Source organism: Hordeum vulgare, chromosome 7H (genome assembly GCF_904849725.1).
Source record: "Hordeum vulgare subsp. vulgare chromosome 7H, MorexV3_pseudomolecules_assembly, whole genome shotgun sequence".
Lineage (NCBI taxonomy): Eukaryota > Viridiplantae > Streptophyta > Magnoliopsida > Poales > Poaceae > Hordeum > Hordeum vulgare.
The window spans coordinates 524,432,299-524,504,387 of record NC_058524.1 but is presented as its reverse complement, the minus strand read 5'-3'; the positions used below and the strand labels follow the sequence as shown (position 1 = coordinate 524,504,387).

General features: G+C 44.0%; 2 protein-coding genes across 3 annotated transcripts; one reads left to right on the top strand and one right to left on the bottom strand.

Moving 5' to 3' along the window:
• Positions 1 to 35,002: 35,002 nt before the first annotated feature.
• LOC123412625 lies at positions 35,003 to 39,886 on the top strand. Of its 2 annotated transcripts, none has more exons than XM_045105576.1 (2): positions 35,003 to 35,595; positions 39,672 to 39,886. In XM_045105576.1, exon 1 carries the CDS (start codon positions 35,239 to 35,241, stop codon positions 35,590 to 35,592), a length of 354 nt encoding a protein of 117 aa, XP_044961511.1. In that variant the 5' UTR covers positions 35,003 to 35,238; the 3' UTR covers positions 35,593 to 35,595; positions 39,672 to 39,886. The 2 variants fall into 2 exon arrangements, with proteins under 2 accessions (XP_044961511.1, XP_044961510.1); XM_045105575.1 differs by having other exon boundaries at positions 35,008 to 35,595; positions 39,695 to 39,886.
• A 6,708-nt stretch (positions 39,887 to 46,594) lies between these two features.
• On the bottom strand, positions 46,595 to 50,311 carry LOC123412254 (protein trichome birefringence-like 23). The gene is made up of 3 exons (XM_045105202.1): positions 49,626 to 50,311; positions 48,533 to 48,816; positions 46,595 to 47,641 (listed from the first exon to the last, which is right to left on the bottom strand). Exons 1-3 carry the CDS (start codon positions 50,146 to 50,148, stop codon positions 46,856 to 46,858), a joined length of 1,593 nt encoding a protein of 530 aa, XP_044961137.1. The 5' UTR covers positions 50,149 to 50,311; the 3' UTR covers positions 46,595 to 46,855.
• Positions 50,312 to 72,089: the final 21,778 nt, after the last annotated feature.

Genomic DNA, 72,089 nt, shown 5'->3' with positions numbered 1-72,089 from the left:
GAGCGCATCTAAGCGTCTCGCAAAAAAGGTATCATTGCACATACATAATATCAACAGAATGACAATAAGGGGTTCAATTGCCATTTCATAAATATATCAGAGTACATCACGCATACAATCAAGGTAGTTCCGCTACGGACTACAAAACAAGAGAAATGGCTATGCTACCCTGCCTGCTGGCCCACGATCACGACCACGCCTCAATCTTCTAGATAGTTCACGTACAGGCGGTCGTTCTCCTCATCGTAGTGCCACGCCAGCTGCGTGCCGTCGGGATCACCTGTCTTTGGGGTGCCTGAACCTGTTGGTCTTATGAAGGAATCTGTGAGCCACGGGGACTCAGCAATCTATGACCTCGGTGCGAGAACTAGTCAAGTTATTAGGTTGGATAGGTGGAGCATTTATGTTGCAGCATCCAAAGCTTGATATGGTGGCTAACTTATGTAGAACATGTTTGAAGGTGGTCTATACTAGCGGTCGATACTACTAGATCACTAAGTGATCCTGAACACCTACTACGTCAATCATAACCCCACCGTGTTCCCGATCGAAGAGAGATCTTCGAGGGGACAGTCACGGTTACGCACACTGTTGGCAATTTTATTATCTTATGTTTAAGTTATCTAATACCGGATGTTAACAGAATATTCCAAGCTGCCACATAACCGCGGGCACGGCTTTCTGAAAGCTTAAACCCTGCAGGGGTGCTCCAACTAGTCCATCACAAACGTACACAGGCCGCAAAGTAATCCTCTATCACGAATCTCGTGATCTCATCGGATTCCTTAGAGGAAAACCTCAACTCTAGGGAGAACCCAAGCTTCACTGGGATTCCTATACGCAAGATATATCGCTAAGGTAAGACAAGACTAGCAGGACCTCCCATCATGTTGATGACCCTGATAAGAGCCGTGTATCTTAGTCTCAGGACACGATGGATGAGCTAGACGTCGGGATGGCTAAACCTCTGGGTGACCAGTGGGGCCCCGGACATCGCTCAGGTGGGGCCAACACTCATGAGGAGCACTGGCCTGGGTTGTTGATTAAATTCCTCGGGGTAGCTATTCCCTATGCAGATTATTTTTAAGTGATTAGCAGATTAAAACCAATGTTGGGTCCTGCCGGACAAGTCTTAACACTACGCGATTTATCGAGGGGGTCCCCATAACAACCCTGAACGTGTTAGGAGCGATCAATATGGAATCAAACACCGGTAGCCGGTAACTATGGCGGCAATAACAGAACAAAACACCCGGCAAAACGCTAGGCCTTCCGTTATTTACCAAGTATATAGGTGCATTAATTAAATAATATAATTAAGATAATGATATCAATCTCATGTTATCACATGAGGCAAAGCACCTGCATCTAGCAATGCTAACATTAGTAGTTGAGCAAAGCCTACTTAGCCATTCAAGTTTGCTAGGAAGGGATCAGTGTTTGCGTTCATGGCATTTCAGGAGGCAATATTTCAGTGGTAGGCAGCGAGCATATGATGGAAGAAACGTAATCTAGCATAACAAGTCTAGAGATGGAATCAAGGTCATATCATCTTGCCTGTGATATCCTCAGCTTGGAATGGTTTTTGTTCATCATGCACGTACTCTCCTGAATCCACATACTCGTTCTCCGATCCTGGTGCTACCCAACATAATAATAACATCCAATGAACAACAGCACCTCAAGATGCAACAAGCACATGATGCATCAGATGAATATGAGCATGCATCACTATTTCTATCACTAGCACAAGCATGAGAAGCAAATACATGTTCCTGGACAGAACTGCATCCTAAGCTATTTTGACATGCATGAGAATGACATGATCAGATGCGTCTCAAGAAAACAATGCAAAAGCCTATAAATAACATTACAATCGGAGCTACGGATCAACGGGAATCAACGAAACAAGATATGAAGCCCTACGTGTCAAATTCATCACCACACACCCAAATGGCACAACTCTGGTATTTCTAGGTTGCCAAGACATAAAACAAACCAACATGGATGGGGTGGAGCAAAGAAGAACACCACATCATCAACTAAGCACTCACAAACATCAAAATGACAAAACTACAGAATCTGCCATAAACTGCATCATAGCACTTTGTGAGCTACATGCAAAGCACCTACAGCCACCCAAATATGGCAAATAATATATGTGGCTGTAGCTATCCAAGATTACTACAAGCACAAGCAAGAATCACACGCAAAGGAATTAAACACAGAAAGTTACAAGGCTGCAAACTTGCCCAAAAATATCAGATTTCAGGGACTTGGTGAAAATTCTAGATTCTCACTATCTCTCTATGCTCTGAAGCATTTTGACAGCAGCCAAAACAATATCTATAAGACTCCAAATGGAATGAAAGTTTACAGGGAGCTATACAAACATATCAGCTTCAACTTTCCAGTTGAAAGCTAAGGCTATATCACAACACATTGACCTGCACAACCTCATCAACGGGAGAAGAAAATATAAACAGATTCTCATACTTAATCTGGAATTTCAGCCACATGCCCACTTTGTCTAGGCACAACTTTCTCACATGGATTCCAAAACATGGATTGAAACCAACATGTGGTAGAGGGGGTCACCCTATACTACCACAACCAAGAAACAAACACATGAGCACACCACAACTCATGGAACCAAGCTCTAAACATAGAAGTAAAATGAAATATGTCATCTCCAGCAAATGTCCCAATGGCAAAACTAAGTTCACCAATGGATTCCTTGGGAAATTCTACCCCAAAATCATATATAATATGTATGCACTTACTTGGAGCAAGTGACCACAAACTAGGAAGGAAGAAACTATAAGAATTCATACATAGTGAATAGTGCAACATTTCATGTGCATTTCACTAGATCAACTCCTACATGGATACTTGTTCATGTGCATAATGAAAATAGTGACATGAGGGTTTTGACCCCATGTATGTGACATAGCACACCAACACCAAGCTCATCTACCAATCTATCCACACACACAAAACATCATGCACACTCACATATGGTCATGTGAAGGTGCATAGTGATTGCAAAGGTGGGGAAGTTCCACACACACACATCTACTCCACATCACCCACAACAACATCATGCTCTTGACCAAAACACATACCTACACATGTTATTCATAGCAAGCATCACTAGAACAAGCCCACACATACCAAAATATATGTCGTGAGGGGGAGACCATCCACACACACAAACACACTACTCTAAATCTTATAAGATCACTACACAAGAAATATAGTGTGGCACACATAACAAAACATTGAGCTTGCAAACCTGCAAATATAAAACAACCTACACTAGTAACTCCACTACATGCATCTACATTCATCTACTTATGCTAGCATCACCACACATACACATGCACCTCACCATGTGCACCATATACACAAACACCACACTCACATATGTTGACATCACCACTACATGTCCTAGACAAGAAATGAAATAAAATGCACACCTCTCTTGCACTATTATTTAGGCACAAGGTGAAGCAAGTAATAGCACAGGAAAATAAAAGAAAGAAAGGGAAAAAATAAAAGGTTGGCCTGGGATTTGAACCCCAGTGCCCCTGGTTACAGAATAGAGCCAAACCACCTCGCTATTGTCACTGCTTTTGACAGAGAGAGGGGATCTAACAGGGTAACTTGTCCCTGGTGGCTACTATGCCGAAGCAAAACGAAATTTAAAAAGGGTGCCGAGGAGGGATCGAACCCACGACCTCTGAGTACAACCACAAGATACACACCACTTCGCTACGGAACAGGAACCTGACAGAGGGGAGCACGAATACAAGGTAACTAGCAGGGGTCCTGTTCTGCCTACAGAGGCTGCCGGCGACAGGGAGGACGCCGGGCTTGCCCTGCTGTTGCTGCTGCTGCCGCTGCTCCAAGCCAGGGAGATCTACCCCTCCACTACTGTTGCGCCTGCTATGCCACGTCTACTCGCTACCGTGCCATACTACTGCTACTGCATAGGATCGACAACACACACCATCAATCTCTATTAATGCTGCTCGGGACAGGGATGAACACCACAAGGAGAGCCGGATCTACACGAGGAGTAAGGGAGGAAGGTGGTTGGCTCACCTTGGGGGAAGGAAGAGGGCCGCACGGAGGAGAAGCCGCTGGAGGGGAAGAAGAACGGCGCTGAAGACGTCCCTGAACCGCAGAACCGAAGCAGAGGAAGAGCATCGGGGCCGAGGCGAAGACGAGGTCCTGGTCATCGGTGAGGACCCTCCTCGACCTCACCGAGGACGAAAATGGGGCGCGGGCACCTTCCCCGTGCCCCTGGACATGGCCGCCGGCGCTGGTCGACGACGAGGGCGGCGATCGACGACGGGGACCTTCTCTATTCCTAGCTATAGAGCTTACTAGGAGGGGGAAAGAGAGAAGGAGGGAGATGGCGGCGGCGCTGGAGGAAGGAGAGGGAACCCTAGATTCGGGGGGAGGGCTCCTGCACTTAAATCATCTCGGGGGACACGCTTGAGCCGCTGGATCGGAGCCATGGGGAATCGGTGGAGGAGGAGAGGTCGTACAGTGGCTGACATCGAGAGGAGGAAGAGAGGGATGCGCGGGTGGGCTACTGTCGCGAAGGGAGAAGAGGAGTTGGGCCTCTCTGAGTGGGAGGAAGCCCACCAGAGCGACACATAGAGAACAGCAAGCCCTGGTGCTTTCCTATTTACTGAAAAGGGCATAAAAGAGAAAATAAAACGAGCAAAACTACTAGAGATAAAATCAAAGCAAAATACCCCTGGACCTGAAAATAAATAAGCTATTTAAATAAAATACAAAAGGAATTTATGGGGCAATTAAATAAATACAAAACAGCAATTGTAATATCTGTTTTGTGATTTATTGCACCTTTAGGACACTTTTCAAAACACCAAATCTTGCACCCCAATATCTCCACAATAAATACTAAACAAAGGACATTTTTAAATCACATTAGGAGCAAGTGGAATTTTGAACTTGAGATAGAAAGAGAGAAAAGGTATTTCAAACAATATCAAGCCACCACACCACATCATACATCACATGTTCCCCGCTCACATGAAATCACAATGACCACATCTAACAAGATCACATGCAACCACAACATGACATGGCAAGACAATATATGGCAAGCAAACATGGAAGGTTAATGGAGCCACATGAAATCATACATGCATAATGACACCCTCATATCAATGACAATGTGGACCCACATCAAATAGGTTCCAAATATGGCAAGTACACACTTGGGGCATCACAGTATATGTATACCGACGATCGAATATCGGGCAAGTTCTATACCGACAGACAAAGGGAATTGTATACGGGATTGATTGAATCCTTGACATCGTGGTTCATCTGATGAGATCATCGTGGAACATGTGGGAACCACCATGGGTATCCAGATCCCGCTGATGGTTATTGGCCGGAGAGCGTCTCGGTCATGTCTACATGTTTCCCGAACCTGTAGGGTCTACACACTTAAGGTTCGATGACGCTAGGGTTATAGGGAAATGTTATACGAGGTTACCGAAAGTTGTTCGGAGTACCGGATGAGACCTCGGACGTCACGAGGAGCTCCGGAATGGTCCAGAGGTAAATATTGATATATAGGATGGATAGTTTTGGACACCAGAAATGTTTCGGGCGTCACCGGTAGCGTACCGGGACCACCGGGACCACTAGAAATGGTCCCGGGGGTCCACCGAGAGGGGCCACCTGCCCCAAGAGGTAGCATGGGCCAAAAGGTGGTGGGAAACCAGCCCAAAGTGGGCTGGTGCGCCTCCCACAAAGGGGCCCATGGAGCATGAGGAGGAGAGGGGGGAACCCTAGGCGCTGGTGGGCCTAAGGCCCACCTAGGGGTGCGCCACCCCCTCCCCTTGCCCTAGCCGCCACACCTCTCATCTGGGGGGGGGTTTCCGCACCACCTAGGGGGGAAACCCTAGGGTGGCACCCCCCCCCCCTCCTCCTATATATATGGAGGGGTTTGGGGCTGTTTGGGCACACCATTTCTTCTCCTCTCGGCGCAGCCCTCCTCCCCTCCTTCCTCCTCCTCCCATGGTGCTTGGCGAAGCCCTGCCGGGAGACCTCGTCTCTCCATCGACACCACGCCGTCGTGCTGCCGGAGATCTTACCCAACCTCTCCCTCCTGCTTGCTGGATCAAGGTGCATGAGACGTCACCGGGCTGCACATGTGTTGAACACGGAGGTGCCGTGGTTCGGCACTAGATCGGAATCTCACCGCGATTCTAATCGCCGCGAGTACGACTCCATCAACCGCGTTCTAGCAACGCTTCCGCTTAGCAATCTTCAAAGGTATGAAGATGCACTCACCCCTCTCTCGTTGCAGGTCTCTTCATAGGAAGATCTGAATATGCGTAGGAATTTTTTGAATTTATGCTACGTTACCCAACACCTATGACTAAGGCATAGGGGATGACCTTCATCCTTTCTCTTTCTTCTACCGTGGTTGAGATTTGAGTCTTACTCAAATTCACATCTTACAGTACACACAAGAACTCTTTCTTTGACTGATCCATTTTGAACTCCTTCAAAATCTTGTCAAGGTATGTATTCATTGAAATTTTTATCAAGCGTCTTGATCTATCTCCATAGATCTTGATGCCCAATATTTTAAGTAGCTTTATCTAGATTTTCCTTTGAAAAAATCCTTTCAAACAACCCTTTATGCTTTCCATAAATGCTACATCATTTTCAATCAACAATATGTCAACCACATATACTTATCACAAGTTCTATAGTGCTCCCACTCACTTTCTTGTAAATACAAGTAGTCATCAAAAACGTGTATGTCAGATGTTCACAACACCCACATATGACGCTTGAGCAGGTGGCACACCAAGCAGTGCATCAAGGACATAAGCCTTCTATACAACAATGGGGACAGTTGTCACAACCCTAGATTAATTGTTTGCATCATCATTTTGCATCATAATAAACTCAATCTAACCTGAAATGGGGTGACCAAATCCAACCCCATATGGAGTAAACCAAATAAAAAACACATTTGAGTCAATGAATCCAAAATGGCCTCATAAAAACCCTAGCAAATGGGATTAACCTCAAATCAAAGAACTGGACCAAACCAACAAAATTTAGGCTTCAAAATAAATATTTGAAACCAGTGAAAATTATTGTTGGAATTATTTCAATTACTTTTGTTTTTAACAAATAAATAAAATTTTCCAAAATAAATAAATAAATGTTCACTCTGTGTGGAATAATCCACTCAACCACAGGAACAAATTTTCAGGTTTTATAAAAAATGTTTTGGGTCTGAAATCAAAACAAAACAAATAAACAAATAGAAAAGAAAGAGAGAGGAGAGGATTACCTCGCGCTTACCTGGCCCAGCCCAGCGCACCAGTGCCTCCCCTGGTTGTCGTCTTCCCCGAGCAGCTACGTGGCAGCAGCACAGCGACCGGGGGCACCTCGTGCTTCACGCTAGCACGCGTGTCCCGAGCCTATCTCCACGCGAGGAGACGCCCTGGAGCTTCCTCCTTCCATTCCCTCCTTCTCTGGCCTCTCTCACCCCCTCCTTGAGCTAGAATTCACCTCGGATCCGAGAGCCACCAGCGTCAAATTCGTCGCCTCCGACGCCTCCCCGAACGAGCTGAGCCCCTCTCCCTGTCCGACGTGAGCTCCTATTCTTTTTCCCCCTATCCCCGTCGAGCATGTGCTCCTCTAACCCCTCTAACCGCCTCTCCCGAAGCCATCGCCATCGGACATCTCGATGTCATAGCCACCATAGCCAGAGCTCCTGCCTGAGCACGACATCGTGCTCAGAGAGCCACCAGGAACCCGTAGAGCCCAGCAGCGAACTCCCCCGTGTTCTGTGTTGGGGAACGTCGCATGGGAAACAAAAATTTTCCTACGCGCACGAAGACCTATCATGGTGATGTCCATCTACGAGAGGGGATGAGTGATCTACGTACCCTTGTAGATCGTATAGCAGAAGCGATTAGAGATCGCGGTTGATGTAGTGGAACGTCCTCACGTCCCTCGATCCGCCCCGCGAACAATCCCGCGATCAGTCCCACGATCTAGTACCGAACGGACGGCACCTCCGCGTTCAGCACACGTACAGCTCGACGATGATCTCGGCCTTCTTGATCCAGCAAGAGAGACGGAGAGGTAGAAGAGTTCTCCGGCAGCGTGACGGCGCTCCGGAGGTTGGTGATGATCTCGTCTCAGCAGGGCTCCGCCCGAGCTCCGCAGAAACGCGATCTAGAGGAAAAACTATGGAGGTATGTGGTCGGGCAGCCGTGAGAAAGTCGTCTCAAATCAGCCCTAAAACCTCCGTATATATAGGTGGGAGGGAGGGGAGGAGGCAGCCTCAAAACCTAAAGGTTTGGCCGAAATTGGAGGTGGAGGAGTCCTACTCCAATCCTACTTGGAGTAGGATTCCACCTTCCCACTTGGAAACTCTTTCCACCTTGTGTTTTTTCCTTCTCAAACCTTATGGGCCTTAGTGGGAACTTATTCCAGCCCACTAGGGGCTGGTTTATCTCTTCCCATAGCCCATGAGACCCCTTGGGGCGTGACACCCCTCCCGATGGTCCCCGGCACCCCTCCCGGCACTCCCGGTACACTACCGATGAGCCCGAAACTTTTCCGGTAATGCACGAAAACCTTCCGGTAACCAAATGAGGTCATCCTATATATCAATCTTCGTTTCCGGACCATTCCGGAAACCCTCGTGACGTCCGTGATCTCATCCGGGACTCCGAACAACATTCGGTAACCAACCATATAACTCAAATACGCATAAAACAACGTCGAACCTTAAGTGTGCAGACCCTGCGGGTTCGAGAACTATGTAGACATGACCCGAGAGACTCCTCGGTCAATATCCAATAGCGGGACCTGGATGCCCATATTGGATCCTGCATATTCTACGAAGATCTTATCGTTTGAACCTCAGTGCCAAGGATTCATATAATCCCGTATGTCATTCCCTTTGTCCTTCGGTATGTTACTTGCCCGAGATTCGATCGTCAGTATCCGTATACCTATTTCAATCTCGTTTACTGGCAAGTCTCTTTACTCGTTCCGTAATACAAGATCCCGCAACTTACACTAAGTTACATTGCTTGCAAGGCTTGTGTGTGATGTTGTATTACCGAGTGGGCCCCGAGATACCTCTCCGTTCACACGGAGTGACAAATCCCAGTCTTGATCCATACTAACTCAACTAACACCTTCGGAGATACCTGTAGAGCATCTTTATAGTCACCCAGTTACGTTGCGACGTTTGATACACACAAAGCATTCCTCCGGTGTCAGTGAGTTATATGATCTCATGGTCATAGGAATAAATACTTGACACGCAGAAAACAGTAGCAACAAAATGACACGATCAACATGCTACGTCTATTAGTTTGGGTCTAGTCCATCACATGATTCTCCTAATGATGTGATCCCGTTATCAAGTGACAACACTTGCCTATGGCCAGGAAACCTTGACCATCTTTGATCAACGAGCTAGTCAACTAGAGGCTTACTAGGGACAGTGTTTTGTCTATGTATCCACACAAGTATTGTGTTTCCAATCAATACAATTATAGCATGGATAATAAACGATTATCATGAACTAAGAAATATAATAATAACTAATTTATTATTGCCTCTAGGGCATATTTCCAACAGTCTCCCACTTGCACTAGAGTCAATAATCTAGTTCACATCACCATGTGATTCCAATGAATCCAACACCCATATAGTTATGGGGTCTGATCACGTCTTGCTCGTGAGAGAGGTTTTAGTCAACGGTTCTGAAACTTTCAGATTCGTGCGTTCTCTACAAATCTTTATGTCATCTTATAGATGCTGCTACTACGTGCTATTCGGAAATGCTCCAAATATCTACTCTACTATACGAATCCGTTTCACTACTCATAGTTATCCGGATTAGTGTCAAAGCTTGCATTGACGTAACCCTTTACGACAAACTCTTTAACCACCTCCATAATCGAGAAAAATTCCTTAGTCCATTAGTTACTAAGGATAAATTTCGACCGCTGCTAGTGATTCAATCATGGATCACTCTCTGTACCTCTCAACATACTTTGAGTCAAGGCACACTTCAGGTGCGGTACACAGCATGGCATACTTTAGATTTCTACGGCTAAGGCATAGAAGACGACCTTCGTCTATTCTCTTTATTCTGCCGTGGTCGGTTTTTGAGTCTTACTCAAATTCACACCTCACAACGCAACCAAGAACTCCTTCTTTGCTGGTCTATTTTGAACTCTTTCAAAAACTTGTCAAGGCATGCATCTTGTTGAAACTTCTATTAAGCGCTTTCGATCTATCTCCATAGATCTTTGATGCTCAACGTTCAAGTAGCGTAATCCAGGTACTCCTTTGAAAACTTCTTTCAAATAACCTTGTATGCTTTACAGAAATTCTACATTACTTCTGATCCACAATATGTCAACCACATATACCTATCAGAAATTCTACAGTGCTCCCACTCACTTCTTTGGAAATACAAGTTTCTCATAAACCTTGTACATACCCAAAATCTTTGATCATCTCATCAAAGTGCTTATTCCAACTCCGAGATGCTTGCACCAGTCCATTGAAGGATCACTGGAGCTTGCATACTTGCTAGCATCTTTAGGATCGACAAAAACTTCTGGTTGTATCACATACAATGTTTGCTCAAGGAAACCGTCGAGGAAACAATGTTTTGACATCCTACGTGCAATATTTCATAAATAATGCATCAACAACTAACATAATTCTAACAGACCTTTAGCATCGCTACGAGTGAGAAAGTCTCATCATAGTCAACTGTTTGATCTTGTCGAAAACATCTTTGTGACAAGTCGAGCTTTTCTTAATAGTGACTTATCACCATCATCGTCTGTTTTCCTTTAAAGATCCATCTTTACTCAATAGTCCTATGACCATCAAGTAATTCTTCCAAAGTCTATACTTTGTTTTCATACATGGATCCTCTCTCGGATTTCATGGCTTCTAGCCATTTGTCGGAATCTGGGCCCACCATCGCTTTCTCCATAACTCGCAGGTTCATTGTTGCTCAACAACATGACCTCCAAGACAGGGTTACCGTACTACTCTCCAGCAGTACGCGACCTTGTCGACCTACGAGGTTTGTAGTAACTTGATTCGAAGCTCAATGATCACCATCATCATCTTCCACTTCAATTGGTGTAGGCGCCACAGGAACAACTTCCTGCGCCCTGCTACACACTGGTTGAAGTGATGGTTCAATAACCTCATCAAGTTCTACTACCCTCCCACTCAATTCTTTCGAGAGAAACCTTTCCTCGAGAAAGGATCCGTTTCTAGAAACAAACACTTTGCTTTCGGATCTGAGATAGGAGATGTACCCAACTGTTTTGGATACCCTATGAAGAAGCATTTATCCGCTTTGGGTTCGAGCTTATCAGACTGAAACTTTTTCACATAAGTGTCGAAACCCCAAACTTTCAGGAAACGACAGTTTAGATTTCTCTAAACCTCAGTCTATACTGTGTCATCTCAACGGAAATACGCGGTGCCCTATTTAAAGTGAGTGCGGTTGTCTCTAATGCAAAACCCATAAACGATAGTGGTAATTCGATAAGAGACATCATAGTATGCACCATACCAAATAGTGCGTGGCTATGACGTTCAGACACATCATCACACTATGATGTTCCAGGTGGCATGAACTGCGAAACAATTTCCACATTGTCTTAACTGCGTACCAAAAACCCGTAACTCAGATTTTCATTTCCATGATCATATCGTAGACAGTTTATCCTCTTGTTACGATGAACTTCACTCTGAAACGGAATTGAACTTTTCAACATTTCAGACTTGTGATTCATTAAGTAAATACTCCTGTATCTACTCAAATCGTCAGTGAAGTAAGAACATAATGATATCCACTGCGTGCCTCAGCACCCATTGGACTGCATACATCAAAATGTATCACTTCCAACAAGTTACTATCTTATTTCATCTCAATGAAAACAAGGCCTTGCTCATGTGGTATGATTTGCATGTCACTAGTGATTCGAAATCAGGTGAGTACAAAGATCCATCAGCATGGAGCCTCTTCATGCAATTTATACTAACATGACTCAAGCGGCAGTGCCACAAGTAAGTGGTACTATCATCATTAACTCGTATCTTTTGGCACCAATATCATGAACATGTGTAACACTACGATCGAGATTCAATAAACCATTGAAGGTGAATATTCAAGAAAAATAGAGTAACCATTATTCTCCTTAAATGAATAATCGTATTGCAATAAACACGATACAATCATGTTCATGCTTAACGCAAGCACCAAATAACAATTATTTAGGTTTAACACCAATCCCGATGGTAGAGGGAGCGTGCGACGTTTGATCATATCAACCTTGGAAACACTTCCAACACGTATCGTCACCTCGCCTTTAGCTAGTCTCCGTTTATGCCGTAGCTTTCATTTCGTGTTACTAATCACTTAGCAACCGAACCGGTATCCAATACCCTCATGCTACTAGGAGTACTAGTAAAGTACACATCAACATCATGTATATCAAATACACTTCTTTCGACTTTTGCCAGCCTTCTTATCTACCAAGTATCTAGAGTTGCTCCGCCTCAGTGACTGTTCCCCTCATTACAGAAGCACTTAGTCTCGGGTTTGGGTTTAATCTTGGGTCTCTTCATTAGTGCAGCAACTGTTTTGCCGTTTCACGAAGTATCCCTTCTAGCCCTTGCCTTTCTTGAAACTTAGTGGTTTTACAAACCATCAACTATTGACGCTCCTTCTTGATTTCTACTTTCGCAGTGTCAAACATCACGAATCGCTCAAGGATCATTGTATCTATCCTTGATATGTTATAGTTCATCACGAAGCTCTCACAGCTTGGTGGCAGTGACTTTTGGAGAACCATCACTATGTCATCTGGAAGATTAACTCCCACTTGATTCAAGTGTTTGTCGTACTCAGACAATCTGAGCACACGCTCAACGATTGAGCTTTTCTCATTTACTTTGTGGACAAAGAATCTTGTTGGAGGTCTCGTACCTCTTAACAAGGGCACAAGCATGAAATCACAATTTCATCTCTTTAGAACATCACTTATGTTCCGTGACGTTTCAAAACGTCTTCGGCGCCTTGCTTCTGAGCCATTAAGTATTTTGCACTGAACTATCATGTAGTCATCAGAAACGTGTATGTCGGATGTTCACAGCATCCACAGACGACGCTCGAGGTGCAGCACACCAAGTGGTGCATTAAGGACATAAGCCTTCTGCGCAGCAACGAGGACAATCCTCTGCAAAGTTTGCTACTATCAACTTTCAACTAAATTTTCTCTAGGAACATATAAAAACAGTAGAGCTATAGCGCAAGCTACATCGTAATTCGCAAAGACCATTAGACTATGTTCATGACAATTAGTTCAATTAATCATATTACTTAAGAACTCCCACTCAAAAAGTACATCTCTCTAGTCATTTGAGTGGTACATGATCCAAATCCACTATCACAAGTCCGATCATCACGTGAGTCGAGAATAGTTTCAGTGGTAAGCATCTCTATGCTAATCATATCAACTATACGATTCATGCTCGACCTTTCGGTCTCATGTGTTCTGAGGCCATGTCTGCACATGCTAGGCTCGTCAAGCTTAACCCGAGTGTTCTGCGTGTGCAACTGTTTTGCACCCGTTGTATGTGAACGTTGAGTCTATCACACCCGATCATCACGTGGTGTCTCGAAACGAAGAACTGTCGCAACGGTGCACAGTCGGGGAGAACACAATTTCGTCTTGAAATTTTAGTGAGAGATCACCTCATAATGCTACCGTCGTTCTAAGCAAAATAAGGTGCATAAAAGGATTAACATCACATGCAATTCATAAATGACATGATATGGCCATCATCACGTGCTTCTTGATCTCCATCACCAAAGCACCGGCACGATCTTCTTGTCACCGGCGCCACACCATGATCATCCATCAACGTGTTGCCATCGGGGTTGTCGTGCTACTTATGCTATTACTACTAAAGCTACATCCTAGCAAAATAGTAAACGCATCTGCAAGCACAAACGTTAGTATAAAGACAACCCTATGGCTCCTGCCGGTTGCCGTACCATCGACGTGCAAGTCGATATTTCTATTACAACATGATCATCTCATACATCCAATATATCACATCACATCGTTGGCCATATCACATCACAATCATACCCTGCAAAAACAAGTTAGACGTCCTCTAATTTTGTTGTTGCATGTTTTACGTGGTGACCGAGGGTATCTAGTAGGATCGCATCTTACTTACGCAAACACCACAACGGAGATATATGAGTTGCTATTTAACCTCATCCAAGGACCTCCTCGGTCAAATCCGATTCAACTAAAGTTGGAGAAACAGTCACTTGCCAGTCATCTTTGAGCAAAGGGGGTTACTCGTAACGATGAAACCAGTCTCTCGTAAGCGTACGAGTAATGTCGGTCCAAGCCGCTTCAATCCAACAATACCGCGGAATCAAGAAAAGACTAAGGAGGGCAGCAAAACGCACATCACCGCCCACAAAAACTTTTGTGTTCTACTCGAGAAGACATCTACGCATGAACCTAGCTCATGATGCCACTGTTGGGGAACGTCGCATGGGAAACAAAAATTTTCCTACGCGCACGAAGACCTATCATGGTGATGTCCATCTACGAGAGGGGATGAGTGATCTACGTACCCTTGTAGATCGTACAGCAGAAGCGATTAGAGATCGCGGTTGATGTAGTGGAACGTCCTCACGTCCCTCGATCCGCCCCGCGAACAATCCCGCGATCAGTCCCACGATCTAGTACCGAACGGACGGCACCTCCGCGTTCAGCACACGTACAGCTCGACGATGATCTCGGCCTTCTTGATCCAGCAAGAGAGACGGAGAGGTAGAAGAGTTCTCCGGCAGCGTGACGGCGCTCCGGAGGTTGGTGATGATCTCGTCTCGGCAGGGCTCCGCCCGAGCTCCGCAGAAACGCGATCTAGAGGAAAAACTATGGAGGTATGTGGTCGGGCAGCCGTGAGAAAGTCGTCTCAAATCAGCCCTAAAACCTCCGTATATATAGGTGGGAGGGAGGGGAGGAGGCAGCCTCAAAACCTAAAGGTTTGGCCGAAATTGGAGGTGGAGGAGTCCTACTCCAATCCTACTTGGAGTAGGATTCCACCTTCCCACTTGGAAACTCTTTCCACCTTGTGTTTTTTCCTTCTCAAACCTTATGGGCCTTAGTGGGAACTTATTCCAGCCCACTAGGGGCTGGTTTATCTCTTCCCATAGCCCATGAGACCCCTTGGGGCGTGACACCCCTCCCGATGGTCCCCGGCACCCCTCCCGGCACTCCCGGTACACTACCGATGAGCCCGAAACTTTTCCGGTAATGCACGAAAACCTTCCGGTAACCAAATGAGGTCATCCTATATATCAATCTTCGTTTCCGGACCATTCCGGAAACCCTCGTGACGTCCGTGATCTCATCCGGGACTCCGAACAACATTCGGTAACCAACCATATAACTCAAATACGCATAAAACAACGTCGAACCTTAAGTGTGCAGACCCTGCGGGTTCGAGAACTATGTAGACATGACCCGAGAGACTCCTCGGTCAATATCCAATAGCGGGACCTGGATGCCCATATTGGATCCTGCATATTCTACGAAGATCTTATCGTTTGAACCTCAGTGCCAAGGATTCATATAATCCCGTATGTCATTCCCTTTGTCCTTCGGTATGTTACTTGCCCGAGATTCGATCGTCAGTATCCGTATACCTATTTCAATCTCGTTTACTGGCAAGTCTCTTTACTCGTTCCGTAATACAAGATCCCGCAACTTACACTAAGTTACATTGCTTGCAAGGCTTGTGTGTGATGTTGTATTACCGAGTGGGCCCCGAGATACCTCTCCGTTCACACGGAGTGACAAATCCCAGTCTTGATCCATACTAACTCAACTAACACCTTCGGAGATACCTGTAGAGCATCTTTATAGTCACCCAGTTACGTTGCGACGTTTGATACACACAAAGCATTCCTCCGGTGTCAGTGAGTTATATGATCTCATGGTCATAGGAATAAATACTTGACACGCAGAAAACAGTAGCAACAAAATGACACGATCAACATGCTACGTCTATTAGTTTGGGTCTAGTCCATCACATGATTCTCCTAATGATGTGATCCCGTTATCAAGTGACAACACTTGCCTATGGCCAGGAAACCTTGACCATCTTTGATCAACGAGCTAGTCAACTAGAGGCTTACTAGGGACAGTGTTTTGTCTATGTATCCACACAAGTATTGTGTTTCCAATCAATACAATTATAGCATGGATAATAAACGATTATCATGAACTAAGAAATATAATAATAACTAATTTATTATTGCCTCTAGGGCATATTTCCAACATTCTGCAGCCGTGAAAGGACGTGGATGTCACCTAGAGGGGGGTGAATAGGCGCTTTAAAATAATTACGGTTTAGGCTTGAACAAATGCGGAATAAAACTAACGTTTAATTTGTCAAGCACAAAACCTACAACAACTAGGCTCACCTATGTGCACCAACAACTTATGCTAAGCAAGATAAACAACTAAGTGATAGCAAGATATATGACAATAAACAATATGGCTATCACAAAGTAAAGTTCATAAGTAGAGGGTTCGGGTAAGAGATAACCGAGGCATGCGGAGACGATGATGTATCCCGAAGTTCACACCCTTGCGGATGCTAATCTCCGTTGGAGCAGTGTGGAGGCACAATGCTCCCCAAGATGCCACTAAGGCCACCGTAATCTCCTCACCCTCTCGCACAATGCAAGATGCCGTGATTCCACTAAGGGACCCTTGAGGGCGGTCACCGAACCCGTACAAATGGCAAACCTTGGGGCGGTCACCGATACCTGTACAAATTGCTCGGGGCAATCTCCACAACCTAATTGGAGACCCTGACGCTTGCTCGGAGCTTTACACCACAATGATTGAGCTCCAAGACACCACCAAGCTTCTAGGACACCAAAGCATCCACGAAGAACAATATCTAGGGTACTAAGTACCAAAGGTAATAAGCTTCTCAAACTTCACTTCCACGTATCACCGTGGAGAACTCAAACGATGCAACTAATGCAATGGCAATGACACACGGAGTGCCCAAATCCTTCTCTCCCAAATCCCACCAAAGCAACTAATGCTAGGGAGGAAAATGAGAGGAAGAACGAAGAAGAACACGAAGAACTCCAAGATCTAGACCCAAGGGGTTCCCCTCACTTAGAGGAGAAAGTGATTGGTGGAAATGTGGATCTAGATCTCCTCTCTTTTCCCTCAAGAACTAGCAAGAATCATTGGAGGGATTGAGAGTTAGCAAGCTCGAAGAAGGTCAACAATGGGGGAAGAACACGAGCTAAAGAGATAAGGTTCAATGGGGAAGAAGACCCCCTTTTATAGGTGGGTAAAATCCAACCGTTAAGCCTCACACCTGCACAGAGCGGTACTACCGCTCGGTAGGTTCACCAACCATGTTGAGGCCACGAAAAACAGTCCGACGGAGCGGTAATACCACTCCTAGAGCGGTACTACCGCTAGGGAGCGGTCGTAAAAAATTACTACCTCTCTGGGGGCGGTACTACCTCTCCGGGGGCGGTACTACCTCTCCGGGGGCGGTACTACCACTACAGGAGCGGTACTACCCCTCGCACCAGGAGCAGTACTACCGCTGGATACTGAAACTGCTGTAACTTTCGCATACGGACTCCGAATTCAACGAAACCAAGTGTGTTGGAAAGCTAACGACATGGTCTAACACAATATTGATAGAAATATAAATAATAAGCAAGTGATAGAAGTCCCATAAGAAAATGGTGAGAACCCTTCTTCGAATAAGACCGGTAAAAACTCCCAACATCGAAAACATCATAGAAGATGCATATGGACTCCGTTTTCGATGAACTCGGGCGTGACATGAAGTGACCATAAGCTCTAAAACTAACAAATAGAAATACCAAACGAGAACCAAGAAGTATGATGCAAATGGTTTGAGCTCTCAACGAACGATACAATCAAGCTACTCACTTGAGAGCCCCCCTTGACAGTACGACAATCTATCCTAAAACAGAAAACTTATCAAGGGAAAACCTATACCTTGCACCTCGTCCTATTAAGCTAGATGACGATGATCTTGGCTTCCTCAAGATGGACCACCTTTCTTGCTTGCGTTGGCTTGATGAAGACTAGTTGATTGCTCCCCCATACACACTCTGGGTGAGGCGCTCTTCAACATATCTTCACAAGTCCATTGCCACCATCCTCCACCACTTGACGTCATCGTCCATGGGTTGTATGAGATCTTCCTCTTGACGCAAGCCCATGGAAACACACCTAACCCCACATAGAACTCTCACGAAGACCATGGGTTAGTACACAAATACATAATGGACAATGCTTACCATACCATGGGATCACTTGATCCCTCTCGGTACATCTTGTACGCTTTGTGTGTTGATCATCTTGATTTACTCTTTGTCTGACGATCTTGATCAACCTTGTGTCTCTATGACCATTCTTTGGATAATACCTTGAATACCACCTTGGTCATCATATAAACTGCTTGAACCCAACAAATGGACTTCAAGAAGTGCCTATGGACAAATCCTATAAATATAACTTAAGGCAACCATTAGTCCATAGGAATTGTCATCAATTACCAAAACCACATATGGAGATATATGCTCTAACAAGCCCCTTGCCACTCGAGACCGAGCTCCGGCCGCCGCCCGGTTGCTCCCTGTCATCTCTACAGGCCGCTACAGCCGCTCCCGATGGCCAAAATGGATGCGACTGCATCTTGGCTTCATGTCAAGCTTCTCCGCCGTGCATTTGGTCGCCGGAGGACCAAATCCGACGCCCTCCGCCGCCTCGGGCCTCGCCGGCGTTGAGCCGCCGGTGGGTCTGACCGTGTTAACAAGGGAGTTGACCTCCCAAGGTCACAGAAAGGTGGGGCCTAGCCCCTGATTAACTTCTGTTTAGGAATAATTTAGTTTAGCTAATCCTAATTAACCTAGAGACACTTACTTGCATGTCCGAGTGTTAGTTTTGACCTCGACAAGGTCAGTTGACCAGGTGATGTCACCCTGACACCAGGGTGACGCAGTAAAAGGATTTATGGATTTATTTAATTCCACAAAAATAAATAAACTTCTAAAAATCAAAGAAAATAAAATATAACTCCAAATTAAATAAATAATATATGAAAAATGATCAGAAAAATGCAAGGAATCTGTTTATGCCATATTCATGCATGTTTGATCATGTTAACATCACCAAGTAGGGAAAATGATGGTTAGGACAATTTGATAAATAGTGTTGGAGTTGGAATTTGGTTTATTATTGAATTCCACTTCACTTAATGTGACTATCCTTTCCACTAGGTCAAATCAATGCTTTAACATTCCATATCATACATCATGTTTGTTGCATTGAATTGAATGTGCTCCTTTATTGTTTTGTCGATTTTGTTCCCTCTCGGTAGACGATGGTTCCGACGATGCAATCGTTGACTTTAATGAAGACTCATTGCTATCTTTAGAACTGTCACGCAAGCAAACCCCCCTTGAACATTCCGATAATATCCTACTCTCTCGCTCCTGCTCTCTTTTACTGCATTAGGATAATAGCGATTCAACTGTTATTTATTCTCGGTAGTTGAATCCATTCCTTTGCATGACCTGATTTTTCCATAGTAATTAGTTGAAACCACTTAGCATGCGTAGCAACTGCTTGAGCCTTGATGTGCTACTCATCCATGCTTGCTTACTGTGCCGGCTATGCTTAGAGTTGTGTCGGGTCTGGTCCATCTGGACGATGAATCGGAATGGATGTGTTCATGCCCCACAGTGTGAGAGTAAAGGTGTGAACCTGATTTGGTAAAGATATTGATGAGAGGCTGTGTAGGAGTACATGGCGGGTTGTCTCATTGGGACCGTCCTTAAGAATTGATTCCCGTGTATGTTATCCAAGACTAGCTACTACCGCACATTGGGATCCTTAATTGACTCTCTCGACTTATTAATCACCTAGATATCTCTCTAGGCGTTGCAACTAGTTTCCGGTGTTTGTAGGACATGCTAGTAGTCTACCGAGTGGCACCCCGTACAGGTGGTCTTGGGATAGACTAGGCATCGTGGCCCGGTGTACCAAGCGTAGTACCATCCATCGAGGTGGGCTTGGGAACCCTGTACACATCGTTTGGGACCGTAGAGGAAACTTCGGTCGGACTTCCTTGCGGGCTCAGTCTCAAATAGGCGATAAACCTGGACTAGGGTCTTGTGTGGTTAGTTAGGTCGTGGCCGACACCCACGCCAGTGCGTCCGCTTGAAGGTTGCCGAGATGCATGACGTGCATATGGTGATAAGTGGTGGGAGCGTATGTGAAGAAGTACACCCCTGCAGGGTAATCTAATCTATTCGAATAGCCGCGTCCGCGGATATGGACTACTTGGAAACTTATATGGTCATAGACAACTTGAATGGATACTATAAAATATTCAAGATTAGTGTGAGTGCTATGGATGGCCTTCTCGTAGGCAGACGAGAGTGGATCTATAGTGGCGTATTGAATTGGTGAATATGTGGACTCATGTGCGCTAGCCCACCTCAAAGAAAGTATTTGTAGATGTAGTATAGGTTAGCTAAGAGTCAAAGCTGGCTTGCTACAGTCAAACCCCACAATCCCTTCATTGATACTGATGCATATGTAAATAGTTCTGATGTAAGTCTTGCTGAGTACATTCGTACTCACGTTTGCTTATTTATGTTTTTGTAGAGGATACATTAGTCTCACTATGGGTTCTACACGATGTGATCGACGTTGACCGGAATAGCTTGGGAATCCCAAACAGAGGTCTGGCTCCTTTGGTAGGGTCATTGTAGCTTTTTAGGCTCCTCCAACCATTTTTAGTAGATGTATGTACCCAGACATGTTATGCTTCCGCTTGATGCTTGTATGACTTGAGTGTAGGGTCATGTGACCCCTGTTTGTAATATCATACTATGTTGACTCTTATGAGTCTTTAATAAATGCTTGAGTCATAGAGTTATGTTGTGATGCCATGTTGTATCTACACATATCATTCACATTGTGTGTATGTTGAAATGCATTGGTATGTGTGGGATTCGACACCTAGTTGTGTGCCTTTAGTAGTACTCTTCACGGGGAAATGCCTCTTTGTGCTTCCACCGAGCCTTGGTAGCTTGCTACTGCTCCGGACACATTGATTGACCGGCATGTATCCTTTTTTGTTGTTGTGTCTGTCCCCTCGTGGAAATGTCACGCGGTGTAATGGAGTCCTTGTAGCTTGCTACGACTCGTCTACACACGCTGTTGACCGACACCTGGTTTGCTGGGTTATGTATGTTTGTCCCTGTACGAATGTACCACTTGGGTTTATAACTAATCATGTCGACCCGGGTTCTTTGTCATTTGAATGCTAGCGACACATTCATATACGTGAGCCAAAAGACGCAAACGGTCCCAGCCAAGGTAAGGTGGCAGCCGTGGAGTTTACCGTGCGTGAGGCCGCAAAGTGATATGATGTGTTACATGTTGTGTTCCTATGACTTAGGATCAGGGTCCTGACAGCTTTGGTATCAGAGCTTGACTGCTTGTAGGATAACCAAGCCAACCTGGTCGATGTTGAGTCTAGCAACTCTTTAGTTATATAAGTGAATTGATTGTGGAAGGAAACGTAAGGCTCTTTTTACTCCTTTCCTTGTGTCATTCTTATTCTGAGTCGCCCTCTTCTTTATTCTACGGGGTTTAAGAATTAGGCTTGCTCATCTATCTATTAGGATGACGAGTTACTATGTTGGAGACCTATAGGAAACTTGTTGTCTTCAAGGATCAGTGTCTCCATAAGAATTCATTATTATGTTATCAGTTTTCATGCGGGTTACCTCATATTTCATGCCCGTACAGTTGTTATGTTGTCCGAGTTATCCAAGGGTTATAAATCTATGCAATTGATAATTCCTTCCTCCTATTCCCGATGTCTTTTTGGCCACACAAAGCAGACCAATTATTGTGTTGAGGTACTTTATTACCTCGACATATTGTTGAAGTACTAGGAAACCATGCTACCTCCGAAAACCACCCAATAGTCTAGCTGTGTTTTGGTTTCCAGTGTGATAATTCTGGCCATCTTTTTCGAAAACATCCCGTGATGTTATTTAGCTAGTAAGTGTTCTATTTCTGGGTTCTTGAACCCCAAGGATCATTCTGCTCATTTCTGTTGATAGTGTTGCTAATTCCTTTAGAATGATTAGTAATCTTGTTGTAGTTTCCAAGGTTCGTGGTATATCATTCTTCCAACACCATGGACCATCTCTGGCATAAGTTCTTCGTGAACTAAAGATCATAACAAGAGTGCTCGTGATGAGTTCTCTACTCCATATTGTGATTCTTCCAACTCCACCCTTCTGCATGGATTATTCGGAAGAATTATGTTGAACTCGTTAGACATGCTAATCTATGCATCCACAACTCAGAAAAATCATGTGCTTTTGAGTTGCCCACTTCAATTGAGTTTTGACCCTTATCTATCAATGGATAGTCAAGAGTAGTTATGCATTCGTGTCATCGATGCCTATTGTTCTTGTGGTCTGTCAAGTTGTTCTATTTCAGAATCACTGGGAGAAGCAAACTCCAATACCTCATCCACTTCTTGGATTGGGTCAAAGTAGTTGTATTCCGCAGATCAAAATGTCAATCCAGCTTTTGTTTTGTTCTATCTTGGAGTATTACCTTCTTTTTTCAAGAATGTCGTGAGAATTGCACTATCTCTTATGAGCTCTTGATGTAGTGATACTTCTCGCTATCATTGTTCATCCCTCGGTTTTCGTGTTGGTTGTAACCAGAATATCGACAAGTGAACCATGATGTGTGCAATCAATGCCATTGCTTTTTAGTTAATGGACAATAATTTCACTCTTATGGTGATGGCGATTGAATCGTCATCCTAAGATTGACCGTGCTACATAGTCCATGTTTCATGGTGCACTTTTCGATCAATGGGTTAGGATTGTGTCAATCCTTCGCTCTTTGATCATATCATCTTGCCCTGAAAAGCGAGATTGTTCCCGAGCTTAATAACATATCGGTGGTTCGTGATTTTCCGAATATCTTCTCGGAAGTATTACCAGTTTGTTTCCTCACTGTTATGATAGAGCTCGTGATCAAGTTGGTTTCCCTATAAGCCACCCTTCTCCAAGAATCCGTGTTGGATACCCCCGAGCTAGTTGGCTAAGCTAAACGACAACTTGGAGAGTTGGAAGATAAAAGCTTTGCCTAACTTAGTTCATTTCAAAGGGATATCTTTGTGGCGTGTGTGTGAGTGTTGAAGGAAGATGATATTTCATCGCTTGATCCGTGTGATCAATTGTTGTATATATTATCTTGTCCAATTTTTGATTTGAGTATGGGTATTGTCAAATCAAACTCAGAACCAAAGATTTTCGTAACAGTGTCTTACTCGTGGTTTTCCTTGAGAATACACCATTATATTCTTTGGTCTGACCAATGCTATTATATTGCTCACAAAGTTGTGGAAATCCATTCGTATGGGTAGCTCGATGAATTGTTGTTGAGTCCATCTATAACATTTTCATTTGTTCCATGATCTATGTTGGACATTAAGCTAGTGTTGGAAACTTTGTAGACATTGTCTCCGTGTCTCGTGCACGAGGTCTATGTTAGGTGTAAGAAGTGACTTCTTCTCCATTCACGTGTAATTAGTGCAAGTTGCCGCCATGAATTCAAGAAAAGTTATTTTGTTTTTTCGGAATCATCCCAAGTCATTCATGCACGTGCGAAGTATTCTATGGTCTGAGAGATTAGCTACCTCCATTCCATATGTATCTCCAAGCACCCCAAGCCACTGATTGATTTGTATAAGGAAAAGAGGTTCCTTCATAAGAGCTAATCAGGACTCATGTAAGGACTTCGACATCCGCAATGATGGTTCCCATCGAGAACTCGGTAGTGTTATGTTGTAAGATTTTCATGTGGTCATCATTGTCTTGGGCAGTGTGTTCACGTGTGTCTTGCAATCCAGCTCATGTTTTGGAGTTGTCTTCTGTAGTTCATCTCCTGAGAATCTCGCAACGTTATCTCGTCGATTTATGTTGCATACCTTCTCCTTCAGACATGCTGAGTTTGAAACATCTTATCACCAACCAGATCTGAATCTCAGACACACATGATGGTTGTGACATTTCCCAAGAATTATAATATTGGTCTCTCTATAACTAGTAAAGTGATGTCATGGCTAACACACCTAGCCGGAAGACGTAATTTTATAATATCTTTTATCAGCAACCTTAGCCGTCTCCCCGTGAGGACTTTGTATGACTTATTTGGGAAGTTGTCTCTCATGGACCCTTGGAGCCCCGAAGTCCGACCTATACTTGATGTTATAGACACCAAGAAGTTGAGTTCCTCTATTACATCAAGGATAACATTAGAAGCGGAGTGCTAAATGTCACTCGGTCGATCATCCAGATTTCGTTTCCTTGGCATAGCTAAGGTGAAATCTGAGAAAATGTTGTCCTCCTTTGCATCTGCATTCTCTATCATTATTCATCATGGTAGTATGATGTGTCACCAAGATCTTGGCATGGATATTGGTAAAACCTTGATGGATATGGAAATGCTCAAGTTCTTGAGAGCACGCTCAGACACTGGGTTATATCCTCGGTATCAATTGGAATGTGCCTTCTGTTTGCCGAGTTGTCCTATAACTCTAGTTTCTTCTCAAACTGAGTATGCCATTCTTTCAAATTCCTTCAAAAGATCATTTGCGAATTGCCTTATTCTGGTATGAAGAGTTTTAGTGATCTCTGTATCAAAAGTAATTCTTTTTGCCATTTAAGGGAATAACTCTGTGACTCACTTTTCGAAGGTGCCCCGTTATGGTATGAAGGGAAACTTAATCCCTGCTACTTTGAAACCTTGCTACCATCTCTTTTCAGCGTGGGATTGTTGCCTACCAATTGAACCTTCGTCATATGTCTCATCTCCTCATCCATGTCATGTGTTTTGTGTCTCAGCTCAAGGGACGTTCCTACGTCTCATTATATGAGTTGATCATGAGTTGCTCGATCTTCGAGGAGATCGAATCTTGTAGAGTATTTCCGTTCTTTTGTCGTCGTGTTAGGTGAAGACCTCAAAGACAAAGATGTCAAGATCAGCATGATGCAACAAATCAACATCTTTGAGAAGAGCAAATGGATCGTGAAGATTGTGATAGCTAGTGTTCCCCTCTGTTCTCTTACCCTACGCTTGAATTTCGGGACGAGATTCTTGTTTAGTGGGGGTGAGTTGTCACAGCCCTAGATTAATTGTTTGCATCATCATTTTGCATCATGATAAACTCAATCTAACCTGAAATGGGGGTGACCATATCCAACCCCATATGGATTAAACCAAATATAAAACACATTTGAGTCAATGAATCCAAAATGGCCTCATAAAAACCCTAGCAAATGGTATTAACCTCAAATCAAATAACTCGACCAAACCAACAAAATTTAGGCTTAAAAATAAATATTTCAAACCAGTGAAAATTATTGTTGGAATTATTTCAATTACTTTAGTTTTTAACAAATAAATAAATTTTTCCAAAATAAATAAATAAATGTTCACTGTGTGTGGAATAATCCACTCAACCAGAGGAACAAATTTTCAGGTTTTATAAAAAAATGTTTTGGATCTGAAATCAAAACAAAACAAATAAAACAAATAGAAAAGAGAGAGAGAGGAGAGGATTAACTGGCGCTTACCTGGTCCAGCCCAGCCCACTAGCGCCTCCCCTGGTCGTCGTCTTCCCCGAGCAGCTGCGTGGCAGCAGCACAGCGACCGCGGGCACCTCGTGCTTCACGCTGGCGCGCGTGTCCCCGAGCCTATCTCCACGTGAGGAGACACCCTGGAGCTTCCTCCTTCCATTCCCTCCTACTCTGGCCTCTCTCACCCCCTCCTCAAGCTCGCCTTCGCCTCGGATCCGAGAGCCGCCGGCATCAAATTCGTCGCCCCCAACGCCTCCACGACCGAGCTGAGCCCCTCTTCCTGTCCGACGTGAGCTCCTATTCTTTTCCCCCCTATCCCCGTCGAGCCTGCCCTCCTCTAACCCCCCTAGACGCCTCTCCCAAAGCCATCGCCGCCAGCCATGTCGATGTCATAGCCACCGCAGCCAGAGCTCCTGCCTAAGCACGGCATCGTGCTCAAAGAGCCTCCAGGAACCCGTAGAGCCCAGCAGCGAACTCCCCCGTGTTCTGCAGCCCCTTGCCACTCGAGACCGAGCTCCGGCCGCCGCCCGGTTTCTCGCCGTCGTCGCTACATGCCGCTACAGCCGCTCCCGATGGCCAAAATGGATGCGGCTGCATCTTAGCTTCATGCCAAGCTTCTCCGCCGTGCATTTGGTCACCGGAGGACCAAATCTGACGCCCTCCGCCGCCTCGGGCCTCGCCGGCGTTGAGCCACCGGTGGGTCTGACCACGTTAACTAGGGAGTTGACCTCCGAGGGTCACAAACAGGTGGGGCCTAGCCCCTGATTAACTTTTGTTTAAGAATAATTTAGTTTAGCTAATCCTAATTAACCTAGAGACACTAACTTGCATGTCCGAGTGTCAGTTTTGACCTGGACCACGTCAGTTGACCAGGTGATGTCACCGTGACATCAGGGTGACGCACTAAAAGGACTTCTGGAATTATTTAATTCCAAAAAAAATTAAGCTTCTAAAAATCATAGAAAATAAAATATAACTCCAAATTAAATAAATAATATATGAAAAATTATCAGAAAAATGCAAGGAATCTGTTTATGCCATGTTCATGCATGTTTGAACAAGTTAAAATCATCAAGTAGTGAAAATGATGGTTAGGACAATTTTATAAATAGTGTTGGAGTTGGAATTTTGTTTATTATTGAATTCCACTTCACTAATGTGACTATCCTTTCCACTAGGTCAAATCAATGCTTTAACATTCCATATCATACATCATGTTTGTTGCATTGCATTGAATGTGCTCCTTTCTTATTTTGTCGGTTTTGTTCCCTCTCGATAGACGATGGTTCCGACAATGTGATCGTTGACATTAATGAAGACTCATTGCTATCTTCAGAACTGTCAGGCAAGCAAACCCCCCTTGAACATTCCGATAAAATCCTACTCTCTCGCTCCTGCTCTCTTTTACTGCATTAGGATAATAGCGATTCAATTGTTATTTATTCTTGGTAGTTGAACCCATTCCTCTGCATGACCTGATTTTGCCACAGTAATTAGTTGAAACCACTTAGCATGAGTAGAAACTGCTTGAGCCTTGATGTGCTACTCATCCATGCTTGCTTACTGTGCCTGCTATGCTTAGAGTTGCGTCGGGTCTGATCCATCTAGATGATGAATCAGAATGGCAGTGTTCATGCCCCAACAGCGTAAGAGTAAAGGCGTGAACCTGATTTGGTTAAGGTATCGATGAGAGGTTGTGTAGGAGTACATGGCGGGTTGTCTCATTGGGACCGTCCTTAAGAACTGAGTCCCGTGTATGTTATCCAAGACTAGCTACTACCGCACATTGGGATCCCTAATTGACTCTCTCGACTTATTAATCACCTAGATCTTTGTCCAGGAGTTGCAACTAGTTTCTGGTGTTTGTAGTACATGCTAGTAGTCTACCAAGTGGCACCCCGTACAGGTGGGCTTGGGACAGACAAGGCATCATGGCTCGGTGTACCAAGCATAGTACCATCCCTCGAGTTGGGCTTGGGAACCCTGTACACATTGTTTGGGACCGTAGAGGAAACTTCGGTCGGACTTCCTTGCGGGTTCAGTCTCAAATAGGCGATAAAACTAGACTAGAGTCTTGTGTGGTTAGTTAGGTCGTGGCCGACACCCACGCTAGTGCTTCCGCTTGAAGGTTGCCGAGATGCATTACGTGCATATGGTGATAAGTGGTGGGAGCGTGTGTGAAGAAGTACACCCCTGCAGGGTAATCTAATCTATTCGGATATCCGCGTCCGCGGATATGGACTACTTGGAAACTTATATGGTCATAGACAACTTAAATGGATACTATAAAATATTCAAGATAAGTGTGAGTGTTATGGATGGCCTTCTCCTAGGGAGATGATAGTGGATCCATAGTGGCGTATTGAATTGGTGAATATGTGGACTCGTGTGCGCTAACCCACCTAAAAGAAAGTACTTGTAGACGTAGTATAAGTTAGCCAAGAGTCAAAGCTGGCTTGCTGCAGTCAAACCCCACAATCCCTTCATTGATACTGATGCATATGTAAATAGTTCTAACGTAAGTCTTGCTGAGTACATTCGTACTCACGTTTTCTTATTTATGTTTTTGTAGAGGAGACAGATGTGATCGACGTTGACCGGAATAGCTTGGGAATCCCAGACAGAGGTCTGGCTCCTTTGGTAGGGTCATTATAGCTTTTTAGGCTCCTCCAGCCATTTTTAGTAGATGTTTGTAACCAGACATGTTATGCTTCCGCTTGATGCTTGTATGACTTGAGTGTACGGTCATGTGACCCCTGTTTGTAATATTATACTATGTTGACTTTTATGAGTCTTTAATAAATGCTTGAGTCATAGAGTTATGTTGTGATGCCATGTTGTATCTACACATATGATGCACATTGTGTGTATGTTGAAATGCATTGGTATGTGTGGGATTCGACACCTAGTTGTGTGCCTTTAGTAGTACTCTTTATGGGTAAATACCTCTTTGTGCTTCCACCAAGCCTTGGTAGCGTGCTACTGCTCTGGACACATTGATTGACCGACATGTATCCTTCTTTGCTACTGTGTCTGTCCCCTCGTGGAAATATCACGCAGTGTAATGGAGTCCTTGTAGCTTGCTACGACTCGTCTACACACGTTGTTGACCGACACCTGGTTTGCTGGGTTATGTATGTTTGTCCCTGTACGGATGTACCACTTGGGTTTATAACTAGTCATGTCGACCCGGGCTCTTTGTCGTTTGAATGCTAGCGACACATTCATATACGTGAGCCAAAAGACGCAAACGGTCTCGGCCAAGGTAAGGTGGCAGCCGTGGAGTTTACCGTGCGTGAGGCCGCAAAGTGATGTGATGTGTTACATGCTGGGTTCCTATGACTTAGGATCGGGGTCCTGACAACAATCTCAGTTTACGGACCCAGTCCACATAATTGCTACTATCATCTTTCAACTTATTATTCTCTAGGAACGCATCAAAAATACACGGGAGCTACTATGTGAGCTATTGTTCTACAACATACTTTGTAAATACAACTTAGACTATGTTCATGATAATGAGTTCAATTAATCATATTACTTAAGAACTCGCACTCAACTCAACATCCCTTAGGTTGTTCAAGTGTTTCATGATCCAAATCCACCAACCCAAGTCCGATCATCATGTGAGATGAGGTGGTTTCAATGTTAAATATCTCCATGTTGTTCATATCTACTATATGACTCATGTTTGACCTATTGGTCTCCTGTGTTCTGAGGTCGTGTCTGTACATGATAGGCTCGTCAAGTTTAACCCAAGTGTTCTGCATGTGCAAAACTAGCTTACACCCGTTATATGCAAACATAGAGTCTATCACACCCTATCATCACGTGGTGCCTCGAAATGACGAACCTTCACAACGGTGCACACTTGGGGAGAACAAAATTTTATCTTGAAATTTTAGTGAGGGACCATCTTATAATGCTACCGTTATCCTATGAAAAATAAGATGCATAAAAGTATTAACATCACATGCAAATCAAAATAGTGACATGATATGGCCATCATCTTGTGCTTTTGATCTCCATCTCCGAAGCACTGACATGATCTCCATCATCACCGGCATGACACCATGATCTCCATCACCATGATCTCCATCACCGTGTCGCTAGTGAGGTTGTCGCACCAACTATGCTTCTACCACTATTGCTAGCTCATAGCGATCAAGTAAAGCAAAAAGGCACAAATAATTAAAGACAACCCTATGGCTCCTGCCGGTTGTCGTACTCATCGACATGCAAGTCACGATAATCTATAAAAAACATGATCATATCATACATCACATATATCTCATCATGTCCTTGGTCATATCATATCACAACATACCCTGCAAAAATAAGTTAGACGTCCTCTACTTTGTTGTTGCATGTTTTACGTGGCTGTTATGGGTAACTAGCAAGAACCGTTCTTACCTACGCAAATACACAACGGTGATATTCAAGTTTCTATTTAACCTTCTACAAGGACCTCCTCTATCGAATCCGATTCAACTAAAGTGGGAGAGACAGACATCCGCCAGCCATCTTTATGCAACAAGTTGCATGTCAGTCGATGGAACCGGTATCTCGTACGTGACGAGTAAGGTTGGTCTGGGACACTTCCTCCCACAATAAGACTAAGGAAGTAAGCAATCTGAACATCAATGCCCACAAACTCTTTTGTGTTATACTCGTGCATGTTATCTATGCATAGACGTTGCTCTAATACCACTATTAGGGAACGTCATATGGGGAACAAAAAAATTCCTACTCTCACCAAGATCTATCTATGGATATCAACAACTACGAGGGGGGAGTGCATCTACATACTTTCGTAGATCGCTAAGTGTAAACGTTGACAAACGCGGTTGATGTAGTTGAACGGCTTCACGGTCCAATCATGATATGTCCCGCGATCCAATTACGAACGTCCCGATCAAGTGCCGAACGGACGACACCTCCGCGTTTAGCACACGTACAACTCGATGATGCCTTCACTACCTCGATCCAACGAGCATGAGTGAATTAGTAGCTGAGTTCTCTGGCAACACAATGGTGTGGTGGCTGTAGTGGTGATTCTATTCTGGCAAGGCTACGCCGAGCGCTACCGAAACCGCAAATGAAGGAGAAAACGATCTAGGGAGAGAGAGGACGCCAAGGGCTTGGTGTGTCCTCTTGGGGCGCCCACTCCCCTCTATATATAGGTGGAGGGGCGTGGGGAATAGCCCCTCCAAGCCCTAGGACGCTTCCAAGGTGAAAGGAGGTGGAATCCTAGTCCTCCTCCTTCCCTTCCATACAAAGGTGGACTTTCCACCTTTTCCAACTGCATGGGCCTTGAGGGAGTTGTGTGCCTGGCTTAATAAGGCAGGATGCCTCCCCTCATCCCATGCAAACCTTAGGACATGGTGGAACCCGTCGTGGACTTCCATACTCCTCTAAAAGTTTCCAGAACCTTCTAGAAGCTTCCCGGTACAATACCGGAAAAAAATTTGAAACTTTTTTGGTAACCAAAATATGACTTCCCATATATAAATCTTTACCTCCGGACCATTCTCGAGCTCCTCATGATGTTCGGGATCTCATGCGGGGCTCCGAACAACATTCGGTCACAACACAATAACTCAATTATGTCTATATCATCATCGAACGTTAAGTGTGCAAACCCTGCAGGTTCGAGAAATGTGCAGACATGACCGAGACACCTCTACGGTCAATAACCAATAGCGGAACCTGGATGCCCATATTGGTTCCCACACATTCTACGAAGATCTATATCGGTCAAACCAACGATGTCAAGGATTCAGTTAATCCCGTTTGCAGTTCCCTTTGTCCATCGATATATTACTTGCTCAAGATTCGATCGTCGGTAACTCCATACCTAGTTCAATCTCATTAATGGCAAGTCTCTTTACTCGTTCGGTAATAAAAGATCCCGTGGATAACTCCTTAGCCACATTGCTTGCAAGATTATTGTGATGTCGTATTACCGAGTGGGCCTCGACATACCTCTTCATCGTACGGATTGACAAATCCCAGTCTTGATCCATGCCAACTCCACACTCACCCTCGGAGATACCTGTAGAGCATCTTTATAGTCACCCAGTTATGTTGTCATGTTTGATACACACAAGACATTTCTCCGGTGTCGGTGAGTTACATGATCTCAAGGTCATAGGAACAGATACATTGACATGCAGAAAGCAATAGCAGTAAACTGGATACGATCGAACACTATGCTTAAAGTTTGGGTCTTGTCCATCACATCATTCTCCTAATGATGTGATCCCATTATCAAATGACAACTCATGTCTATGGCTAGGGAACCTTAGCCATCTTTGATCAACGAGCTAGTCCAGTAGAGACTTACTAGGGACACTTTGTTGTCTATGTATCCACACATGTATACGAGTTTCCAATCAATACAATTATAGCATGGATAATAAGTGATTATCATGAGCAAGGAAATATGATAATAACTACTTTATTATTACTTCTAGGGCATATTTCCAATAGTTGCGCCCTATCTTTTCCCCTCCCCCAACCAAACCAACACGAGGAACAAAAATCTTGAAAACCTTATCTCGTACGCCCTACTAGCACTATGAAACACAGGACACACGATAACAATTGTGGGGCTTGGGATTCGCATCACATACCTCCTTCCATGGCTTCAATCGGATCATTGATTCGTTGTGTCAATCATGAATTGCGGTGGATGCAACCCACGACGGCGATGGCGAAGGCGAGTCGAGAGAAGAGGCGAATTGACCGATGAAGGCGAGAATCCGGCCAGGATGAATTGACCCAACTCAACCATGTCATGTCAGCCTCTTTACTCTGTGTACCTTCTCAGCATGTCATAAGCTAAAAACGAAAAAAAATCCAACTTAAGAAGGATTTATTCGATTTTAAGGATTTTAGGGGTGTAAATTACACCAAATTAAAGATTTTTTGAGGGAGGGAGTTTTCGTCCCTCCGGGCACATTTGGGGTGAAATATTGACTTCTTTCTCAGAAGCCCGACAAACCGACAGGCCGAAAGGAAACAATAAAATCCCATGACCCATCCCTCACACACATACCTGGCCAAACATGTCGTGTAAATTGGGTCGGCCAATAGCACGCCGGCCTGGCACGATACGGGCCTCGCCCGACACGCTTTAATCGTGCTCGTGCCCGGCACGCAGCACGCCTCGGACCGTGCCTGAGCCTGGAGGCTGGACACGCGGGCCGGCACGGCACGACCCATTTAACTTTTATTATACATTTTTAGATATATATATATATAATATATATCTATATCTACTAATAAAGCACCTATTGCTTCTGCCGTACGTCATTAAATTTGCCCCTAAAGTTCGCCAAGATTACCCACCAATGCCACCCGTAACAAAAACGATTCGTTTTTTAAACTTTGATTCGGCTCTTCTTTCTAATTCTAAAGAAGGCGGTTCTTCTACATAAACCAGAGCATGAGGCTAGCCCAGCTGGTTTGGCGTTTGGCTTCCCACCTTGAACACCAAGGTTCGATCCCTGGTACTCCCAATTTTATCCCATCCCACCTTTTGGGCGTGAGGGCCTACAACCCTTTTTTTACCTTCTTTTTTGCATTTCTTTTATATATATTTTTCTCTTTTCGCTTTATTTAAATAAACTTTGCAGAAATTTTAATCATGGATTAAAGAAATTTCAACTTTGTGGACAAAAAAGTTTTCATATATAAAAAAATGTACAGTGTGCAAATCTGTGTATTTCCGTTATGCATTTAATGAAAAGGGGAGAAGCCCGATTCAAAAAAAATGTACAGTGCGTATGGATAATAAATAATTTATTTTTGTTTATTTTGAAAAATATTGATTGTGTATTTAAAAAACTTTAAATGTGCATAAAAAATGTTTCCAGTGTATAAGAAAACATATACAAAAATATATAATGTGTATGGAACAAAGTAGACATAAAAAATAAAACTTTTCAAAAATGTTAATCGTGTATTTGAATAATGTAAAACATGTATATAAAAATGTTCATGATGCATACAAAATATGAAAAATGTGTATTAAAAAATTAGACATCAAAATTAAATAATGTTTCTGATGTGGCACGCAAAAAATGTACCTAATGTATAAAAAAAATATGCAATGTTGTTTATACAAGTTTTACGTAAACAAATGGCTTAGCTTTGATTTTTCATATGTAAAAACTGTTTTGCTAATTATTTTTAAAAAATATCAATGTTGATATGCAACCTTAAACATTTGGTATGCATGTACTTACAAATTGATTATTTTCGATGAAGCTGCCTAATATGTTTGCAATCAAATTAAGACTTCACTTAGATTATAAATGCAAACACGTATATCAACAAGATAAAAATAATGCTCTTATGCATATGCTATCATTAATTAACAAAACATACTTTGTCATTTTCATCATAATGCAAATATTTGTGTGGCATCATCGAAGAGAACAGGGACCATGCAACTTGAAACATCAAGTAAGATCGTATCCATGTTTACTTATTATATGTTCATTAATAATATAAGTTCACAAAACATGGATTTAAATTATTGGAATACCTACACTCAATATTCTTCTATGCTTTTATTTTTTGATTTGCTCATTAAATATACATCAAGTTGATGTATACTCCCTCTCTAACTAAGTATACTGAACATATTGAATGTTTTTCTCAGAGAGAGAGGAAGAGAGATCTTATGACTGACAACAATCAAACACATTTTCATTATATGAGCATTGAGGTCATTATCGACAACACAAATGTGATGCCATGTAGAACTGAAAAACGTGGGCCTATTAAGGTCTTGAGTCGTGGTTATTGGCTTAAGAGTGTGTGTTATTTTTTCTCCCGTTGCAACGCACGAGCTCTTTTGCTAGTACAACCCAATGAGCCTAAAAATGAATCCATGAGGCTAAAAATATGCGGTCCAGCATGCTAATCGGACCAACATGTTGGCCCATTTAATATCCGGGCCGTGCATGGGCCTGGAGGCGCAGCCCAGCCCGGCAGGCCTGGCCCGGCTAGTAAACGTGCCTGGGCGGGCCGTGCCAGACACGATTATGAGGGTCCGTGCGAGGCCAGCCCGTTTGGCCAGGTATGCTCACACACGCGTACTCTCAGAAAAAAAAAACATACGCTCACTCTCTCTCTCTCTCCTGCCGTTTCCTCTTCTACCACTCTTCCTCTTCCACCATTCTCTTCCGGCCTTCACTCTCTAGACGGACCTCGGGGGGGCGCCGCCACGTCACTTGCGGGCTACGGTCTGCACCGCCGCTGACCCCGCCACTGTCACACAAGCCTACCGTCGCCGCCGGCCGCCTTACCCAAGCCTCGGGGTCCTAAACCGTACACATATCCTTCTTGGAATGGCGAGCCAAGAGAAGCCCATCGCGCCGTCGTCGGCGCCGTCTCCTCCGCAGCCCCAACTACCGCCGCCCGAGGGAGCCCCCCGCATCCGCGGGTTCGGCGGAGGCGCGGCGGGCGGCGGGTACCCTAACCCTCCGGACGCGGCGCTGCCCGACGCGGCTACGCTGCGGGACCAGTGGCGGTTCGCGGTGCGCCAGTACAGCCGGTGGTACTCCCAAGCCTGGGGCACCGCCATCCTCGCTGGTGGCGCCTTCTTCGCCCTGGGCTGGCTCGTGAAGGGCTCCAACCCCCTTCCCTCCCGCGCCGACCCCCGTCCGCCCAACGACGCCAGCGCGGACGAGGAGAAGAAGTGACTGGTGAGATCTCTCGCGATGCTTGTCTGATTGACTACTCGATATTATTAAAGAAGAGTTCAAGCTCTAAACTGTTGGTAGATGTTGTGAATGCGAATTTGACGCTGGAATGAGACATGATTGAACTGGTAAAGAGCAAAATTGAAGAGATTAAATATTTTTCTGTAGAGATTATGATCCATGTTATCAGCTAAGATATTAATATGCTTACATGGGTAAGCGAAAAGTGTAGGCCTGCTGCTCAAGTACTTGATTACTCCTAGAGTCATGCAGTTATGCATTGCATAATGTTGTGCTTTCGTCTGGCAGATCATTAGAAAATTATGTCATAATAAAATACCTTTCTTTAGTTTAACATAAAGAAACAAGTCATTATTCAGAAATTTATTATTTATTAAATAATTTGAGCAAATAGTTTAGGCGGTGAAAAAGATATCTGATAGAGGGAAACATGTAAATGTGATCTTAAACGAAACAGTTATTTAAATCCACTAATTAAGTGTAAATATATTTTTTCACTGTATTGAGTTGTTCATGATTGGAATGACGCACATCAGTAGGTGTTTGATAAGTTGTACCTCGTGTTCAACCATGAACTTGGATTCTTGAACTAAATTATTTTGAGAGTATCTGAAAAGCTTCAAAGGGAAGGTGCTGTAATTGAATCTTGAGTTGTGTCTTGAGATTTGGAGGGGTTAGTATAGTCAAAGCAATGGTGATAGATTGTTTAATGTGAACTCTTGGTTATGTACCTAGTTAAGGCCTCCTTTGGTTCATAGGAATAGGAAAAGTATAGGAAATGAGGTGGCATGCATCTTAAATGGTGATCTCTTTCTTTTTCTATTGGTTAAGGAGTGCTAATAATGAAATAACTGATAGAGCAGCTTCTGCCGTAGCCCCCCTCCTTGGTGGCCTTCTTGCGCCTCATTTGGTTCACCGGATAGGAACACACACAGGAAACAGATTTTTTTTAGTTTGAAACAACTAGCAGTTACATGGTTGTAGGTATCTCTCCTTATATATCATCTCTCCCTTCTTGTAGTCCTTCACTTGAACTCGTGGTCATTAAGTCCTTGGATACCAAAACCTGCCATACTGTTTTGATCATCCAGCTGAAGAAACTAAAATATTGTGTTTATTAAGTTTAGGATGACAATGAACTGTAAGGCACTTATTCCATGGTTAATAATGTGAACAATAATATACAAAGTGCAAATGTAGACCCTGTGAGCATAGTTATTATCATGTAACTGGAGTATGAACTGAGCAACTAGTGCATAGTTGCATACTAGTGCAGGCAATCAAAATACAAATTGGGTGCTATTGCATGGAGTTAGAATACACAATAGCATACTAGTGTAAGCATTCAGTCTCCAAAATTACAAATCGAGCAATAAGATTGGGGGCTGGACTAGTAGGTACTCCTGTTACGGACACATAAATCTGTATGACCTTCGTAATTGAGCATAGCTGCACTAATTAGCACTAGATCTTCTAAATAAAAGGAGAGAAGGCAAGATGGATTTGCGGTAGATGGAGGGCGACGATGTAGCCTGTAGGCTTGCTGGCCGACGGTAGATGCTCTCCAGCTTCTCGGTATGTTGTTGCCCGACATCTGGATCTGCCCGTGTCCCTCGCCCACCGGCGTTCCTGCCGGCTCGGTATTCATGTGGGAAGCTGTGCCGTTCTGTGTGTGGAGGGAGGGCTGGACACAGATTTGATTCGACTATTTATTTCCCCACCCTATTTGTACGCGAGTGAGCGAAAAAAGCGAACGAACAGTTGCCCGCACGCGTGTGGTTCACTGCAGGAAATATTCCATTAGCTCAGAACTAATGTTTCTGATCCTGTGAAATCTGAAGGAAAGGAAAAAATCCCATACAGGAATAGGATTCCATTCCTGTAAACCAAAGGGCTCCAGAGGATTTTTTTTTTCCTACAACAATCCTATCCTGCCAAATTCCAATAAAATTCCTGTAAACCAAAGGCAGCCTAAGATTTTGTCTGAATACCTTGTTGTTAGCCTTGCTTCAATTATCTAGAAAGATAATAACATAGTATATAGTGCACGGCGTACCTTAGGTTTCCTGTTATTCTCACAGCGTTTCATGCTATCAAAATTTTGTGCAGATATGCATCTCATAGTCAAGTACAGGTTGAAATGTCAAAACATTTTAGTTTGAACATTCCTTAAGAGTTTATACATGGCTAACATAACAAAATATTATCTCTCATCTTTCCCGATTGTCATTAAATCTGAAGATGTGAAATGATACTTTGTCTAGCTAGTAGTATACTAACGCTTAAGAACACAGAGAATCATCATTGTATAACAAGATTCAAGATACATTTGAATGCTAAGTTAAAAACACTCTCTATTAGATTTTGTGAGACGTCTAGTATTTCAGGATTTAAGTTTGGCTGATAATTAGATTAATGAAATGTTGTTTATTTGACAATAAATGATATCATTGTGTTCATACTCAAAAGTTTTTTTCCAATGATATTACCTTTTTTGTCATGTAAACCATGTTTTATTGATCTAATTGTTGGTCAAACTTAAATCTTGTGATGCATGGCGTCCGCATAAAGGAATGGAGGGCTAACATCACAAAAATACTAATGCGCAAGAACACAAAGATACACCATGGTATAACACGCTATGAGATACATATGAAATGAAAAACACTCACTCGGTTTTCTTTTTGTGAGATATATAACATTTCATGATTCAAGTTTGGCTGACAATTAGATGAATGAATTGTCATTTATTTGACAAAGGAAATGATATCGTTGAGCTCGTACTCAAAAGCGTTTTCCAATGGTATTGTCTCTTTGTCATATAACCCACATTTTATTGATCTAATTGTTGGTCAAACTTGAATCTTGTGATGCATGACATCTTGCATAAAGAAGCGAAGGGAGTGGAAAACAACGAACTGGGGTTGCTGCTCAAGAACAAATCGTGATAGTTTCTTTTGTTCTTTAAGAATAAGAAATATTGATTCATTGCTCTAAATGTTTAATTGAGGTTGCAAGATAAAACATATATGTAACAATGTAAGACATTGCTTTGTTTATTAACTTGGAAGCCAGGTAGAGGAGAACCAATTTCTTGGTGAAGTTATTTCTTACCTATTCACTTATGCTACTTATTGAACTAACTGTCTACACTATTATGGAATCAGTCATTTTATCAATGGACATGTAGAAACTCTTATAACTGTGAAAATGTAACACTAAATGAGCACATACATTAGACACTAGAATAAGTTATTTACATACTACTACCTCCGTTCCTAAATATAAGTCTGTTTAGAGGTTCCACTAGAAGATTATATAGTATATACGAATGTATATAGACATACTTTAGAGTGTAGATTCACTCGTTTTGCTCCGTATGTAGTCCCCTAGTGAAATCTCTAGAAATACTTATATTTAGGAACGGAGGGAGTACATTTTACACTTATACGGACTTCACACCAGAAGCGAGGCATGTGGTTAACTGCAAAAATATTTCAGTAGTATGTCAGTTACCTGTAAACTAAAATAAGAGTGTTTAGATAACTAAAATAGTGATCTAAACGCTCTTATATTAGTTTACGGAGGGAGTAGATTAAAAAGGTGAGGTCCTTGCTCTGAGCTCTCATACCTTGCCCTGGATTCTCTGAGCTACACTGCAAGAGGTAACACTGTATTAGCCAAGGCATTAACCAAAAAAATTAAGCCAAAGCGAAAACACTTCTTTACATGTAAAAACACTGGGAATTATTTAATTTAGATATGTTTTTTTCCATTCACAGCTGGACCATAAGATAAAAATGGAAACGACTTGTATCTGTAGACTGTAGACAGCAAGAGTGTAGATATTGAACTGTTGTCTTCACCCAGCTACGTTTTTCTGTTGGATGTGTGTAGGATGGTCAAAATTGGTCCATAGCATGATTAACGATGTATTTATCTTTTGTATTTTGTCGCATACTGCTATTGCCATACTGTATTTTTCTTGTATTCACATACTCGTTGATTCATCAAATATCTATTCTAAATTTTGTTCTATTGGCATGTCATTGATAAAGGTTCCTTCTTCCCGCTTGTGCAGAAGCTAGCTGGAAAAGAAATTCTGCATGTTCCAAACTGACCAGACATGTGCTCGTACACAGTTGTGTATTTTGAGTGAGTCGGCAAAATAATAGTGCTTTGTTGTAGTCAAAGCACAGGATCAGAGTATCTTGTAAATATGACGAGATGTTGATGATTTCATGCAATAGAAGAGATATTCATCAAAGTTTTATTTCTCTCTGTGTGTTTTGAGTTAAAAAACATAGTAATATGTGCAGCACATGATCTATGATTTGGTGTTCATCGGGATGATTGGATTTTGGAAACAATGCATCCGTGCGTAAGAGATATATATGCTGATGAAACAAGAAAATGCTACAGTTATCATTGAACTTTTACAAAACTGGCGTTTGCTTTGGGCTAATGCTGCAAGCCGGTCTTTGCTCTGGGCTGTAGCTCTCTGCCTGTTTTCCACCATTTCGCTCACCTGTTTTCTTGTTATATCTGTTCTTCTAATTCTTATCTAAGGGAGTTGCGGGAGATCAAGGTAAAGAATGCATCTGTTCCTGCCAGTACTATGCCACAAAACATGTCATTTTGGATCCCACCCGCCCCAGGTTATGCAAAGTTCAATTCTGATGGAGCAGTTTCCAAGCATGGATTTGGATCTATTGGTGTGATTTCTAGGGATCATGGAGGCACTTTCCTAGGAGCCTCGGCGTTTGTTTTCAGATTTATCTATGTCAGGCTCGGTCGATAGCCTCCCCTGTTTCTACTTGCCGGTTTGGCTGTGAAGAGTTGATTGATGATCCAACGGCTGTGGTTGAATGATACCGCTTCAGGCGGGAGTCGCCCTGCGTCGTTGATCCAGCATCCGACGGCTATTGGAGCTGCCCGCTTCGCTGTATCAATTCCGACAGTAGTTCGTTTATTTCTGTTGTTTAATCTAGTTCCTTTCCTTTCCTTTGCTGGTCTATATAAGCCACGGTTTCCAGCCCTAAGAGGCATGTAATAAATATCTGGGTAGAACCCTAGGCCGCCGGCGAAGCGCCACATGCACTTTCCCCTTTCTCCAAGCAAATCAATCCCCTCCGATCACTGTGTTTTGTCTGAATTGCGCACGAATTACTTGGATCATCTCGTCAGGTGCTCTGATCCTGACAATTGGTACCAGAGCCAGCCGATTCTCGGCGAAGGAAGAGGGTAGCGGAGCTGCTCATCGGATCTGGAGGGCGGGATCCATATCAAGGTGAGTCCTGATCTTTCCCACCACCCACCCTGTCCTTCTGAGGATGACAGGACCTGTTGAGTCAGTCTTGACAGGGGATTTGCAACTAGCTTCTCTGAAGTTAGATGTGAAGACACTGAGAAATAGTAGAGAGGAGGATAGGAAGGAATTTCTGGAATTTCGTGCTATGGTGAACAAGAACTTTGTTACTATGCAAAACAACTTTGATAAGATACAGGATAACTTCATAAAGTTGCTGTTAGATCATGGTTCTGAAGAGGATCAGGGAGATCATTCAGAGCATGGTAGTGTCCAAAAGAAAGTTGAGGAGGTGCAATCACCTGTGGTTCCTTTGGGTAGGCCCAAGCAGCTGCACAATTTTACTCCACCTTCAGTGCATGGCTTAGAAAAGAAGCCGTTGTAGTGGTTGGGACTGGTGTGCTCAGGGATAATTCAGGAAAGGAGTTGAATTTAGATGGTACTGTCAAGGCTCCTTACAGGCATCCAAATTTTGCTAGCAACAAGATGGACAATATTCAGAGTAATGGACAACAACAGTTGTTACCTGTGCAGCAAGCAGAAGTGGGGACAATTGAGGAATGGCCTGATGGCCAGAAACACAGGCAGTTTGCTATGCCTGACAGCAGAAGACCTATACTTACAGTGAAACCTGCAAAGCTTAATCTTGTGGAATTTGAGGGTGCAGATCCTGAAGCTTGGATACAGAATCTGGATCAGTACTTTGCTGCTGCAAGAACACCTATTGAACATAGAACTGAATTAGCAGTGTCATATCTGAAAGGCCCTGCAGTACAGTGGTGGAGAGGTACTGGATATGCTCCTAGTAATGTGCCTTGGCATAAGTTTTGTTCTTATCTTTCAGAGAGATTTGCTGTGGATTCATCTTGTGATATTGTCAGCTCTTTCCATGCTGTTCATCAGACTGCATCATTGTCTGGGTATGTGGAACAATTTGAACTATTGATGAATGTGATGAGGAGGGAAAACCCTGGGATTCCTGATAGCTACTATGTTACTAGTTTTGTGGCTGGCTTAAGTCCTTACATCAAGAATCATGTGGAATGTTTTAAACCCAAAGATATGCAGATTGCTATGTGGTATGCTAGGAGGATGGAAAAAGCACAACCTCAAGTGATACAAACTAAAACTTATGTCCCTCAACCTAAGAGGCAAGTGTTGTTTGAGCAAACTAAGAGTGAGGTTGGTACTGTCAATCAGAATAGGAATGTTATAATTCAGCAGGCTAAGCAGAATCAAGTGTGTTACAAATGTAGAGAGCCTTGGGTTCCAGGTCATAGGCAAGTATGCAAGATGAACCAGAAAGCTCAAGTCCAAGCTCTGCAAGCACAGGAAGAAGAGTGGCATGAAACCATTTTTGTCACTGACTTTGCAGACCCTGATCTGGAAAATACAGAGCAGGTGCCAGGAGAAACTATACTCCAAGTTTCTATGCATGCAGTGATGGGCATGGGTGCTATGAAGAATACTTTTATCCTAACTGTTAAGGTAGGTGAGTTTCTTGCGACAACATTGGTGGACAGTGGTAGCACTTCCACTTTTGTTTCTCCTGAAATGGCATCCAAAATGCTGGTTAAACCAAGAGCTACTCCTACAGTCAAGGTGGCTGTAGCTAGTGGTGAAGTGCTCTGGAGTGAATTTATGGTGCAAGATTGTACTTATGAAATTCAGGGGCAAGAATTCAGGGACAGTTTCAGGGTGCTACAATTAAAAGGATATGATATGATTTTGGGAGTGGATTGGCTGAAGAAGTATAGTCATGTATACATGGACTTTCTGAAGATGGAAATGAAAATATCAATGGGCAATGGAAGGGCTATTACATTCTCTGATGAAACTATTCCTAGTGCACAGCCTGAAGAAGCTAGTCACTTAAATCAAAAGGAAATGGAACAGGTTGTATGTGGCTTTGTGTTGTTCACTGCTTCTGCTATGGAAGTTTGCAATGCAGAAAAGAAGTTTCCTCAAGAGCTTCAGTCATTATTGGATAGATATGAGCAATTGTTTCAAGAACCAACAGAGTTGCCTCCTACAAGACCTTGTGATCATAGGATCCCTCTGATAGAAGGAGCTAAGGTTGTAAACCAAAGGCCCTACAGAATGCCACACCATCAAAAAGAAAGTCTAGAAGGAATTATCAAGGAGCTGCTCAAAGCAGGAGTGATGAGACCAAGCACAAGTCCTTTTTCTTCACTTGTTCTGTTGGTTAAAAAGAAAGATGGGCCATGGAGGTTGTGCACAGATTATAGAAAGTTGAATGCAATTACTATCAAGAACAAATATCCTATTCCAGTAATTGAGGACCTATTAGACCAGTTGAAGGGAGCTAAATTCTTTTCAAAGATTGATCTCAGAAATGGATACCATCAGATTAGGATGGCTGAAGAGGATATTCATAAAACTGCATTTGTCACTCACATGGGCTTATTTGAATACTTGGTGATGTCCTTTGGATTAACAAATGGGCCACCTAGTTTCCAGGCATTGATGAACTTTCTCTTTGCAATGTTAAAGTTTGTGGTTACATTCTTTGATGATATACTGGTATTCAGCAAATCCTTGGATGAGCATAAGGATCATCTGACCCAAGTATTTGATATCTTGCAGAAGAATCAGTTGTATGCTAGATGGGAAAAATGTTCTTTTGGTCAGACTGAAGTGGAATATTTGGGCCATATAATTAGTCAAGAGGGAGTTGCTACTGACCCATCAAAAATCAAAGCAATCAAGGATTGGCCTACTCCTAAGAACATTACTGAACTGAGAAGTTTCTTGGGCTTAAGTGGGTATTATAGAAGGTTCATTAAAGATTATGGAATTATTTGCAGGCCCCTGTTTGACTGTCTGAAGAAAGATGCATTTCATTGGAGTGCTGCTCAAGACAGAGCAATGGAGGTGGTCAAGGACAAATTAACTAACTCTCATGTGCTGATACTACCCGATTTTGCTAAGCCCTTTGTGTTGGAAGCTGATGCAAGTGGTTATGGTCTGGGAGCTGTTTTGATGCAGGAAGGGAGACCCATTTCATACCTGAGCAAGTCTATTGGACCTAGAGCTGCTGCCTTGTCTACTTATGATAAGGAGGCCATGGCCATCATAGAAGCTATCAAAAAGTGGAAACATTATTTCCTAGCTATTGCTCTTATTATCAGAACTGAGCAGGAAAGTTTGAAGTACATCCAGGAGCAGAAGTTAACAGAAGGTATCCAACACAAGTTGCTGCTCAAGTTGCTGGGATACAATTTCACAATTGAGTACAAGAGAGGCAAAGAAAATAAAGTAGCTGATGCATTGTCTAGAGTGAAATACTGGACTTCTATGCTGGTTGCAAGTACTGTAACTCCCACTTGGGTTGTGGAGGTGGTGAATAGTTACAGCGAGGATGAAAAGATAAAGGAGTGGATCACTCAATGTGCAGTGGATAAGGGGGCTCATGGGTTTTATTCTTATAGCAATGGTATACTCAGGTTTAAGAACAAGGTGGTTGTAGGTAAAGCTACTGAGCTCAGGCAGGAATTACTGAAAACATTTCATAATTCAGAGCTAGGGGGCCACTCTGGTGAGAGGGCTACTTATCAAAGGATTAAGTTAGTGTTTCATTGGCCTGGTATGAAACAAGATGTGATTGCATTTGTTAAAACTTGCCCAGTGTGCCAACTCAACAAAGCTGAACATTGTCCCTATCCTGGATTGTTGGAGCCATTGCGTGTGCCTGATTTTGCTTGGGCTCATGTGAGCATGGATTTTGTAGAAGGATTGCCAGTGTCTGAGAACAAGGATTTGATATTGGTGGTAGTGGACAGGTTCACTAAATATGCACATTTCATTGGCATGAAACATCCCATTACTGTGGAATCGGTTGCTAGAGCATTCTCTGAAACTGTTTTCAAATTACATGGTATGCCAGTAGTAATTGTGACTGACAGAGACAGAATCTTTACAAGTCACTTGTGGCAGCAGTTGTTCAAGTCCCTAAAGATTAAGTTGCACATGAGTACTAGCTATCACCCACAATCTGATGGACAAACTGAGAGGGTTAACCAGTGTTTGGAGAATTATCTAAGGTGTATGTGCTTCCAGCAACCTAAGAAGTGGCACAGATGGTTAGCTTTAGCTGAGTGGTGGTATAATACTAGCTTTCACACTGCTTTGAACATGACTCCATTCCAGGCACTCTATGGTTTTCCCCCACCTATGGTGGCTGAGTCTGTTCTTCCTGACTCTATATCTGTGGATGCTGCTAATCTGTTGCAAAATAGGGAACTAGCAATGGAGGTCATCAAGCAGAATTTGCTCAAGGCACAAGAGAGGATGAAGTGGTTTGCTGACAAGAAAAGGAAGGAGAGGGAATTTGATGTAGGGGACATGGTGTATCTGAAATTGCAACCCTACAGGCATACTTCCCTAAGCATGCACACACATTTGAAATTGCACTCTAAATTCTATGGGCCATTTAGAATTCTGCAGAAGGTGGGACAACATGCTTACAAACTACTTCTGCCTGAAGGATGCAGACTACACCCTACCTTCCATGTAAGCCAGCTTAAAAAGCACATTGGGCAAAAGGTGGTGCCCTCCAAAGATCTGCCTTTAGTGGGGTCTGATGGGATTGTTCTGATGGAGCCTGAAGCTATTCTGGACAGGAAACTGGTCCCACGAGTTCAAGGAGACATATCTATACCTGTGGTTCGTTGGTTGATCAAGTGGCTCAACATTCCAGTGGAGCAAGCTACCTGGGAGGATTCGGCTTTCATCCAGAAAGTCTTCCCATCGTTCGGAGCTTGAGGGCAAGCTGCCGCTCAACAAGGGGGTATTGTCAGGCTCGGTCGATAGCCTCCCCTGTTTCTACTTGCCGGTTTGACTGTGAAGAGTTGATTGGCGATCCAACGGCTGTGGTTGAATGATACCGCTTCAGGCGGGAGTCGCCCTGCGTCATTGATCCAACATCCGACGGCTACTGGAGCTGCCCGCTTCGCTGTATCAATTCCGACAGTAGTTCATTTATTTCTGCTGTTTAATCTAGTTCCTTTCCTTTCCTTTGCTGGCCTATATAAGCCACGGTTTCCAACCCTAAGAGGCATGTAATAAATATCTGGGTAGAACCCTAGGCCGCCGGCGGCGCGCCACATGCGCTTTCCCCTTTCTCCAAGCAATTCAATCCCCTCCGATCACTGTGTTTTGTCTGAATTGCGCACCAGAATTACTTGGATCATCTCGTCAGGTGCTCTGATCCTGACAATCTAGGGAAGCTTTGGCGTTGGCAAAGGGCCTGTACATCCAACGTATCCAGGTCGCCTCAGATTGCAAGGAAGTGGTGGATGGTATTTAGAAGCGATAGCTCAAGAGATCATAGAACTTTCAATTTCTTTTACTTCATGTAATTTTGTTCATGAACGTAGGAGCTTAAATTTTGAAGCGTTTGGTTTGGTCATCCGGGAAATCTTCCATCAGTCCCTGTAAACATTGTGACGAATTAATAAAGCTTCATTAAATTGTCTCAAAAAAAAAATGTTATATCTGTTCTTCTATTTTCTGTCTCGCTTGTAATGATTGTTATGGTTTCGCTAATGTAGCCGGGGAGAAAGAATTCCTTTTATCAACCAAAAAAATGTGATAAAAAGGCAAACCCTATGCCAACCAGACCAATGTTGTTCCGATTTTGCATCATCTGCATTTAGAGGAAACTCAGGTGTAGGATTTCTTTCTTGCATCATTATTCTTGTATGTATGCTTGCTACAAAATGTCCATAGAAAGGCCGGCATTTTGAAGTCCAAGCACAAACCAGGTGTGACCACACAGTTTGACAAGTCACAATGTACCCCTGGCAACATCACTCAAGCCTCTAACTGGGGGACGCACCATGAACCCCGAAGACACACAAACCCTATCCCGCGCCACGTCAAAAAACCAGTCGGCACGCCGGCGGCGAGGCCTCAATCCTCGGCCAGCATCTGCATGATGATGTCGTTCCACGCCTCGATCGGCCCGGGCAGGCACCAGTGCAGGCAGTCGTTCTGCACCTTGCCGGCGGCGGCACCCTTGGCGAACGGCTGGTACGCCCGGTACGGCCCGGCGTGGGCGTCGGGCCGCTGCAGCGACATCTCGAACGTGTCCAGCAGCCTCAGGCGGCGTCCCTCCCCACCGGCGGCGCCGTCCTCCGCGGCCGCCTTGGCGAACTCGGCCCGCTCCACCCGCCACATGAGGTTGTCCAGCGCGCGGTCACCGGCCTCCCGCGGCTTGAACGGCGCCTTCCGGTCGCACCGCCCGCCGCTGAACCACTCGCCGCCCTCGAAGTGCGACGGCGACCACGTCCGGTAGAACACCACCGGCCGGTGCGCCGACGCCGTGATGAACCGGAACGCCTCCCGGAGCGCCCTGCGGAACGAGTAGTCGATGCTCACCTCCCTCAGGCTCTTGTCCTGGCAGTAGTGGCAGCCGATCACCGCCCCCTTCTCCAGGTACACCGCCTTCTTGAAGAACCACTGCCCCGTGGAGATGATCACGTAGTCGAAGCTGCTCCACTGCCCCACCCAGTTGGCGTCCAGCACGTCGAAGGTCAGCCGCGGCTCCGCAGACGAGATCCCGTTCTCGTCCTCGAATATCTCCGCCTTGACGAGGAACGGCGCCCACACCAGGGAGAGCGTGAAGTTGTAGGATGGGAAGTGCCATCTCCTCGACTGGTAGGTTTTGTCGTGGTACACCTCTGTAGGATCTTCAACCTGAAGAAAAGGTAACATAATTATTTATTTATTTATTTTACTTGCTGAAAGATTTTCGGCTTCTGATAAATCCTGTTATTGCAAAATTCAACCAAGCACAAATGATAGCATCCATACCAGTACATGCCATACAGAATAATGTAGTACCAAAGAAATCTGAATGTGGGAAACCGCAAAGATGGATTTCAGAAACTAGGGTTCATTACTAGGTGTTCAAATGACACACCGTTAGCTCTTAGCTGGTCCATCATCCTCAACAAGAACATAATCCATCAAAGATTCTCCAGAATTACCTCAATTATATTCGTGTCCTCCGGATTTTGACATATCATCAGTGGATTTTTATAAAGTGTATATAAGAGCAGATAGAAATGAAGGCACAAGGTCAAATGTCTGATCAAAAGGTGATAAATTCACAGTGGGCAAGACCCATCAAAGTTGCAGTGAAAAATGCAGAGGGGGATAAACACTTCTAAGGATCTTTAGTATATTTTTTGTTTTTTTGCGAGGTAGTTGTTAATATGCCGTCTGATGCTCCGTCCTAACGGATAGTAACGGAAGAACAAACTATTCATCTTATTGACTAGGACAAAATAAACATCATTCTTGGCCACTTTGTATCCTTCTCTAGTTCTTTTTAAGCATGATACGTTACAGTTCGTTATGCATACTAGCGAAAAAGGCAAAAAATAATACTGAAAAAGATTATGCATACTAGTAAACCTTGATACACGCCTGAAACAAATTGTGCGGCAAGGAAACGCCTACTTAAACAAAGGATTTACATGTGTAAATACGAAACTGCTCATAATATGTAGTAAGATATGAATCCTTTCCTCATACAAAAGGCGCATAAATACAAAGAACACCTTAAAAACCCCATGGAATTACCTTGGAAAGGAGGCAGAGCAACGATTGGACATGGTTGCGGAGGATCGAATCGCCGACTAGCGCCCAGTGTTTGCCCCTCATGTCCTCCAGAAACGTCTTGCCCTCAAACGGCGGTACCTCGCAGCCATAGGGCTTCCATTTCCAGTAAAGATAACCATCGTCAGGCCTTCCATTTGACATACAGTTCTGTGGAGTCTCAATGAACCGGCAGGTTGCGTTGGTGTAAGCTGGGCCAGAGGAATCATGGACCCATTCCCCATGGAAGAGATCACAACTCCCTGCACCTGTCAAGGTAAAAAAACAGAACACCATTACCAATCAATTCACTGGTAGTGGTACCCTTTAGTACCACTGTGTCACTGTTCTGAAGGCAACACCGACAGTTCACAGATGATCTATATATAACTAATCGCATCGTTTGTTTCACTAAACTAATGATAGGGATCAATGAATCAATCTCAATCTTCTTTCACTCCCCAAGAAATTTAATGCAGGTACCAGATGGCGCAGATCAGTCAATACTGTAGCAAAACATGCATCTAGGGTCAAACACATGACAAAATAATAAGCTCATGGAACGAGACGAGATCCACACGCCCCCCACGGAACGATAAACTACTAATATTTTAAGTTGAGATTTCTGAACATGATAACCATACTGCAGAACTTTCTGAGCTTGGAAAGTTAGATCATTTCACCCAAGAAAATTTTACTGTTTTCTTCCCATATACTTACTTTGTTTTCATTTTGTTTTTGCTAACCAAGAACTCATATGTGAATCATATAGTGTTAACCAAGAACTAATATGTTAAGCTTCAGTTAACTGTTGATTTGCAGTAACCAACAAAAGACACCCTTTTGTGCTGCATATCCGAGGATAAATTGTGGCCAATACTACATGCCTAACCCAGAATTAATTGTACTGGAAGGAACGTTAATTCTTCACTAAAAGCTGTAGCTGCCCACCCATCCATCCGTCGGTAGCGAAGAGCGAAATAGAAACGGAAAGCATTTTTTTTTTATCCAGGGAGCAGAAACGGAAAGTAGAAAATGGCAACGAACGAAGAGCATCCCGAGAACCAGCTGCGCTCACCGCTGGGAGTTACGGGCACCCCGTCCCCGCCGCCGGCCTCCTCCTGCGCCGGAGGAGCCTTCGCGGCGAGCGCCTTGTCCTCCCCCGGCGGTGCGGTGGGCGGCAGGAGGCGGGAGGCGCAGCGGTCGGCGAGCAGCCGCATCGCGAGGCCGACGAGGAGCAGGGCCAGCAGCAGCTTCAGGGCCGCCCGCCCGCCCGCCGCCGGCTTCTTCGGCGACGACGCCGCCAGTGGCACCGGCTCGTACTCCATCCCCATCCCCCCGAATTCCTCCGAACGACGCCGGCACTCCGCGCGCGCGCTCGCGGAGTGAAGTGGAGCGGTGCTGCGTCGGTGATTGTTGGTGGCTACTAGGTGGGGTAGGAGCTGCTGGGCCGATCTTGATGCCACGGTGAATCGCGGGTGTGTCAGTGCGCGTGTTACCACTGTCACACTGTGTATCGGCGGCCCTTCCGGGAAGACGACGGGAGAGAATATATAGGCGAGTGGATGGGAGGAAAATTGGCGCCGTGGTGTTCGGGTCATCAGGTGACTGTCGGCGTTGGACTGCTGATCTTGCAATTTGCACGAACCACCTCAGGTTTTCGCTGAAAGGCGGTCGCTTGCAGAGGCCCTCTCTCTTTTGGTGTTTTATTTACTTCCCACTTGTATCCGTGCGATTTGTTTTCCTTTCTATCCGGGGGTTGTCTTTTCATTTACAAAAAGGTTTTATTTTCTTATTGCGCACTTGAGAAGCAACTCACTGAGTATGATATTCCCTCCATCTGTAAATAGTTGTCGTAAAAATGGATGTATCTAGATGTATTTTTAGTTCTGGATACATCTTTTTATTTATTTATGCGATAAATAATTTCAAACGGAGGAAGTACTCTTAAACGCCCCACTGACGAAATGTGGTCCACTAGCGGTAAAATCTTACTAACTCCTTATAGCCTACTACTCCAATAGTGTAAAAATGGTCTTATATTAGAGGACGGAGGGAATAGTAGTGGAAGGGGTCATGGACGAGACAATTTAGAGAAACCATGAGACACTAGGAGTTTAGGAATCCCGGAATTTAACACGAGGAGGGAGTGCGCTCAACTTCACTAGGGACAACTATGTACTGCATACTTTCCTCTCGACAAAAAACGTTCGAGTTTGGCGGCTGGGCAAGAGCCCTTGATGTGATGTATTTTTGACTGAGGGAAGTCCCGCCAATCATAGAAAGCGTAAAAAACATCACGATTATGGAGTATGTACTATAATCGACATTGGCATGCACAAAACTAGCCAAATATGCATTACATAAGGTGTTGATATAAGACCGTTGTAGGGATTTGAGACTTGAGATAAATGAAAAGCAATACAACCAGACAAACAATATCAGGACAATGTACAGAAACTACAAGGGACTGGGAGTCCAACAAAGAAAAAGATCGGGATTGTGTAGCTACATCTCACACTTAACAAGTTCTTTTTCCCTTTGACGGTTCTCACACTTGACAAGTAAGTCAGAGACCGTGTCACTTTTTGAATGCGCCACTTGTGAAAAGGGGTTTACTAGTGATGGGATCTTCCTGAACTCCTTAAACCCTACTAGTGGAAGGGGTCCTAGACAAGACAACGCTAGAGAAACTATGAGAAAGTGCGAATCCAAAGAAACCCCGAAATACACCACAAGGAGGCAATGCGCTCGACGTCACTATGAGACATCTAGATTGATAGAGCCTACTTTCCTCTCGACAAAGCGAAATCAAATGGGAGTAGCTGGGCACGAGCCCTAGGCCGATGCATTTATGATTGAAGGGAGTCCTGACAATCACAGAAGCCGCCAAAGACTTCAGGAGTATGACGTATGCACCACAATTGGCATTGCCATGCACAAAACTAGCCAAATATAGATACATGGTTTGGGGGATTATTTGATTGTACCATAATATTTGTGCCAAATGTGCATTGCACATAAAGTAGAAAGTAGAAGTTACAAAAGATCGTCCTAGAGGACTCGGCAGTAGCCTAGTGGTAAGGTTGTTGTGGCGCTTCCTTACAGACCGGGGTTCAACTCCTGTCAGGAGCGAATTTTCGCGATTTCAGACGGGTGGGCTTCTTTTATAAAAAATATGTCTTGGGTGCTAGTGTTCATGGATCTCATTTCGCGATTTCAGACGGGTGGGCTTATTTTATAAAAAATATGTCTTGGGTGCTAGTGTTCATGGATCTCATTTTTTTAAATCGTCCTAGGGCACTTGAGGTTAATTTCTTTGTGATTTCTTTATGTCTGTACATATTATTTTTTCTAGTCTGTATTGTAAAAACGTCTTGTGTTAGTTTCTTTTCGAGAGTACGCCAATGGCGTATCATATTTTTATAGAAGAGAGAGAACATTTACAAGAAACTTGTTAGGGATGTGGCCATCTCAAGAAGGGATACAACTCAACACCCACACCGAGAAACAATAAGCCTAATCTCTCACAAATCGATTGAGTACACCAACTCCTAGCCCGACCTCTTTCCACTCACGAACTTCCTCCAAAATGTGATCATGTAGTTGGATTGTTGTTTTGAATTGTTTCATTCAGTTGAAGACCTCGCGTTCCTTTGCTTCCAAACTGACTATGCCGCAGCGATAACAAAAGTGTCGAAGCCTCTCTTGTTCCCTGGAAGGTAGATCGGCCTTGAAGCCACCAGTCCAGGGTGGAGTGATGAGGTTCCGGTCTTCGCACGTTGATGTTAAGTAAGGTCAAGCAGCGATCCCAGACTTCACTCGCATAGCTGCATCCGATGTGAATGTTGAAAAGGACGTGGATGTCGCCTAGAGGGGGGGGGGGTGAATAGGCGCTTTAAAATAGTTAAGGTTTAGGCTTGAACAAATGCGGAATAAAACTAACGTTTAATATGTCAAGCACAAAACCTACAAACAACTAGGCTCACCTATGTGCACCAACAACTTATGCTAAGCAAGATAAACAACTAAGTGATAGCAAGATATATTACAATAAACAATATGTCTAACACAAAGTAAAGTGCATAAGTAAAGGGTTCGGGTAAGAGATAACCGAGGCACGGGGAGACGATGATGTATGCTAATCTCCGTTAGAGCGGTGTGGAGGCACAATGCTCCCCAAGATGCCACTAAGGCCACCGTAATCTCCTCACGCCCTCGCACAATGCAAGATGCCGTGATTCCACTAAGGGACCCTTGAGGGCGGTCAACGAACCCGTACAAATGGCAACCCTTGGGGGCGGTCACCGAACCCGTACAAATGGCAACCCTTGGGGGCGGTCACCGAACCCGTACACGTGGCAACCCTTGGGGGCGGTTACCGGTACCCGTACAAATTGCTCGGGGCAACCTCCGCAACCTAATTGGAGACCCCGACGCTTCCCGGAGCTTCACACCACAATGATTGAGCTCCGAGACACCACCAAGCTTCTAGGACGCCAAAGCATCCACGAAGAACAATATCAAGGGTACTAAGTACCAAAGGTAGTAAGCTTCTCAACTTCTCACTTCCACGTATCACCGTGGAGAACTCAAACCGATGCAACTAATGCAATGGCAAGAACACACGAAGTGGTCAAGTCCCTCACACTCAAATCCCTCCACAACAACAAAAGCTATGGAGAAATATGAGAGGAAGAACAAGGAGCTCACAAAGAACTCCAAGATCAAGATCCAAGGGGTTCCCCTCACATAGAGGAGAAAGTGATTGGTGGAGATGTGGATCTAGATCTCCTCTCTCTTTTCCCTCAAGAACAAGCAAGAATCATTGGAGGGATTGAGAGTAATCAAGCTCTAAGAATGTCAACAATGGAGGTAGAACAAGAGCTCAACAGATGGATTGGACCAAGGGGGAAGAAGACCCCCTTTATATAGTGGGGGAAGGAATCAGACCGTTACCCCCACTTTCTGCCCGAGCTCCAGCGGTACTACCGCTGGAACTCCAGCGGTACTACCGCTAGCTAGCGGTACTACCGCTGTCTGCAGCGGTACTACCGCCGGCACTCCAGCGGTACTACCGCTGGGCCCCTGGTAGTGCAACGGCACTACCACCGCCAAGAAAGTCTTCGCAAAAAGGTCCGTCCACGAACAACCGCTAGGCAGGCGGTACTAAGCTCCTGGAGCGGTACTACCGCTAACCAGGGGCGGTACTACCGCGAGCCAGCGGTACTACCGCGAGCCAGCGGTACTACCGCTAGGGCCAACGGTACTACCGCCAACTCTAGCGGTACTACCGCTAGGTCCAGCGGTACTACCGCTCGCCACTGAAACAGTCATAACTTTCGCATACGAGCTCCGAATCGAGCAAACCCAAGCTTGTTGGATTCAGGACGACAAGGGCTATTAAGACCATGCGGTTATGAATATGCCAAAGATATAGAGATGTGAGATCTCTATGAATGAAGAACCGGCAAAAACTCCAACATCGAAAACATCATAGTAGATGCATATGGACTCCGTTTTCGATGAACTCGAGCTTGTCACGAAGATGACCATAAGCTCTAAAACTCACAAAGAGAAACACCAAACAAGAACCAAGAAGTATGATGCAAGGATGCAAATGGTTTGAGCTCTCAACGAATGATACGATCAAGCTACTCACTTGAGAGCCCCCCTTGATGGAACAACAATCTATCCTAACCAGAAAACCTATCAAGGGCAAACCTATACCTTGCACCTCGTCCTCTTGAGCTAGATGATGATGATCTTGGCTTCCTCAAGATGGACCACCTTTCTTGATTGTGTTGGCTTGATGAAGACTAGTTGATTGCTCCCCCATACTCACTATGGGTGAGCCACTCTTCAGCATATCTTCACAAGTCCATTGCCACCACAATGGACGGCAAGCTTCAAGCATGCTATCTTCGTGCTGATCCACTTGAACTTGCACATCGCAATCTTGATGACGATCACAACTTGACGTCATACTCCATGGGTTGTATGAGATCTTCCCTTTGACGCAAGCCCATGGAAACACACCTAACCCCCACATAGAACTCTCACGAAGACCATGGGTTAGTACACAAATACGTAATGGACAATGCTTACCATACCATGGGATCACTTGATCCCTCTCGGTACATCTTGTACGCTTTGTGTGTTGATCATCTTGGTTTACTCTTTGTCTGAGATCTTGATCAACCATTGATGATGATCACAACTTGACGTCATACTCCATGGGTTGTATGAGATATTCCCTTTGACGCAAGCCCATGTAAACACACCTAACCCCCACATAGAACTCTCACGAAGACCATGGGTTAGTACACAAACACGTAATGGACAATGCTTACCATACCATGGGATCACTTGATCCCTCTCGGTACATCTTGTACGCTTTGTGTGTTGATCATCTTGATTTACTCTTTGTCTGAGATCTTGATCAACCATGTGTCTCTATGACCATTCTTTGGATAATACCTTGAATACCATCTTGGTCATCATATAAACTCCTTGAACCCAACAGATGGACTTCAAGAAGTGCCTATGGAAAAATCCATACCATGGGATCACTTGATCCCTCTCGGTACATCTTGTACGCTTTGTGTGTTGATCATCTTGATTTATTCTTTGTCTGAGATCTTGATCAACCATGTGTCTCTATGACCATTCTTTGGATAATACCTTGAATACCATCTTGGTCATCATATAAACTCCTTGAACCCAACAGATGGACTTCAAGAAGTGCCTATGGACAAATCCTATAAATGTAACTTAAGGCAACCATTAGTCCATAGGAATTGTCATCAAGTACCAAAACCACATATGGAGATATATGCTCCAACAAATGTGCTCCACATTATCCTCATCTTGGAGACAAATGTAGCATGCTGAAGGACTGTCTTGCAACCCATGCCTCACGCGATGATCAAAGGTTCAGATCCGGTGTTGCAGTGCTAAACAAACATGGATTTTGCATTTCAAGGGTGCCCAGCTCCGCCAAATGCACGCAGCAAAAGGAGCCCGCTGGAGGCCCTGGCAGAGTGTGTCGTAAACTGATCTGGCTGTGTATGTTCCCGATACATCGCTTGGCCAGTCGAAGGCATCAGAGGTGTTGGGGTCTCTCTGGGCAGTGTCGATCGCCTGCTGTAGGTGAACGAGCTGAATGTGTGTAGAGAAAGTGAGGTCCACATGCACGTCGCTCGCCCAGCTAGTGTCGCTCAAGGCCTGTTGAATGGTGCGCCTATTCTTGGTGCGTTGGTCCACACAGCAAACAACAAGGAGGCGATCTCAGCAACAGTAAAGCCATGAATCCACCTATCTCGCCAGAAAAGAGTCCTCGTGTCGTCGCCAACAGTGATCTTAACCAAGTTGTCAAAGCAACCAGGCACTGTCCTTCATTTACTCTTTCATGCGCCTTCCAGAAGAATGCTCTCGTCCATTTGTTCAACTCTTCGTAGGCCCACATGGGGGCATTGAGAACCATTAAATGGTGGATTGGCCTAGCGGACATGACTGATTTGATGAGGATTAGACGTCCAGGTTTTATGACGAGTCCCCGCTGCCAGGCCGACACCACCTTCTTAGCTTGGTCAAACATCGACTGCCAATCTCTTTTGGTGAGTTGGTGGCTCGCTAGTTGGATCCCCAAATACTTGCATGGAAACTCCCCAATGCCGCACTGTAACATCGCAACCAGTCGCTCCTTGTCAAGAGCATCACCCCAGATGAGAATGGTCGACGATTTGGTATAGTTAATCTTCAGTCCGGATGCCTCCCCAAAAGCATTCAGAGCACTCCTCATAAAGTTCACGTCGGATTTGAAGGGCCTAACGAACAGAGCGACATCATCTGCGTATACGGAGAGCCTCTGGAGCGACTTGATGCCAGTGAAAGAGCTGACCACATTCTCCTCAGTCACTTTAATCATGATCGAGGTGAGCACATCTATAGCAATCACAAATAGTAGCGGGAGATCGGATCTCCCTGTCTCGTCCCATAGGCATGAATGAAAGGCTTCCCGAGGACTCCATTGACAATCACCTTAGTGGTAGGTGTTCTTAACAAGATGGAGATCCAGCTGATCCACTTCCCGCCAAAGCCCTTTGCTCTCAGAATCTCAAACAGGAAGGGCCATGAAAGTGAGTCGAATGCCCTTGAAATGTCAAGTTTGAGGAAAAGCCCAGCTTCTATGCGGCCATGGATCTTCTTGGCTACCTGCCCGACAAGAAGAAAATTACGTGAAGATTTCTCTTCTTGATGGACGCTGGTTGGTTAGCCGCAACGACCTCGTACATACGTCTCCTAGCTCTGATCTCTAGCACCTTGGCAAACAGCTTTGCAGCACCGTGAGTTAGACTGATCGGATGATAGTCCTCAACTTCCTCAGCATCCAGCTTCTTTGGGATCAAAACAATATGTGCACGGTTTAGCTTTCCAAATCCCCTGTCATCTTCAACATACAGCTTCAGCATTACGGCCATGATGACATGCTTGATGATAGGCCATGCATGATGGTAGAAAGCTTCAATGAATCCATTCAGTCCAGGGACACGATCATCGGGTCTTTGATCGCGGTCCAGACTTCGTCCTTAGTGAAGATCTCGTCTTGTGTTAGTTTTAAGAGGAAGTAATATGGTTGAACCAGTTTGCTTTCCTTTACTTTCTATATAAGCAGTCTCCTTTTTCGAACCATGTTTATAAGCAATTTCTAGAAACCTCAGGTATGGTGTTCCAAAAGGATCATGACGGATCAGGAGATCCAAAAGTTTTCTAGCCCTGGGAACTGTGGCACCGCAGGAGGGTTCACCAGCGCGTTGCTTTTTGTGGGGAAACCTCGCGTTGGTGAAAAATTCTGGCCCCGGTCCCGGTGCATGCGGCCACCGAGCACACGTGCTCGCGTGTTCGATGTGTGGCGCGCGTGCCCTTGCCTACGTGTCCGTTTATTTATATCGGTTTGCACCGTATTCGGATGGACGCTGCGGGAGGAGTCAGTACAGCCCGTGCATGTAATGCAACTTTTTGTGTCACCCTCTATCTCAAAGATATATCCTTTTCGTGAAAATGTTTTAAATAGAGGTATCGCGTTTGGATCAACAATATGAGGAGCTAGTGCACATCGTGGGAAAGAGGCACATGACTGGGCAGATGTGGAACTTTTAATGCTGGGCAGATGTAGAACTTTTAATGTGTGTAGCTGGGCAATTGTCGAGATGGGTTTTCCCATTTATTTATTTTTTATTTTGGACGGAGAACAACATACTTGTAATACATGCATGTATTTATTTTTCTATTAATGTTTATGGTACATTTGTACATCTATAATAAATGAAAAGAACTTAGAGCATCTATAACATATATCTCAAAAGTTATACTTGAGGCTTTAAGAAAAGTCATACTTCCCCTCAAAAAAGAAAGTCATACTTGAGAAGATTCTTTTTGTTTTAAGGAATTATAAGTACCGGCTAGGAGATCCCTTCAAATGATTAATCCATAAAATATGATCCCTGACCTAAGTAAGTTGTCCACCACTTACTCAAATTAAGTATGTTCTCAGTAAAAAAATGGACCCGTACGTATAGCTTACCGTTCGCCCGCAGTTGTTTCACCCGACTCCGTTACCCGCTCTATCGACCGTCCCCGGCCCCGATGACTGGTGGGATGGGAAGGCCCACCCCCGCCGCACCCTCGATGTTAGAGACACACGACTGGTCGTGAATTTGCTGCCGCAAGAAGCAAAGTGGCGGCAAGAACCTCGTTGAGCCATATGGGTCTCACCTTGCCTACTCTACCATCTTTGCCCAAGCAGCCCAAAAAAAGGGCAATTGGTCGGCGTGAAGAACAAGAAGGATGTGGTCACCGGGAAGCTACTCCCTCAGTGTGCTGGCGCAAACAACTACTACAAGGCATGCTGCAGTAGCACCCCGCCGGCGGGCAACCCGGATCTTGACTGAGATGAGACCCAAAGCGAGGTCGACATGCTCAATGAGAATGTTCTTTTTTCTTTTTGTTTTTCAGTTGCTCAAGAGATTGATGGGTGATGTGGTATTGATGGCTAGGTTATTTGTTTTTGTAGTCAGGAGTTGAATGATGGGAGTGGACGAATTCTTGGATCAATTGAATGGTAGTCACGCAATTAGCATCGATGACGTTTTTATGTGAACTAGAAATTGTACCCTGTGTGTTGCTAAGGAATTGGTTACACTAGTAGAAAACAAGGCTTTAGTCCACTTGAAGAAATCTCATTAGTCCCGGTTCACCCACGAACCGGGACCTATGGTGTCATTGGTCCCGGTTCGTGAGGCCAGGACGCTAGGCGCGCATCATGGGCCATTGGTCCCAGTTCGTGTCAACCCTTTGGTCCCGGTTCCAGACACGAACCGGAACCAATAGGCACGAACCATTCGTATCCCCCTTTAGTCCCGGTTGGTGGATCAAACCAGGACCAGGTGGACCGCTCGTATCCCACTAAGGGGTAGTGGCAACCGTTCGTATCACCATTTAGTCTCAGTTGGTGGCTCAACCCGGGACTAAAGGCCCAAACGGTTTGCCTCCCGCTTCACAAAAGCACAACCGAAGCAGAGTCTGTCGCCATTTCTTTGTTCTTCTCCTCTCTCGCTCTCCTCTCTTCTTCCCCTCTCTTCTTCCCTTCTATTCTTCCATCATGCCAACTCGCTTCGGAGAGGTGCTCGCACATGGCAAGACCAAGCTCGATGTCGTGTACACGAACGAGAGCAGGGAGGTGCCGCATTTTCTTAGACAGTTGAAGGGACGGTGGCTTGACGCCACGGTGGATCATGAGAAGTTTTTGGGGCTTGATCTGGAATACACGGCCGATCAACGAGGTGTTGCTGTCATCCAACTATGTTTCAAACACCATGTCTTGATCTTCCAATGGGCGAGGTATGTTTTGAGGCTTTCTTTGTTCCAAGGTTATGAAAATTGCATATATATATAGTGATTTCTTTAGGTTCCCTTGGATAGCAATATGCAGTTTCTATATATGTTCCATTGGATAGTTAATTGAGGGTTTCTTGATCAATTCATAGGATATGAAAATTGCATACGATCGATAGCAATATGATCCATTTTGGAATCCTATAAAGATCAATTTCTCTTTAGTTGTAGTGAAACAATTTTATGCGGCGTTCTTTGATCCAAGGTTATGAAAATTGCCTATAGCTAGTGATCTCTCTAGGTTCCATAGGATAGCAATATGATATGCCATAGTTATGAAAATTGCATATAGCTAGTGATCTCTCTAGGTTCCATTGGATAGCTATAGTGATCTCTCTAGGTTCCGTTGGATAGCAATATGCAATATGTCTAGCTCGTTGCATATTTGCAAAACCCTGGGAGAATATATATGTCATAGTTAATTTACGGTTTCTTGATCAATTCATAGGATATGAAAATTGCATAGGATAGCAATATGTTCCATTTGAATCCTAAAGATAATTTTCTCTTTAGTTGTAGTAAAATATTTTTCCTTGTTGCAGTAGTATGTAACATTTGTTCCATTTTAATTTGTTGTTGTTGTAGTAGTGACAAGCATTGTCCAGAACTCATGGACTTCCTTCGCAACGGCATCATTTTTTCTACCGTTGACATAAGAAACGACAAGCTAAACATGAGGCACAACTTCGATTTTGAGATACCAGCTGATTGCCTCATTGATCTCCAACAGGAATTCAGGCTTCGACATGACATGACTTCGATGGCTCATATGGAAGTCGCCTTGATCGACGAGGAGTATGGTGATATGAAGACCAAATTCCCAAAGTCTCAGCACAGACTTTGGGAGAGGACCCCACTTGACGGTATCAACATTGAGTATGTAGCAAAAGATGCATACGTTTCATACGAGTTGTACCGCAAGATTCGAGTCGTCAACTATGACCGGCGTCACCCCAGCCAAGGTGGACATTCTGATTCAGACGGTTCAGATGAGTAGTGTTCACAACGACGAACACTTGTATATATATCTATGCTAGCTATTATTATGTACTATTTGGACTAGTATCATTATGTACTGCTTGGACCAATTTATATATGTCTAGTTTCTGTTTGTGCCATTACAGTTTCCAAATTTGAATGGTTTAGCCCTTTCTAACTTCATTTGCTACTTTTGAATGGTTTAGCCCTTTCTAACTTCATGGTATCATGCATTTCGACCACATATATATATACAAAAAGTCTTCAGTTCAAATAAGTTAAAAAAATGAAACCCCTTTTGTAACAGATATGTTTTTGATTAAAACAGACATTTAAAATAACCTAAAACCTACCAAACTGAATATAATGATAAAAACATAGTCATATTAAATAGCAGGAAAAAGAATCACTCAAAAAAATATTTTTAGTAAATTTATTCACAAAATTAAACAAATAAAGTGAAAATAAAACATCCACTTCAAATAAGTTCAAAAAAATGGAAGCCCTTTTGTGACACATGAGTTTTCGTAAGAAACCTTAATACTTCGAAAGAGATTGTCCTATTTGTACATGAAGTGCATCCAGTTTTTGCCGCAACCCTCTCAACTTTTTAGCACATGCTATGTGGGTGAAATGATGATACTATGCCAACTTTTAACCTATTTAGAGTTCATTTGTAGTGCTTTTCAATTTCTGAGCCATTTAGCTCAAAAAATCAGTAAATGCATGAAAAATATCAAATGAACTGAGAAAGTGTTGAAAATTGATGATGTGGCCTTGAATGGTGCATTTTGAACACACAAAAAGTCTTGAGTTCCAATAAGTTCAAAAAAAATGAAATCCCTTTTGTAACAGATGAGTTTTCGTAAGAAACCCTGATACTTCGAAAGAGATTGTCTGATTTGTACACGAAGTGCATCCAATTTTTGTCCCAACCCTCTCAACTTTTTAACACATGCTATGTGAGTGAAATTATAATACCATGCCAACTTTCAACCTATTCAGAGTTCATTTGTAGTGCTTTTCAGTTTCTGGGCCATTTAGCTCAAACAAATAAGTAAATGCATGAAAAATACCAAATGAACTCGGAAAATGTTGAAAATTGATGATGTGGCCTTGAATGGTGCATTTTGAACACACAAAAAGTCTTGAGTTCAAAAAATTTCAAAAAAATGAAATCCCTTTTGTAACAAATGAGTTTTTGTAAGAAACCGTGATACTTCGAAAGAGATTGTCTGATTTGTACACGAAGTGCATCCAGTTTTTGCCGCAACCCCCTCAACTTATTAGCACATGCTATGTGGGTGAAATGATGATACCATGCAAACTTTCAACCTATTCAGAGTTCATTTGTAGTGCTTTTCAGTTTTTGGGCCATTTAGCTAAAAAAAATCAGTAAATGCATGAAAAATACCAAATGAGCTCGGAAAGTGTTGAAACTTGATGATGTGGCCTTGAATGGTGCATTTTGAACACACAAAAGTTCTTGAGTTCAAATAAGTTCAAAAAAATGAAATCCCTTCTATAACAGATCTGTTTTTGATTAAAACAGTCATTTAAAATAACCTAAAACCTACCAAATTGAATATAATGATAAAAACATAGTAATATTAAATAGCAGGAAAAATAATCACTCAAAAATCTATTTTTCGTAAAGTTAGTCATAAAATAAAATAAATAAAGTAAAAAATGAAACAAAAATACTAGATTTTTTTTAAAAATGCCACTTATTGGGCCACCACGGCTTGAATACGACTAGAAACCCAACCAGAGAGTTGGGCCAGGATTCAGGCCCGTAGAAGGCCTTGTAGGCCCACACGCAGTGACAAATTAGGCCCGAAAGCCTGCAGTTGAGAGGATCTCGAGAGGGTGTGCGCACAAGCGCTTATAAACCACTCCCGGGCTCTCTCGGTTAGTGAGGTGGGACTAAACATCCAACCGCACCGCGGGTATGGCACGCACAGGTCTTTAGTCCCGGTTTGTGCCACCAACCGACATGAAATACGCCCTTTTGTGTCGGTTATTGGCACCAACCGGGACTAAAGGTCTCTTCTTCCCGCCCTTTGGGCTGCTGGAAATTGGCCTTTAGTCCCGGTTTGAGGCACCAACCGGGACGAAAGGGGTGCAATGGTCCCGGTTTGTGCCTCGAACCGGGACCACTAGTTTTCGCATATAGGCGGGAGTTGTCCAAATTTCCCCCCGAGCCCGTCCTCCACTTCCTCGCCACCGTCCTGAGCCCATCGTCCTCCTCGTCATCGCCGCCACCCCGAGCCTGTCCTCCTCCTCCTACTCGTCGTCGCCGCCCCCGATCCAGTCCTCCTCGTCATCGCTGCCGTCCCCGAGCCCGTCGTCGTCGCCGCCCCCGAGCACGTCGCCGTCGTCACCCCCGAGCCCGTCGTCGTCGCCGTTGCCCCCCCGATCCAGTCCTCCTCCTCGTCGTCGCCGTCGCTGCCCCGAGGCCGTCGTCATTGCCCCCGAGCCCGTCGACGTCGCCCCGAGCCCGTCGCCGTCGCCCTGAGCCCGTTGTGTAACAGCCCATATGCTTTTCTTTCCTTATTTGTAACACTTTCCAATTGTGGAGACCTTGTGAACCTTATGTTATGGGAGTGATGAGGTGATTGTCATTTCATGTGGTTAACATTTTATGTGCATCTCATGCATCATATCATATTTTTGTGTTTGTCTTCTTCTTGTCTACCTTGTGGTGGTGAATTCATGTGGCTTGTGTGGTATTGTAGAGTGTGGTGTGGGTGCAACAATGGCCTCAAACACTAAGGTGCACCATAGCCCCAAACCCCCTCTCTTATTATATTTCTCTGAGGCATAATTATGTTGTTGTTTTGGGGTTTCAAAAATGTTCATCTTTCTTGTAATTTCTTTCAACTAATTGTGCGTGTCAAACCTCTCTGATTTGGGTTTAATTTTCTTTTTGTTTTATTTAAAACAGTGGCTGATTTATGGCAAAACAATTAATTTACTTTACTCTAAAATGCCACTTCTATTTTTGTAAATAGGAGCAGCATTTTAGAGACTTGTAATTATTTTCCCTCTCTTCTTTTATTTTGTTTTTAACTCCTCTCCTATTTTTTTAAAATCTGTTTTGGTTATTTATAAGAGAGAGTCAAGATGGGCCGGCTCCCTCCTTGGCCCATCTTCCTCAGACAGAGAGGCCCGCTGCGCGTCCCTCGTTTCCAACCTCCCGACGTCACCCTGTACGACGCCACAGAAGCTACCGATCCCTTTCCCTCTTTGATCTGGCGGCTTCAAGCGCGTGCCCCGAGGCTTTTAGCAGACCGACGCCCTCTCCAACCCTAGCCCATTCCATTTTCCCCCTCTTCTCTCCCTCGCGCCGTTAGGGGAGACCCTTCGACGACGGCACCATGGATGGGCTCCGTTGAGCGTGGTAGCAAGCAGCAGATCGGCCTCCTCTTCCTCTTCGGCAGGGCGAGGAGCACGCGGTGGCCGTGGAAGCTCCATTCTCACAGCAACCGGACGAAGAGGACTCCTTCCACGACGTTCACGACGACGGCTTCTTCCTCTTCTTCTAGCAAGCTCCTCTGCTCCGACTCGTCGCCCTCCCTCCTCTCCCGCGCCGAATCGTCGCCTAGACCCTAGGTGAGCCATGCACTGTTCTCCCCCGTGCTCCCCGCATCCCTCGCCGGTGATCATTCCCACCGTTGGTGGCCCGTGTGCTCGCCGGCGGTCGCCTCTACTTCGGTTGATGGAGCAGCAGGTAGCGCAGAGGGGCCTGCTCAAAAGAGCAAGACCCCCTCTCTGTTCAAATTGCCCCGCCTAGTCCAACTAGTTCGAGCGCGCACGTTAGATGCAGAGATCGAGGGTTCGAGTCCACTCGTGCCCTTTTGATTTTTCGGTGTGTTTTGCTCCCGTGTGGTGGCATGGGTGGCAGTGTAGATTAGTTGGTTGCTTCCTTTGTTTGAGGAGCAACCGAGCTGCTAGCCCAGTGGTGGAGTAGTTTAGATCCACCAGGAGGTGGTGGGTTCGATCCCCTCCTGCACCCTTTTTTCCTTTTATTTTTTTCTTGTTTCCATCTGTATGTGTATGTGTGAATGTGTGACTGTGTATGTGTGTAGGTGTGTGGCTGTAGAAGATGTGGTTGTTGTGTGTGTGTGACAGTGGCCCCAGAAAACCCACATGTCACCCTAAGAGAGAGCCATTGAAAAATGGACCCCTCTCCATTTATATTTCTTTCTCTATGTGTTGCTTTGTATATTTTCATGCCCTGTTTAGAGCTTAATATCAGGTGGTGCATTGATCTTTTGTTGGAGATTCTTTGATGGAATGGTAGTGGGTGAACCCCTCTATAGCATGGGGCATTCATTTTGTTCTTAGGTTTTGGTATGTACCTATTGCACCCTGTGAAAGTGGGCACTTGTCTGAATCTGGCAGATTTGTGAAAACCTGAGAATTTCACAAAGTCTGGGAATCTGGAGTTATTTTCTTCCCGTGTTGTTTTGTGTGTATTTGCTCCTCTGTTGGGAATTAGCCCAAGCAACAAACTAGTGTTTGTTTGCTGTTATGTTTGTATAGATCCCTGTAAAATTTCATGCTTAGACACCTCCTATACATATCATTTTGGTGGCTGCCAAAATGATTCGGAGCATGAGCAGCTGGTGAAAATCCATAATTTTCACTAAGTCCCAATCTGTGCTATTTTTGTCCAAGTTAGAGGTTGTAGATCTGCTCATTGGTGATTCCTTTGCCTTAGATTTTTTTAGAGGTTGTAAAGCAGTTAGATGGCTTCAGTTTCATGTCTTGTTTGAATTATTTAGAGGGAATGTAGCTGCTATAGATCTTGTAGTCAAAATGCTATGTTGCTGTTAAAAACAGATTGTGCGCTTAGATGGTTTTACAGCTTGTGTGAGAATTGGTTGATGGTGTGGTGTGTTATCAAGCACCATTGCACTTGAATTTTGATGCTTGATCACTTGGCATCCTTGTTACACCAGTGAGTGCCCATTTAAGTGAGTTTGTGGCTGTTTTGAACCCGGAGACCTTCGTAACTTGTTTTGTAGTTTCCGGTTGATCCGAGACTCTGTTCACGACGTTCTTCATATGTTTTTGCATCGTTTTCTCGTGATGCACATGATTATCCCATGTTCATGCATGTAAAGATAATTTAACCGAAGGTTCTATCCAGAACTTAAGTAACTCAACTAATGCATGTGAAAGTGACTATAATACTGGTGCATGCTTTCTTCTTCACACATGCATCATATTGGTTGTTGCATTATGTTTTGCTGGTGTTTATTTGCTGTTATATTATCTTGGGTATCATTGGGAACAGAGAGCGAGTACGTGGATTCTGGAGAGTTCGTGCAGGAAGAACAAGAGCAGTTCCAGGCTGAAGAAATCACAGGCAAGATGATCGTGACCTTGACACCGTTTCTACATTTGTTATGCTTAGAATCACGTTTCCATCGTTACATGCTCGCTGCCTACCACATGATATATATGCCATCTGTCTTTGCCATGAAACCTCAAACACTTCCCTCTCCTAGCAAATATTGTTTGGCTAAGTAGGGTTGCTCAACCTCTAATGGATAGCTTTGCTAGTCGCAGGTGCCAACTGGTCGATCTGATAACATAGGCATTTTGATATCATTATGCTTAAATTCTATTTAATTAATGCACCTATATACTTGGTAAATAACGGAAGGCCTAGCCTTTTGTCGGGTGATTTGTTCTGTTGTTGCCTCCTTAGTTTCGGCTACCGGTGTTTTATTCCATAACTGATCGCTCCTAACACGTTCGGGGTTGTTATGGGGACACCCTTGATAAATCGTGTAGTGTTAAGGCTTGTATGGTGCTACCTCTTGAGCTTGCGTTGGTTTTTCCCTTGAAGAGGAAAGGGTGATGCACCACAGTAGCAGTAAGTATTTCCCTCAGTTTGAGAACCAAGGTATCAATCCAGTAGGAGTATCAAGGCAAGTCTCCAAAGTACCTGCGCAAAAACAGCAAACTTGCACCCAACGCTACAAAGGGGTTGTCAATCCCTTCACGATTGATTGCAAGGTGAGATCTGAAGGTGGAAAGTGCAACAAAGTAAAAGTGTAGAGCTGAAAATATGATGTGAAGTAGACCCGGGGGCCATAGTGTTCACTAGAGGCTTCTCTCATGATAGCAAATATTACGGTGGGTGAACGAATTACTGTCGACCAATTGATAGAACCGCGCAAAGTCATGACGATATCTAAGGCAATGATCATACATATAGGCATCACGTCCGAGACAAGTAGACCGATACTTTCTGTATCTACTACTATTACTCCACACATCGACCGCTATCCAGCATGCATCTAGTGTATTAAGTTCATAACAAACAGAGTAACGCCTTAAGCAAGATGACATGATGTAGAGGGATAAATTCATGCAATAGATATAAACCCCATCTTTTTACCCTTGATGGCAACAACACGATGCGTGCCTTGCTACCCCTTCTGTCATTGGGTGAGGTCACCACATGGTATGAACCCAAAACCAAGCACTTCTCCCATTGCAAGAATTATAGATCAAGTTGGCCAAACAAAACCCACAACTCGAAGAGAATTACAAGGATATGAAATCATGCATATAAGGGATCAGAGGAAACTCAATAAGATTCATAGATAATCTGATCATAAATCTACAATTCATCGGATCTCGACAAACACACCGCAAAAGAATATTACATCGGATAGATCTCCATGGAGATCATGGAGAACTTTGTATTGAAGATCCAAGAGAGAGAAGAAGCCATCTAGCTACTAGCTATGGACCCGAAGGTCTGTGGTGAACTACTCACGCATCATCGGAGAGGCAATGGTGTTGATGAAGAAGCCCTCCGTGTCCGAATCCCCCCTCCGGCAGGGCACCAGAACGTGCCCCAGATGGGATCTTGCGCAGACAGAAGCTTGCGGCGGCGGAAAAGTATTTTTGTGGATCTCTCCCGTGGTTTCAGATTTTTAGGGAATTTATAGGCGGAAGAGATAGGTCAAAGGAGCCACAGGGGGCCCACAAGCCTGCTAGGTGCGCCCCCCAGGCCGCGGCTCGAGGGCTTGTGGCCTCCCCCGGGAGCCTTTGCCTTGGTTCTCAAGTTCCCTGCGTATCTTTTGTTCCGAAAAAAAAATCTTTTCGGAGGTTTTATTCCGTTTGGACTCCGTTTGATATTATCCTCTGAAAAAGGTCAAAAACACGGAAAAAACAGGAACTGACACTTGGCACTGAGTCGATAAGTCAGTCCCAAAAAAGATATAAAATGCATACAAAACATCCAATGTTTGACAAGATAATAGCATGGAACCATCAAAATTTATAGATACGTTGGAGACGTATCAAGCATCCCCAAGCTTAACTCCTGCTCGTCCTCGAGTAGGGAAGTGATAAAGACTGAATTTTTGATGTGGAATGCTACCTAGCATATTTGTCCTTTGTAACTTCTTTCATGTGACATGAATGTTCAGATCCGTAACATTCAAAACAATAGTTTGCTATTGACACGAAAACAATAATACTTCAAGCAAACTAGCAAGGTAATCATGAACTTTCGAAATAACAAGGCCGAAGGAAGTTACCCCTACAAAATCATATAGTCTGGATATGCTCGATCATCCCCAAACAACGAATTTAAATCATGCACAACCCCGATATTGGCCAAGTAATTGTTTTCACACTCTTACTTTCTCAAACCTTTTCAACTCTCACGCAATACATGAGCGTGAGCCATGGATATAACACTCTAGGTGGAATAGAGTGTGGTGGAGGTTGTGAGGCAAAAAGGAGGAGATGGTACATCGACTCGGCGTATTAACGGGCTATGGAGATGCCCATCAATAGATATCAATGTGAATGAGTAGGGATTACCATGCAACGAATGCACTTAGATCTATAAGTGTGTGAAAGCTCAAAAGAAAAACTAGTGGGTGTGCACCCAACTTGCTTGCTCACGAAGACCTAGGGCAATTTTGAGGAAGCCCATCATTGGAATATACAAGTCAAGTTATATAATGAAGATTCCCACTAGTATAAGGAGGTGACAAAACAAGAGACTCTCAATCATGAACACACATGGTGCTATTATGAAGCACAAGTGTGGAAAAAGATAGTAGCATTGTCCCTTCTCTCTTTTTCTCTCATTTTTTTGTTTGGGATCTTTCGCCTCTTTTTTTCATTTTTTTGTGGGCACCTTTGGCCTCTTTTCATTTTTCCTCACATGGGACAATGCTCTAATAATGATGATCATCACACTTTTATTACCTCACAACTCAATACTTAGAGCAATGATGACTCTATAGGAAATGCGTGTGGCAGTGTAGTGATACGTCTCCAACGTATCTATAAATTTTTATGGTTTCATGCTATTATCTTGTCAAACTTTGGATGTTTTGTATGCCTTTTTTTATCTTTTTTGGGACTAACTTATTAACTTAGTGCCTAGTGCGAGTTCCTGTTTTTTCTATGTTTTTGACCCTTTTCACAGGAGGATTTTGAACGGAGTACAAACGGAATAAAACTTCCAAAAAGATTTTTTCCGAAACAGAAGACGATCGGGAGACTTGAGAACCAAGGCAGAGGGTCACCACGGACCCCACAAGCCCTCATGGCGCGGCCAGGGGGCCCGTGCCTCCCTGGGCCTCCTCTTCCCTAGCTCCTTCGCCTATATATTCCCTAAAATCCCAGAAAAATCAGGAGATCATCGAAAGTACTTTTTCGCCGCCGCAAGCTTCTGTCTCCGCAAGATCCCATCTGGGGCACGTCCTGGTGCCCTGCTGGAGGGGGGATTCGGATAAGGAGGGCTTCTTCATGAACACCATGACCTCTCCGATGATGCGTGAGTAGTTCACCATAGACCTACGGGTCAATAGCTAGTAGCTAGATGGCTTCTTCTCTCTCTTGGATCTTCAATACAAAGTTCTCCATGATCTTCATGGAGATCTATCCGATGTAATCTTCTTTTGCGGTGTGTTTGTCGAGATCCGATGAATTGTGGATTTATGATCAGATTATCTATGAATCTTATTTGAGTTTCTTCTGATCTCTTATATGCATGATTTCATATCCTTGTAATTCTCTTCGAGTTGTGGGTTTTGTTTGGCCAACTTGATCTATGATTCTTGCAATGGGAGAAGTGCTTGGTTTTGGGTTCATACCGTGTGGTGACCTCACCCAGTGACAGAAGGGGTAGCGAGGCACGCATCATGTTGTTGCCATCAAGGGTAAAAAGATGGGGTTTTCATCATTGGTTTGAGTTTATCCCTCTACATCATGTCATCTTGCTTAAGGTGTTACTCTGTTCGTCATGAACTCAATACACTAGATGCAAGCTGGATAGTGGTCGATGTGTGGAGTAATAGTAGTAGATGCAGAAAGTATCAGTCTACTTGTCTCAGACGTGATGCCTATATGTATGATCATTGCCTTAGATATCGTCATGACTTTGCGCGGTTCTATCAATTGCTCGACAGTAATTTGTTCACCCACCGTATTATTTTCTATTTTGAGAGAAGCCTCTAGTGAACACTATGGGCCCCGGCTCTACTTCACACCATATTTTCAGCCTTACTCTTTTACTTCATTGCACTTTCCGCCTTCAGATCTCACTTTGCAATCAATCTTGAAGGGATTGACAACCCCTTTATAGCGTTGGGTGCAAGCTCTTTTGTGTTTGCGCAGGTACTCTGGACTTGACACGATTCTCCTACTGGATTGATACCTTGGTTCTCAAACTGAGGGAAATACTTACTGCTCCTGTGCTGCATCACCCTTTCCTCTTCAAGGGAAAAACCAGCGCAAGTCAAGTCTCCGTCAACGTGCCAATTTCTGGCGCTTTTGTGTGTTGCCGTAGCAGAAGAATTTCTGGCGCCGTTGCCGGGGAGGATCAAGTCAAGAACTCATCCAAGTAAGTGTCGCAAACTCATCTCTTGCATTTATTTTTTTCCTCTCGTTTTCCTCTCCCCCACTTTTGGAAAAACAAAAAATTACAAAAATATTTGCCTTTTTCGTTCGCCCTTTTCTCTTGCTTGCTCTTTGTTTGCTTGTGTGCTTGCTTGCTTGTTGAAGTCACCATGAATGAAAACACCAAACTTTGTGACTTCTCGAATACTAACAATAATGATTTTATTAGTACTCCGATTGCTCCCGCCACTAGTGCGAAATCATAAGAATCAATGCTGCATCCCATCTTACTATGAAAGAGCAATTCTCCGGCCTTCCTAGTGAAGATGCCGCATCCCATCTTACTACCTTCATTGAGCTCTGCGATATGCAAAAGAAGAAAGATGTGGATAATGATGTGATTAAATTGAAGCTTTTTTCCTTTCTCGTTGCGAGATCGAGCAAAAACTTGGTCTTCGTCTTTGCCCAAATATAGTATTGATTCTTGGAACAAGTGCCAAGATGCTTATATATCCAAGTATTTTCCACCGGCTAAGATTATCCCTCTCCGTAATGATATCATGAATTTTAAGAAACTTGATGATGAATATGTTGCACAATCTTGGGAGAGAATGAAATTGATGATTAGAAATTGTCCCGCTCATGGCTTGAGTCTTTGGACGATTATACAAATCTTCTACGCTGGCTTGAATTTCGCTTCTAGAAATATCTTGGACTCCGCCTCAGGTGGAACATTCATGGAAATCACGTTAGGAGAATCCACAAAACTCCTAGACAATATCATGACAAACTACTCTCAGTGGCACACTGAAAGGTCACCTACTAGTAAGAAGGTACACGCTTTAGAACAAATTAACTCGTTAAGTGCTAAGATGGATGAGTTAATGAATTTGGTTGCTAGTAGAAGTGCTCCTTTAGATCCTAATGATATGCCCTTGTCTTCCTTGATTGAGAGTAGCAACGCTAGCTTGGACGTTAATTTTGTTGGTAGGAATAATTTTGGCAACAACAATGCTTTTAAAGTAAACTATGTTCCTAGGCCTTTTCCTAGTAACCCCTCTAATAACTTTGGCAACTCCTACAACAATACTCATGGAAATTACAATAGATTACCCTCTGATCTAGAGAGTAATATCAAAGAGTTTATCAACTCACACAAGATTTTCAATGCGTCCATAGAGGAAAAACTACTCAAAATTGACGATTTGGCTAGGAGCGTTGATAGAATGTCTAGTGATATTGATGCTTTGAAAGTTAGATGTGCTCCTCCCAAGATCAATATGGATGAAACTTTGAAAGCTATGCGTGTTTCCATGAGTGAGAGAAAAGAAAGAACTGCCCAAATTCGTGCTAGACATGAATGGCTTAAAAAGGCGTGTTCTCGTGATAAGAATCACGAAGATCTTCAAGTGCTTGGTGTGGCTCCCATTGAATCTTTGTTTTCTTGTGTCAAACCTAATGATAATGGGGCTGGATATGAATCCACTTTGGTTGAAAAATGCCCCAATTATTCAGAGTCCATCTATCTTGATTGTAACACCCCAAAAATCGGGTTATCCATTTTTGTGCGGATATTCCTTCCTAGCTTTTCTCTCCCGGATTTTTCCTCTGGAATTTGGCAAATGACCAGGTGAACCCAGTCTATCCCCAACCTCTTCGTGCTTTTCCTTTGTCCTGGTGCCAGCTTGTCGTTGCTGAGTAAACTCTGAATCCCCTT

Coding starts and splice junctions, on each gene's coding strand:
- LOC123412625 (XM_045105576.1), top strand. CDS start 35,239: ATGGCGAGCCAAGAGAAGCCCATCGCGCCGTCGTCGGCGCCGTCTCCT.
- LOC123412254 (XM_045105202.1), bottom strand. CDS start 50,148: ATGACCCGAACACCACGGCGCCAATTTTCCTCCCATCCACTCGCCTAT. Junction 48,817..49,625: donor GGTGCCCGTAACTCCCAGCG/GTGAGCGCAGCT, acceptor TTACCTTGACAG/GTGCAGGGAGTTGTGATCTC. Junction 47,642..48,532: donor TGCTCTGCCTCCTTTCCAAG/GTAATTCCATGG, acceptor CCTTTTCTTCAG/GTTGAAGATCCTACAGAGGT.